The sequence below is a fragment of the Pan paniscus genome, chromosome 3, assembly GCF_029289425.2.
Source record: "Pan paniscus chromosome 3, NHGRI_mPanPan1-v2.0_pri, whole genome shotgun sequence".
NCBI classification, from domain to species: Eukaryota; Metazoa; Chordata; class Mammalia; order Primates; family Hominidae; genus Pan; species Pan paniscus.
Genome location: NC_073252.2, coordinates 119,113,007 through 119,185,095, shown reverse-complemented (window position 1 = coordinate 119,185,095; position 72,089 = coordinate 119,113,007). Strand labels below are relative to the sequence as shown.

Here is a 72,089-nt window from a genome sequence, read left to right as displayed (position 1 = left end):
TTTATGGTCCTTCTCATAGTATAAGAATCCATAGAACAAGCATTACGAATTTAACACTATCACCTCCCAAATTCAGGCCACAAAGCTGATTCTCTGCATTGGTTATACATCTGTAGTCTGATTAGCTGCCATTAGCAGATAGATTAGACTCATTGATTATTTTGTTATAAAAATTATCTGTTTGATTCAACAAAACTATTACTTAAAGCAAAGGAGTCGTTATTTATTATACATTAGGGGCTCTCAAACTTAATTACCCATTAGAGTCATCTGGGGAGCTGTTACCATCTCTGATGCCCACGCTACATTCAAATTAGTTACATCGCTATCTCACAGGTTGAGATTCAGGTATCGTACTTGTTATAGTTCCCCCTGACAATTCCAACATGGAGCTGAATTTGGGAACTACTGATTTACAGGGAGATTTTTTAAATGATCCCATTATTATGACAGGACATAATAGGGAGTATTTGTTTTATTATTCTACATTGCCTCTATTACTATGTCTTCTTTTATCTGCAATATCTGCATTTTATCAGCATTTTATGAGTATACCTCATTTAATCCTCACTATGACCCTATTGTTTTGTCCATGTTATAGTTGATGAAAATAAGGGGCAAAAATTAACTTGTCTAAAATTACCCATATTATAAGTGACAGGGTCATGATTTTTGCTGTCAGTATGGCTGTTAACCCCTATGCTATTCTGACTCCTTTTAAATTTTCATATTGTTAAATAGAGTAGCTGTAGTAGCAGCAGCAGCAGGCATTCACAGAGCACTTACTATGAATGAGCCACACTTCTAAGTGCTTTACATAGAGGACAATATGAAACTTCCTAAATAAATACCAACTCTTATTAATAACTGCTTAATTTGCTTCTATATTCTGTTGTTCTGCTCTCAGAATAAAGCTCTTTTCCTCTCACCTGCGGCTGCACTGCCATGGAATTGGAGATTGCTCCCCAGTGTTTCTTCCCTGTGTTGCTGGCATTCCTTCCTCATGCTCACTGCCTTCCCAACATTCCTCATTTACCCCCCTCAGCTTTCTTGACACCCAATTTCCACAAAGACCCAAACTGCTCATGGGCCCACAAGACCCAGGGAAGACAGCTTGCCTTCTTCTGGTGTGTGGTAGGAGGAAGAGAGGGTTCTCCTAGCCACATGCCCTGAGAAGGGCGACCTCAGATTGCTCCCTACTTCTTGGAATCTATCGCCACTCTGCCTTGTCATGAGCAGCTGGGTTCCCTGACAGGAAACCCTTTTGAGGTCCTGCAGCTGGACCCACTTAATTGCTGCTGGTGCCAGTGGAGCCAAGTGTGGGACCAGGGACCACTCCTGAACCACAAGAGACACTCAGTATAAAGTGGGTGTATACATACTCATTGATCACAGTCTGACTTTTAGCCTACTCTTGAATAGACTGTTGACTTATTTCTGTGGCCACACTCTATATCTTAGTTTTAAGAATTGTGTGTCTGTTTTTTTCTTCACTCCCACCTTCACGTACATGCCTCTGAACAGGCCCTGACCTAATGGCCTTGTCCTATTCCCTTAAGCCCCGCTAGGGTCTGTTGTCCAAGCCCCTAATTCCAGCCCCTAGCCTGGACTGGCCACCTACCACAGATCTCCTTGACACCCAGTGCCTAGTCTTGCCCTATGCCTATGGCCAGGTGCTCTGATTCCATTTGCCAGTCTCTCGGGGAGTTTTTCATGTCATTACTTACTGTTGAGACTTGTCCTGTGACCTTCTCTATTCTGGGGTTCTGGTGTGTTTCTGGTTATGGCTCTTTTCTAACATGACCCGTCCCAAGTGCCATTTGAGCCTGAGGCTTGGCAGCCTTTTTTCCACTGGTTCTGGTGTTTGTGATAAATTATTTATATCCACATGGGAGTTTGTTTATTGCTGAGCTATGTCATAGGCTTCTAGCAGTTTTCCCCACCAGTCTCAGGATGGCTGGCACACACTGCTCCTTTATTAAAGGGGCCAGGTTCTTTTTAGTGAAAACATTTAAAAATTATATTCAAACACGACAAATCTGTAAGCAGGTACACAATATTCCTTAGATCATCAATGGGCATCATCCCTTCCTACACACCCCACTTCCCTCATCCATCTCCATGATCGGTGACAGCCTCCGGCCCAGGCCCATCCTTCCCTGTACCCCTGTGCGCCCCTCCTCACAGCACTCACCTGTCAAGTTCAATACCCATTCAGGAAACATTCTGCAGGCTGTGGCTTCATATTAGTGCCACCTGGATCACTTTTTAATTAAATCAGAATATCTGCAGGTGGGGCCTCAGCATTGGTGGTGTTAAGAGCTCCCCAGGTGATTCTAATGTGTCCCCAAGCCTGAGAACTTCTGACTTAGGAAAATTAGGCCTCAGTCTTTTATATGAAGTTGAAAAGGCTCTGCCACCCAGGATTAAGTTGCATCTAATTTATCATTTTATTCTTAATATACAACATAGCATGTGGCATATCTTGGGAACAATGTGTATTTGATGAATAAGTAAATAGATATCCTAAAATGTGTTTATGACTTTTCCCTGAGGATGGAAGCTAGGATTTCCATCCCCTAAACCTAATTGGCTAAAAGTTAAAAACAAATACATTCCAAGCATGTCTGTATCCAATTATAAAAATTTTAAATTTTGACGTTCTTGGCACCGCTACTTTTGAAAACTTGCAAAATTTTCTCCACTTATATATATCTTTATTACAGGAAAAATAGAAAACACTTATAACCAAAACAAAGAAACTAAAAAATATCTGTACTTATACCATCTAGAAATAAACTGATGTTAATCCTTTACTGTCTCTTCACTTAATATGCATATGTATTCTTGAATACATTACATTGAATCATCATCTTATTCACTCAGCAATATATCATATGAAATCTTAACCTTATTAATACGTAGCTTGTAGACAAGTCAGATAACCATTAGGGAGGTGAAAATTTAAATTCAAAAATCCCATAAAAGGACTATGATATGGTTGGCTGTGTCCCCACCCAAATCTCATCTTGAATTCCCATGTGTTGTGGGAGGAACCCAGTGGGAGGTAACTGAATTATGGGAGCAGGCCTTTCCTGTGCTGTTCTCATGATAGTGAATAAGTCTTATGAGACCTGATGGTTATAAAAAGGGCAGTTTCCCTGCACAAGCTCTCTTCTCTTGTCTGCCGCCATGTGAGATGTGCCTTTCACCTTCTGCCATGATTGTGAGGCCTCCCCAGCTATGTGGAACTGTAAGTCCAATAAACCTCTTTCTTTTGTAAATTGCCCAGTCTCAGGTATGTCTTTATCAACAGCATGAAAAGAGACTAATACAGATTCTAAGAAGACCTTTCTAAAATTCAGCTACATTATCTGTTTTGTGCTTCATTAGTGATTGAATCCTTAAATAATATTTGTGTTTGAAAGAACAAATATTAAAGCCTGTGAAATAAAGTTATTCCCCAGTAGAGAATAGGGAGGGCGCAAAAATAAGAATTTCAATGAAAATGAAAACACTACCTAGGAGTTTTGAGTGTTAAAATCATAACATTCTTTTAAACTTAAGATTGCCTTTTGTTTTTGGCAAAAGAAGTCATAATAGCGAATTTTCATCAACAACAGGTATACCTTGTTCTATTAGTCCAACCGTACTTAAAAAAATGTAGCTACTTTGGCAAAACTCTTACAAAAAACTTGTCTTGATAATCTCCCTTCCTTTATTAAGTCATTCTAGAAGTCCACTAGAGCTGGCCTCAAATTCACTGTTTAAAATCACCACTTTCCTTCTTGAGGAAATTGAGAGTTTACCCATGTCTAGTCTTCACTGTTTTTCTTGGACATCTGATTTCCAAAAGATTTTTGGTGATGATTATTCAGACACGTTGGTTAAATTCTCTTCATGCTTTACTTACACAGTCTGTTGCTGATCTCCATGCGGAATTGTAGGGATTCACTTGAACAGTGAAACAACACAGCTGAGCCCCTCAGCTTTCATAATGAATTCACTCACTGGCAGACACGTCATGTACAGAGCACATGGATCTCTTTTTAATCAACAATAGTGATTACCCCATTTATCTCAATTTAGAGCCATTTGCCATATGGCTCCTGTCCAAAGTATGGCTAGTAGTTTATGAAATATGAAGGGTTATCATTTGCTAAGTTTCCTCTGATCAGGTCAGATCACTAGAAAGCAAGATACTGTACCTGCATTATCTTATTCTGACTCTCTGTAGAAATCACTTTATAAACTATGACTTGAATTATGCCTTCAGCTTGCATCAAGTTTGCTATTAGGAATGGCTATTAGCAATTATACTTTGCTTGTCATCAAGTTTACAGAAAGCCCATGGTTATTAAAGACACCATCCAATATGTATTTCAGTGTTTCTTATATGAAGACTATTGTGGTAAATTTTTCTCAGAGGTCAAAATCTGAAGAAAGTTGTTCTCTTTTGACAGTATGCTTCCTTCCTTTTTTAGGTTATGAGGATTTCAACTCTCCCTTATACTTTTCTTTTGGCCCTGACTCCATAGCTGTCAGAAGCTGACAGCTAAGTCTTCTAATCCATTAGTTTATTGTCCCATAATCTAGGTTTGCTGATATAATTATCTGCCTAGCTTTTATCATTACCAACCTCATGTCTCCTTCTCCCTCTCCTTTTTGTTCTGTCCTCATGGTTTATACTTTCCTCATTGGTAGTAAAGACAGTATAGGCTTGAGAGTATGACTGCCTGGAATTCTGAGAAACAAACTACCAGTTTTTAGCTGTGTGACCTTGAGCAAGTTTCATTATATTATCTATGCCTCACTTTTTCATCTATACAAAGAGGCTAATAAAAGCACCTAACTCATATGATTGTTATGAAAATTAAATGAAACAATGCAGACCAAGCATTGTTTAAAAGATATTATTTTTGCATTTTTCCTTTTAAAAATTGTGGTAAAATGCACATAAGATAAACAGGGTATACTGTACATTTACCATCTTAACCATTTAAGTACTGTACATTGTTGTGCAGCCAATCTCCAAAACCCTTCTCATCTTGCAAAATCAAAACTTTATACCCCTTAAACAACAACTCTCCATTCCACTCTCTTCCCAAGCTTTAGGAACCACCATTCCCTATGATTTTGACCACACTAGATACCTCATATAAGTGGAACTTAGAGTATCTGTCCTTCTGTGACTGGCTTATTTCACTTAGCATAATGCCCTCAAGGTTCATCCATATTATAGCATATGTCAAACTCTCCTTCCTTTTAAAGGCTGAATATTATTTCATGGTATGTGTATACCACATTTTGTTTATCCGTTATCTGTCAATAGACACTTGGGTTGCTTCCACCTTTTGCCCGTTGTGAATAATGTAGCCATAAACATGGGTGTAAAAATGTCTCATCTAGACGCTGTTTTCAATTACTCTGAGTACCCAGAAGTAGAATTGCTGAATCGTATGATAATTCTATTTCTATTTTATTGAGGAACCACCATACTATTTTCTATAATGGTGCTATCAATTTACATTCCAACCAGCAGTGTACAGTAGTTCCCTTTTCTTCACACCCTTGCCAACACTTGCTATCTTTTGTCTTTTTGACAATACCCATCTTAACAGGTATGAGGTGACATCTCATTCTGGTTTTGATTTGCATTTCCTTAATAATGAATAATGGCCTCTTTTTGCATGCTTGTTGCCCACTTGTATATATTTTTTGGAGAAATGTCTATTCAAGTCCTTTGCCTATCTTTTAAGGGGATTGTTGTTGCCGTTGTTAAATTGTAGGAGTTATTTTTATATTCTGTATATTAACACCTTATTAGATATGTGATTTGCAAAATTTTTTCCATTCCATAGATTTCCTTTTCACTCTGTTGCTTGTGTTCTTTGAGGCATAGAAGTTTTAAATTTGGATGTGATCCAGATTATCTATTTTTACTTTTGCTGCCTGTACTTTTAGTGTCATATCCAAGAAAGTATTGTCATATCCAATGTCATGAAGGTTTTCCACTGTTTTCTTTCAAGAGTCTTATAGTTTTAGCTCTTATGTTTATGTCTTTGATTAATTTTGAGTTAATTTTTGTATGTGTAGGGTAAATGTTCAAATTCATTATTTTGCATACTAATACCCAGTTTTCCCAGTACCATTTGTTGAAAGACTGTCCTTTCCCCATTAAGTGGTCTTGGTACCCTTGCCAGAAATCATTTGGCCATGTATGTGAGAGTTTATTTCTGGGCTCTCCATTTGATTCTAATGGTCTATATGTCTATCTTTATGGCAGCACCATACTGTTTGATTACTATAGATCCGTTATAAGTTTTAAAACTGGGAAATGTGAGATCTCCAATGTTAATTCTTTTTCGAGATTGTTTTGGATATCTTTTCACCCAAGCAAAGAAAAAAAAATTGTTTTGGTCATTCAGGGTCCCTTGAGATTCCATACAAATTTTAGCATAGGTTATTCTATTTCTGCAAAAAATATAATTGGGATTTTGATAGGGATTATATGAAATGTGTATATTACTTTGGGTTTTTGACATCTTAACAACATTATGTTTTCCAATCTATGAACACTGAATGTCTTCCCATTTATTTGTGTATTTTTAAATTTCTTTCAGCAACATTTTGTAGTTTCCAGTGTACAAGCTTTTTTCCTCTTTGGTAAAGTATATTCCTAAGTATTTTATTGTTTCTGATACTATTGCAAATGAAATTGTTTTCTTAATTTCCTTTTCATGTTGTTTTTGTCAGTGTATAGAAATGCAACTTATTTTTGTGTGTTGATTTTGTATCCTGTAACTTTGCTAGATTTGCTTACGAGTTATAGCAGTTTTTTGTGCAACCTTTAGGTGCAATTATTTTTTAAACATAAGTTACCTCCAGTCTTTTATTATGGTAATTAACATGGATAAAAATACCCAATATATACAATTACGTAATCTCTCTCATTCTCTCTCTTTTGCTGAAAGCACTTTTCACAAAAAATCAATTTATTCTGGGCTTCCTGAAATTACTCTTTTTAGATATTTTTGTATCTGTTCATATACATAAATAAACATATATATATACATGTATACACACACACACACACATCCCTCATATAATTTATAAAATTCCTGCTCTGTAGCAGAGTTCAGAATATTGATTCCATGCAAACTTGTAGCATACTGTGGCTACTACTCCTGCTTTTTAAAATTTCTCATTGAGATACTCTGCTACTATGGTGTCAGAAATTTTAAAGCTCCTCAGTCCTCTTTATTCAGCTTATGTTTTAGAAACTATAGCCAAGAGATCATACAATCTTTTCTAAATATCATTAACTTTGTTTCTTGAAGCTTAGAATCCCTATCTGACAATATGTAGTATGTAGTATGTTCTACCTCATCTCCCTCAGAGTTGGCAGCTTCTCAAGCTTCTGTCACTTCCACCTTAGTATCAACTCTTTCCTCATTGGGCAGAATTAAGAACAGAAAACCAAGTCTCCCAGAAACTTTTTCCTTCTGAAAGACAAAATTCTCAGGAAAGTGAGGAAAACACCACATGCTATGCCTTTAGACTACTTATACCTTTAGCAAACATCTAGTGAACTCCCCATCTCTGACAATTTGGTAATCTTTTCTAAGGAAGGTTTGATTATTGCAACATTTCACCGACAAGATAAAGTACAGACAGTCTCATAAAATTACTAGTTGCCTCTCCTTTTGTATTTATCCAGATACTTTCTTCCATGTTCCTATCTTTGAGGGTAGAAAGCTCTTTGGCGATTCTTCTTCACCCTGTTAGCTTGTTTATTTTGGAAAATGGACCCTCTGTCACTGTTGTTTTCTAGTCATGAGAATTGCCAATAAGCATCAGAAGCCAATCCTGCTTTTCTGGCTCGCTTTATCCCTATCTCTAACATAATCATTCCTACTTCTGTGCCTTTGGAGAGGCTACTCATTCTGTGAGATAAGTGACCTCTCTCTTTTTCAATTTATTCTTCCTTTTAGCCTTGATTTACACTCCACATTCCCCACACAGCATGTATGGATTTGCCTTTGCTTGAATTTCCAGAACATCTTCTGGATGTGGCACTTGTCACCTTATTTTGAGCTATGAATATTTCTGTCCCTCTTGCCCCTCTAACAAGATGGGGCTGGCAAACTGCTTCTGCAAAGGGTCACAGAGTAAATATTTTCTGCTTTGAAAACCATACAGTCTCTATCACAAATATGCAACTGTGCCATAGTAGTGTGAAAGCAGCCAAGGATGATATGTAGATGAATGGGCATGATATGTTCCAGCAAAATGTTTTTATTTTTATAGGCACTGAAAGTTGAATTTCATACAATTTTATGTGCCATGAAATATATTCTCTTTATGCTTTTTAAAAATGATTTGAAAATCTGAAAACTATTCCTTGCCCATGAGCTATACAAAAACGGATAGTGAACCATGTTTGGCCCAGGCTGTAGTTTGTTGACCCTGAACTGATAATGAGCTCCCCAAAGGCTGAGCTGTGTTGCATGCCCTTGTGGGAGTTACCCCTTAAGACTGGGTCTGTTTCTTCACCATACTACTCTTAATGATGAACACAGTGCCTGGCATGCAGCAGACATCCAAAAACGTTATTGAATAGAGGCATAAATATTCATGTACTTATCTAGTTTTCAAACAATAAGCAGGTATTTCAGGAAATGGTCATGAAGAGTTTCTAGGGGGAGAAGGAAAGGTCAGGAGTACTGGCAGTGTCTTGTGAGGTTAGCCTTGGGCTACCTTAGTAGGGGTATATTCACCAGGTAGAGAATTGGGTGAGTGAGATGTGAGTGGTTGAGATAAAGTGGGTTGGGAGGTTGAAGAGATGAGGGTTGAAGAGGTGTAGAGAAGTCGTGAAAACAAAGACTAGGACAATATCAATAGAGGGAGGAAGACCCAAAAGAGTTTAAAACTTTAGAGGCAAATGTCACTTTTTTGTACACTTAGCTCCAATCAAACTCTAACTTCTATCATGCATTATTTCAAAGAACAATTCTCATAATCTGGATTCATAGGCTTTTCAAATATCCTAGGGAGCCACTATGAGAGTAGATCTTTGCTTTTCAAACTTCCCTGTTCCCCTATACTCCTTTACTTGTTTTGAAGAGTGCTGAGTAGAACCGGGAAAGATGAGCACTATTGCTGTCTGCAATAATGTATGTCCACATAAAGCACAAGGAATTAAATATAGTCATACCAGACCTGCTCTGGCCTTAAGAAAGCCCTGAGATTTCTTCTCTGGGTCACATGGGGCTGGAATCAGCCTGCAGCTATGCTGCTGACCTTCTTTGATCCCAACACTATGGACCAGGGAGAGGCAGGGCATGTCTTCCATCTATGTAGTTCCTATGTAATTCGAGAGCCATCCTCTATGACCCAAACTTTCAGCCCCTAGTCCAGAGAATTGGACTCATAGATGTGAACAATTGCTCCTACAATGGGTTATGATTGGACATCTTCCCTTAGGTTTCCTTCAACAGTTACAATATGAACACATCCTTTTCAAATGCCCTTGGAGCATATACCAAAATAGATAATATCCTTAGCAATAAAACAAACCTCAACAAATTTAAAAGAATGCAATTATACAGAGGATGCTCTTTGACCAAAAGGGAGTCAAACTAGGAAACAGAAAAATAGCAGAAAAATGTTCAAACACTTGGAAACTAAATAAGACATTTCTAAATAATCCATGGGTCAAAAAAGACATTTAAAAGGAAATTAAAGAGTACATTGAACTGAATGAAAATGTAAATATAACACATAAAACATGTGGGACACAGTTAAGCCAGTGCTGAGAGGGAAATTTATGGCACTAAATGCTTACATTAGGAAAGAGAAAAAGTTCCAAGTCAATAGTTAAAGTTTCCACCTCAAGAAACTAGAAAAAGAGTAGCAAAATAAACTGAAAGCAGGTAGAAGGAAGAAAATAATAAGGATAAGAGCAGATGTCAATGAGATTCAAGAGAAAACAATAGAGAAAATAATAGAGAAGTTGTTAGCTAAGAATTGTTTCTTTGTAACTAGCAATAAAATAGCCAAACCTCTAACTAGATTGACAAAAGAGAGAGAGAAGGCAAAAATTATAAAATCAGGAATGAGACAGGGGATACTCTTCAGCCATACAAAGGATATTAAGAGAATACTATTAACAACTCTACATACATAAATTCAAAAGAAATTTATCAGTTCTTAAAAAAACTCACCCAATATGGAATAGATAATTTGAATATCGCTATACTATTAACAAAATTAAATCCATCATTTAGGAACACCTGTAAAGGAACTCTTCACGCCCACATGGCTTCATTAGAGAATACTACCAAACATTTAAAGAAGAATTAATACCATTTCTACACAGTCTTTTCCAGAAAATAGAAAAGGAGAGAATGCTTCTCAATTCATTCTATGATGCTCTTATTACCTGACTGCCAAAACCAGGATAAAAAATACAAAAAGAAAAAAAGTTACAGACCAATAGCCCTCATGAAGATATACATAAAATTCTTTAAAATCCTAACTAATAGAATTTAACAATATATATAAAGAATTACACACCATGACTAAGATGGGGTTTATTTCAAATATTCAAAGCTGATTCAATATTCAAAAGTCAATCAATGCAATTCACCATTTTAACAGGCTAAAGAAAAAAATCACATTGATAGTACTAATTGATGCAGAAAAATCATTTAACAAAATTTAACACCATTGATAGAACTCTCAACAAGTTGAGAATAGAGAGTAACCTTCTCAAGTTGATAAAGAACATCTGCAACTAACATCATACTTAATGGTGAAAGAAGGCTGAATACATCCTTATAAGATTGAGGACAAGACAAGGATCTCCATTCTCCATTGCCATTTAACATAGTAAACTGTGTACTCCAACCATTGCAGTTAGGCAAAAAATAAAAACAAAACAAAAGAAAAGAAAACAAAAACAACAACCAAACAAACAACAGCTAAAACAGGAAATAAAGAGCATACAGATCAGAAAGGAAGAAATAAAACTGTCTTTCTTCTCAGATAATGTGATTGTCTATGTAGAAAATTCCAAGAAATCTACCAAAAAACCCTCTGTATTAGTCCATTTTCACACTGCTGATAAAGACATACCCAAGACTGGGCAATTTACAAAAGAAAGAGGTTTATTGGATTTACAGTCCCACATGGCTGGGAAGACCTCACAATCAAGGTGGAAGGCAAGGAGGAGTAGGTCACATCTTACATAGATGGCAGCAGGCAAAGAGAGAACTTGTGCAGAGAAACTGCTGTTTTTAAAACCATCAGATCTCATGAGACCCATTCACTATCATGAGAACAGCATGGAAAGACCCACCCCCATGATTCAATCATCTCCCACTGGTCCCTCCCACAACACATGGGAATTATGGGAGCTACAAGATGAGATTTCGGTGGGGACACAGAGCCAAAACATGTCAACCTCCTAATAAAATTAAGTGAATTCATCAACATTGGAGGAATCGAGATCAACATACGAAATAAATTGGATTTCTGTGTACTAGTAATGAACACATGGAACAAAAAATTAGAAATTCAGTACAGTACCGTGTACAAATGTCCGCCCAAAATGAAATACTTAGGTGCAAATCTAAAAATATGCACAGGACTTACATGCTGAAAACTGTAAAATGCCTTTGAAATAAATCAAAGATGTAAATTTATGGAAAGACATTCTGCTCATGGATTGAAAAACTCAACCTAGTAAATATGTCAATTTCTATCAAAATCCCAGCAAGGTTTTTTGTAGACATAGACAAGTTGATTGTAAAATGTATATGAATAGGCACAGGTCCTAGAATAGTTACAATAATTTTGAAAAATAAGAATGAAGTATGAGAAATCACGCTACTTGATTTCAAAACTTATTATATAGCTACAGTAGTCAAGAATATGGAGGATAGACACATAGATCAATTCAACAGAATAGAGAGCCCAAAACATAAAATGTAAAACTATAACACTTTTAGAAAAATACCTAAGAGAAAGTTTTTGAGAAATAGGCTTTGGTGAAGTTGTTAGACTGAACACTAAAAGCTATCTATAAAAGAAAATATTGATAAATATGACTTCACTAAAACTAAAAGCTGTTCTGTGAAAGTCCCTGTTAAGAAGATAAATAACAAGCTACAGACTGGAAGAAAATATTTGCAAACCGTTTACTAACAAAGGACTTGTATGTAGAATATAAAAAGAACTTTCAACAGCAAATAAACTAAACCATGCAATTAGAAACGGACAAAACACATGGAAAGACATTTCACCAAAGAAGATTCAAGGACGGCAAATAAGCACATGAGATGTTCAATATTACTTGCCATTAGGTAAATGTAAATTAAGGCCCTAAAGAGATATCACTACAGATCTATTAGAATAGCTTAAAAAAAAAGCGGCAAAACCAAATGCTGGCAAGGATGTGGAGAAACGTAACTTCTCATGCATTGATGGTAGAGATGGAGACTTGTACAGCCACTCTGAAAAGTAGTCAATCTCTTTAAAAATTAAATATACACATTACAGATTCAATAATCAAAACTTTTGGCATTTCCTATAGAAAAGAAAACTATGTTCACACAAAAACCTGTACATGATTCTTTATAGCAGCTTTATTTTTAATAGCTCAAAATGGTAATCAACCAAAATGTCCTACAAGAGGTGGATGGTTAAATAAACGGTGATACAGCCTCAGCAATAAAAAGAAACAGCCATTAATACATGCAACAACTTGGATGGATTTAAAGGGCATTAGGCTAAGCGAAGAAAATTCAATATCAAAAGGAAGCATATTGTATGATTTCCCTTACGTAATGTTCTGACAAAAGTTAAGAGAGAACATATTAGTGGTTGCCAGGAGTTAGAGATGGTGGAGGGAGGGGCTGGGTGGGAGTATAAAAAGCACCAGGGAGATTTTTGTGGTGATAGAAGAGTTTGTATCCTGACGGTTACGGGAGTCTACACTTGAGGTAAAAACATGCAAACACTGTACCTGTGTCAAATTCCTGGTTTTGTATTGTTCCGTAGTTAAATAAGATGTAATGAATGAAAGAAACTGGGCGAAGGGTGGGTACACAGGATCTTTCTGTATTATCTTTGCAATTTCCCAAGTTCTATATTTTAACTATCTTAATTATTTTTCAATACAGAAAATAATTTAAAATAAGCCCTATTTGCCTTGGGTAGTTGTGGCTCCCATTATTTCGCAAGAGGAGAAACTTGAAACTGTGGAACCCCCCAATACCCAGTTTCACATACAAGCATTACCTGACTGGGGCCATGCCCTGAGAAAGGCGCTGGGCGGCAGCAAGTTGGTGAGCCAGGGAAGTCTTCCCTCGCCCTGAGGGTGCGGGGAAGCGGCGTTGGCGCCACTGAAGCTGGGTGTGAGGGAGGCGTCACCGAGTTCAGCCCCACCCTCCACCGCTCCCCAAGCGGGTCCGGCGTCCGCATCGCATGGCCAGAAGGCGGGGAGCCAGAGGCGCCAGGACCCTCGCGTGGCGCTCCGGCACCCCAGACCGTGGCGGCGCCTCGCCTTAGGGAAGAGCAAGGGAAGAACTTTATTTGAACCGCGAACATTTTTTTGGTCACTGAGATTGAGTCTCCCAGTGCTTTGGCTTCCCGCCTCTTTATCGTGGGTTTGATCCCTGAGCTGCTCTCCTTTCCCGAACCTCCCGGGGTGCAGCCTAGAGCCCTCCCGCGCGGCTGACTCCAGAGTAGAGGAAGGGAGGCGGCCTCCGGCTGGTCCCCCCGAAGCCCTCGCTGCCCCGCAGATGCGGATGGCCAGCCAGTAGCGGGCGGTGGCCCCGCGTCCCGGGAGCGCACAGCAATGCAGGCGCTTAACATTACCCCGGAGCAGTTCTCTCGGCTGCTGCGGGACCACAACCTGACGCGGGAGCAGTTCATCGCTCTGTACCGGCTGCGACCGCTCGTCTACATCCCAGAGCTGCCGCGGCGCGCCAAGCTGGCCCTCGTGCTCACCGGCGTGCTCATCTTCGCCCTGGCGCTCTTTGGCAATGCTCTGGTGGTCTACGTGGTGACCCGCAGCAAGGCCATGCGCACCGTCACCAACATCTTTATCTGCTCCTTGGCGCTCAGTGACCTGCTCATCACCTTCTTCTGCATTCCCGTCACCATGCTCCAGAACATTTCCGACAACTGGCTGGGGGGTAAGAGTCGCGCCCCGCTCCTTCGCTCCTTCTCTCTTAACCCTCTGCCTTTCAGGGGATCTCTCTCTCTCTCTCTCTCTCTCTCTCTCTCTCTCTCTATCCTCTCTCGTCTGTCTGTCTCTCTCTCGTCTGTCTCTTCCTTACACTTCTCTGTCAAATGAATCCGGTGCTCTTTCTTAGAACTTCGCCACCTGTGTTCACCTGGACATAAGTTCTTTTGGCCGCCTCTGATTCCCCTCCAGTGCTTCCTCCTTGTGGCTTAGAGACATAGGTTGGGGAAAAGCTTCGGAAAGGTCCCGAGCAGTGAGGCGGGAAGTCGCACCCCTCGCCACTTATTTCAGCTCCCTTTCCCGTCATTACCAGGTTTTTCTCCCCTAGTTTTCTTACTAAAAGTGAGATAAAAATATTTCAAATAATTAAACAAACCAAAGTTAAAAATCTCATTTCCTCATTCCCCCACCCTCCAGCCTCACTTCCCAGTTGCTTGCAGACAGCTTCTTGTACCTATGAGCATAAAACAAATATAATTCATGTGCAGAAAAAATATATTGAACTAGTCCTTTTAAAAACTGTATTAAGTGTCATGCAGGAAGAAGGAACACAGAAAACTGATGCCCTCCTATTATAAAAGAAGAGATAACATTCTCCTCCTTCCGTATAATGGGGGAAAAAAATGACAGAGGAGAGGTGGAGTCACTGAGTTGGGAGCAGTGTGTGGAGGTTGGAAAAAAAGACATATTTCTCGAGATGATCCAGCTTTTCCAAGAACACAGCTGGAGAATGCCCTGGTGTAAACCCAGAAGCAGTAGTGTGTTGTATTCTCACCAGTGCTTAAGGTGCACCATGGGCCTCCCCTTTTTCATGGTTGGGTGTATTCTTGTGGCCACATCAAAATGGTTAGAAATGTAAGAGAAATAGATCATTATGCCTTCAATCTCTGCTATTTCTATCCCATTAATAATTCTCTTAAACTCATGGAGGGTGTTTCATCCTACCATTACCAATTTGAGATCGTGAGCATTGCTTTTTTTCCCATTAGCTTAAACTGAGTTTGCTGTTAGTCAGTCAGAATGTTAAAGTCCTTGATTCTTATCAATCTATAATGTAAATATTTTCAAAAAAGCATTAAACATTGAGTACAGAGCATTGACTTGAAAGTAATACACAATGTGGAAAGTAAGACCTTGATTTATGGATTAGAGACTTTCTTATGCACTCTGATGCAGTAATTGTATTTGGGCATTTTAAAGTTGCTCAGTACAACTAACTCCATAAAATTAATGGGGTATTTTTTGATCATCATACGGAACTTGGTTTTTGGGGAAAAGCACATGAGTTTTCATTTCTAAATGTTTGTGAAAGCAGATTTATGAGGCTTCTTTGTGCTGGGGATGATTATAGCTCCATTTGTAAAGGTGAAAATAATTATGCAAAGTGGGATTTTATGGTGGGGATCAAAAGAACTGGATTACTATTTTGGCTGTAATACATGTTAATTTAGTATGTCTGGGTCTCAATTTTTCAGTAAAATATTAGAGATTAGAGAAGTTTGAAAGTGCAGTGAGTCTGGCCAGGCGTGGTGGCTCACGCCTGTAATCCCAACACTTTGGGAGGCCGAGGCGGGCGGATCACGAGGTCATGAGATCGAGACCATTCTGGCTAACACGGTGAAACCCCGTCTCTACTAAAAATACAAACAACAACAAAAAATTAGCCGGGCCTCGTGGCACACGCCTATAGTCCCAGCTGCTCAGGAGGTTGAGGCAGGAGACTTGCTTGACCCCGGGAGGCAGAGGTTGCAGTGAGCCGAGATCACGCCACTGCACTCCAACCTGGGTGACAGAGCAAGACTCCGTCTCAAAAAAAAAAAGAAAAGTGCAGTGAGCCAGATCTTTAGCTCCAGTTCATGTTGGGGAATCATGGCCAAGAAAGGCCATATGGTGCATCTTCCATCCTCAGGGCTTATTTGGGCACTGCCAAGGTTTTTCTCAAGTTTTCTTTTCTCCCTGCTTCTTACTTCATGGAGAACATTTCACTTTAGCTTCTAAATACTGAAGGAGAGTAATATATTGCTCATTTATTTTATAGGGTTAGTGTGAGAATAAAGTGTGTTAGTAAAAGTGCTTTGAAAAATATTGGTCATGCCATGAAAGTATAAGGTATTAATTCTATTAAGGGGTGTTTAATTGGAGGTGGCCTATGTTTATCTGGGACCAGATTTATAGAATAAATAATGATCTTATAAATTGAGTAAATAATACCAAAATTGAAGTGCGAGGGAGAGGTGAGAGCATGCAGAGGGGCTAGAGATCAATATGAAAATAGAATTAACTTGTGCATTATAGGACAGGATAATCATTGCAAAATTTCCTTGATAAATTAACAAAAGTTCAAGAGAATGTAATCTAAGAGCCAAAAATTAATTCATAATTTATTATTTTACAAAGCTATTGAGGATCTCCTATCTGGCAAAGTATTCTACCTTGAGAGTACAAAAGTGAGTAAAGTCTATCTGTGCCCTTCAGGACCTCAGAGAATAGGAGATGGCCCCAAAATGAGCAAAAACAGGATTTGATAGAAAAAGGATCCACTTTGCTCTACGAGCACAGAAGAGTCAGGAAGGCTTCCTGAAGGATGTGATGTTCAAGCTGGGTCTGGAAGAATAATTCAGAGAATAATTTAGACTCTTTCCAGCAGAGGATGGAGTGTGTTCTAGGAATAGGGGTCAGTGCCAAGTTGGAGGGAAGAAAGAAGATGGTGTGTTCCAAGAATACCGTGCAAGGCATTGCAAGAATGCACAGGTTATATGTGGGGAATGGCAGGAAATGAGACAGAAAAGTAGTGCAACTGGGGAGGAAAAAAATATATATATATATAGTTATGTAAAAACCTAAAATATGAATACCCCTCAAATTCCTTCAGGGGTGAGGTAGGAAACACAAACAAAGCAATGAAGATCACCAGGAAGCAATGGCGACAAAAGGAAGACTGTCTCCTCTAAAGGGGGCAGGATTGCAGCATGCTGGAGTGGTGCCCAGGATTGTCACATCTTCTTTGGTTGTTGTTCTTGCTTCCCCACCTCTCCTTCTGAAAAGCTGGGAATACAGATTTTTATGACGCTGACTTCTAAGTCAAATACAAAAAGTAAAATGCAATCAGGTAAAAGAAAACATCTCTATGGCTTGGTCAGAAATAATTCATGGACTTCCAGTTTGTGACATCTCTACATTGCCTGTCTCTCAAATATTTCTGAGACTGTGAATGACTGTTTTATTCTTCTTTTAGTCCATTCCTCTTTCTTGCTGGGGACCAGCAGCACCTATTGAGTCAAAACCTGCTTTTTAACAAGGTTCTCAATTGTTTCACGTGCACATTAAAGTTTGATAAGCGCTAGAGAATTCAGCTCAGGTCTTTATAAGGAAAAAAAAAAGTTTGTTAAGTACTACTTGAAGTAGGTAATGGCTCTTAGACCTGGCTACACAGAGAATCTCCTGAAGGGCTTTTGAAAATGGCCTGCGCCAGCCCCAGCCCAAACCAGTTACACTTGTCTCTTTGGAGCCAGCCACACTGCCTTACAGAGCCCAGTGTGCACAACTCTACTCAGGTCCCCTTTCAGGGACATCATGTTGTTACCTTAAAACTGGCCGTGGTGGGAGTATTCACATCATGGAAATCAGCACTTACTAGTTAGGCCTGTTTTTTAAAAAAGTGAAAAAAAAAAAAAACCAGAAATCAAACAGTTGCTTTCCCAGCACACCACTGAGCAAAGACATTGAGTTTTCTTTTGTACACTGCTGGGACCATGAATAATAGGTGAGGCAAAGTGTAGCCACAAACATGTTTTTACATGAATTACACTAACGTTGGAAAGAGATACAGCTGATCCACAGCATCTAAGTGTGCCCAGCACGGAGGCAAGCTGACATTCAGTTCCTTTCATCCACCTTACCATCATTCCCTTATCGGCTTACCTTTGATCTACCAGTTGACTCACTCTCTACTCCCCAGGATTCCTTCCAACATGGAGCTAGCAGAAGTGGCGATTCTCTGCACCCAAATATTATAAATGGCACATGTTTATGAGTTTTTTATTACTCATATGAGGGTGGAGTTGCTCTGCCATGGCCCTTTCCTTTAGGAAAGTTTTGTCTCTGTTCTCTTCTCTGATTTACTGGGCTAGACTGCAGAAGTGGATTTGCCCATTGCCTCCTTAGGGCCACCAAATTTACCTGTCCTTATCTGCAGCCTGTTCCTCCTCATTTTGTTTTGTTTTTTCCTCCTTTTTATCTTTTTCTTCACAATGTCCAAATGCTCCTCCAAATTCACTCACTGAACATGTTCTGTTTCTTCCAGCTAAATACAGAACTGATTTTGCTTGTGACCAGTGCTGCAGAACACCACTCTCTTCTCTGTTTCCATGAACTAGTCTTTTTTTGCCTCTTTGTTTCCTTTATGTCTCTATCTCTGTATTTTCTGCCTTTTGAGAGTTCTCAATCTTTCTCTTATTTTGCGAGTAAGTGTCCACTGAAGCTTAGCATGCAATCTCTTTTCTTTCATCATCAATTTCTGCATAGAGGCTATAGTCATGACTCTCACTTCTTTGCTGATGATTCTGAAATAGTATCTAATCAATATCATAAGCCATGGTCTTTCACCTGATCTGAAGACTTGGCACTTACACATGAATATATTACCAGCATCTCTCATTCTCTCATGGTATCTTGTTCCTCTGCCCAAAGTCTAAAGTATTATTAATGGCACTATGAGTCATTCCTGTATTCAGCATTTCTTGGGTATTTCCTGTGTGCACTGGGATATTGCAGGTATTGAGAAAGCTGTGTTTCTGTGGAAAAGCCAAGTTTCCATTAGACTAAGAAGGGGGAGGAAGCATTCAAAGAAGTAATGGAGAATGCAGGGCATTTTGTAGATGTCAGGGTTCCAGAGCACACAATGCAAGTATTGAGGAGTAGGGAGCTTGAATCAGATTAGGGGATGCTCACAGTCTGATGGGTTTGAGTCCAAAGTTGAGGGATAGGCTGGGAGAGAATGGGACTCGTGGTAGCTGAGGTAAATGAAAACTTAAGGCATAGGAATGTTAATTCTGAACACTTCCCAGAAGGAGACAGAAAATCAGTTCTAATGCTAGCCTGCTTTATGACTCTGAGCATTAATAAGATGAAATGGGGAGTGTTTGGGGTGTGCCTGGAGTAGTGGCCTTGCTAGGATCCTGCTGGGTTCTGTATCCACTTTCATCCTGCTGTGGATTCAGGCACAGCCAGGGGGAGGATGGTCTCCTCAGGTGCACACACAGCTCTGCAGCACTCCCCCAAATCCTGCTGTGGGCAGTGAAAAGAATTTTCTAGCAGTGGCTGGCAAATTGACTAAAAGCAATTCCAAAAAAAGGAGTTTGAAATATATTCTAAGTAATGGCAGCATCGTTGGGGGAAGTACACATTCATGCACTTTTACTACCTTTGAAGAGTATTAGGGTAAGAAAACACAGAAAATTAATTTTCTCAGCAGCTGATATGAGAATTCCTCTTAGAGTGGTAATGCTCAATCTTGGCAAAGTGTAGTAAATCATCTGGGAGTTTTTTAAAACACAGATGCCTGGTTCCTACCCCTGGAGATTCTGATTTAATTGGTCTGATTATAATTGGTATGGAGTTTTCAAAAGTTCCCAAAGTTAGAAAAGTTATAATTTGCAGCCAAAGTTGAAAGCCACTGATGTAGTGTAAATGCTGACAGCACCAGGAGTTCCCCAAGTTAGAAAAGTTATAATTTGCAGCCAAGATTTAAAATCATTGATGTAGTGTAAATGCTGACAGCTCCAGAACTCAGGCTGATATGAAGATTAAAAGAAATAATAGATGTAAACACGTTTTAAAAAAGTATAGTGCCTACCCCATGTACCAGCTCAATATAGCTATTATATATTTAAAAAATAGCAATGGCAGTCAGAATGCTTAGAAAATGCAAAAGTAGATTATATTAACTGGAGTCCAACAAGAAGCTCAGAGGCAATTCTTCCATTTTCTGCAGCCTATTGCATCTTTACTAAAGCCCTTAACGTTTTTAGAGTCTTTCAAGATGAATTTGGAAAGGATTCAAAAATGGTGAAAAGATTGGAATATAAGACATACAAAGAAATACAAGAAGAATTATTCTCTTGCCTGGAGAATAGAACTTTAGTTATAAATTAGCACACCTCACCACAAAGGTTTTTCAGTCTATTTTGCCCAGGGCCACAGCGGATGTGGGCGGGTAATAGAATGGTAGTAGGCGAAGCTCCAAGCTTCATTATAACAGCTCCTGTCTCTCTTTTTAAGAATTAGAATTTTGCTTGACTTTATATGAAAAATGAAAGGATTTAACTGGAAGGAAAGGAGGGAGAGAAAGAAAGCACTCACTGTACACAACATGAAATGTTAGGGTGTGTTTTTAGAGATTGAGAGCTGATACATTGTGAAATGAATTAAAGGAGGTTGTTGAACTTCATTTAGTGAAAAGATCTTAATTTTGAGGGCCAATTCAGAACAGAGAGCTTAACCTGGAACTTCTTCGGTCCCATTTTATTATTCAATCAGTGACTAGAAAACATCAGTTACATGTGTTATATAATTTTTTCTATGATATTTCAGAAATTTTAGAGTTCTTGGGGGAAATTTACATATGGTAAGATTGATGTAAAATCAACAGTATTGTGGGGCTAAAAAAGTCAACAGAAATGATAAAAGCTGTTGATGAAGAATAGTCTTTTTAAAATAAGGAACTATTAAAAAAAGATGTAAATTAAACAGAGGTCCAACAGCAACAGTAGTTTGGAAATAAAGTCAGGAATTATGCCGTGGACAGCCTCTGGTTGATCTTTCCTAGAATCAATTACGTGCACACTTTGAGAAGAAAAGATGCTATAAGGTCACTAAATTTTTTTGGTAGGTGGGAGAGTGGCAGTAAGAGCAACAGGATTTATGTAAAAGATTCTCTCTACTTAGGACAAGAACAGTTTACATTTAAAATAATGACAAGAAAGGATTTGGCAGTAAGAAAGTTTTAAATATTTCACTGTGCACTTAGGAGGCATAAAATGAATGCCCTTTTTAGTTTGCTTTTCTAAAACATAACTATTCTTTGACAAGTTGTTGATTTATTAGGATTCTTGTTTGTGGGAAGAGAAGCCCAACTTAAATTATCTTAAGAAAAAAAGGGGAATATTCTACCTCTGCAACTGAAAAGCTCAGAGTTAGGGCTGGTTTTAGGCATAACTGGATTAAGGTCTTCGACAATGATCATCCTCCCCCTCTGTGGCCAGCTCCACTTCCCTCTGTGTTGTGGTTTCATTCTAGAGCTGTCTTTTGCCCAAGTGTGAAAGATGACCCCAGGAGCTATAAGCTTACATTTTCTTTAAAACTCCCTGTCTCAAACCAAGTGTCCATCGATGGACAAATGGATATACAAAATATGCTGTGTATACACACAGTGGAATATCACTCAGGCATGAAAGGGAATGAAGTTCTGATACTTACTACAACATGGATGAACTTTGAAAGCATTATGCTCAGTGAAATAAGCCAGACACAAGAGGACAAATGTTGTGTGATTCTACTTACATGAACTATTTAGAATAAGCAAAGTCATAGAGACAGAAAAGGTACTAGTGTTACCAGGGGCTATGGGGAGGGCAGAGTGGGGAGTTATTGCTTAACGCTTAGATTTCTGTTTGGGGTTATGAAAAAGTTTTTGAAACAGATAGTGGTGTTCATTGCACGACACTGTGAATGTGATTAATGCCACTGAATCATACACTTAAAAATGGCTAAAATCATAAATTTTATGTTATATATATTCTACCACAATAAAAAATTCTAGAATAAAAAATAAAACTTTTTATCTCAGGAAATGAGAGAGAATACTTCCCAGTAGTTGCAGAAAATTCTGGAAGGATTCTAGCCAGTTTGGCCTTGCTGTCTTACCCATAGAACTAATCACGCACCTCAGGGAGCGCCATCGTCACTCCTATTCAAACACCCAGAGATACCCCCTACAGCAGGAAGAAAAGCCTATTGAGGAGCCACTGTGAGGCAGTTTCTTATCCCTGTCTTATGGGAGACTGACCTTCTCTTATCTATCTCCCGTTTGGTTTCCGTTGAGTGTAAGACTTCCCACCTTGCTCCCCACCTTGCTCCCACTTAAGGTTCAGCTACAGTCTTTTGTGTAAGTCTGTACAATTTCTTGGCCGTGGTTTAAGGGTTGCTCCTCCCCAGCAGAGCAACCCATTGCCCATGCTGTCAGTCATCTTGCTCTTCAAGGCTCAGTGTCTTCCTGTGTTGATCTTGCCTTTGGCATCTGTGCAAGTAATAAACTTCCTGAATCCATTGATGCTCATTGTCTCCTTACTAACTGAATCAATGGAAGTGTTACAAGCTAACAACTGTAGTAGTGACACTTGGGACCCTGTTAGCCACTAAGCCCCTTGGAAAGGCTTGACTGCTTAGCATGAAGTTCTTCCATAGGAAGGTACTCAGGGTAGATATGTTTAGCAGAGTTGGCCATTTATGTCTAGTGGAGTGAGTCAACTTACGGGGACTAAAGCTCCCTGATCATATGTCTCCCTATAAGGCCAAGCCCTGCACTAGGTTTCTCAGGATCAAGCTGAACCAGAGTTCTGAGTGGCTTTTCCTTGTCTGCCTTTCCTGGTCTGGGATGGAGTGCTGGGATCTCCCTCTGCTGCTCCCATCTCATTTATTGATATATACTCCCCAGTGGACCAACTTCCAGGCTGCCAATTCCTTCTAGTAGTGGACATATGCCTTCTCCCTCTGCTAAGGAATTATTGAAAGGTCAGTGAACGGGGTTCTAGAAGTTGATCTTGGTAGTTCCCTCTCAGTCTGTGCCTTTAAGAAAAATTCAGCAGAAGCTATACTATTTGTTTCATTTTATGTCTTAAAACTAAAGATTCTTAAGGATGAATTCCGAAGTAATCAAGTAAGTGCTTATTGTTTTTATCTGTCTTTGCAAAACTAAATTAGTCCTACCTGTAGCTTGGTTTTGGAGAAACACATTTACTGTCATATCAGAGAGATTGTAGGCTATTCAGGGTAATAGAAATCTTAAAAGACAGCATGTTCCTACATCCTGGGAGAAATAGAAGGATAGAGAAACAGTTAGATGCTGTGAAAACGAACATGGATTGTGGAATCAAACAATATTGGGTTCTAATCCTGTTCCATCCTTTATTAGTGTTTGTATTAACTAGATTATAAGTTACATGGCCTAGCATTAAAGCTTCCCCTATTAGAAAACCAAGGAGAGAAGTTATAAAATAATGTTTGATGCTGCCCTCCAGTGGTTGATGTGGTGGCAGAAAATAAGACAAAGATACAGGTTTTAGATCAAGCTTTATTTTCACAAAAATATTAATGCATATCTAGTTCTTCTTACTTCCCATTTGATTTCTCTATGAAGCATATAGTATTTACATATTTTCATTTATGCAATCTCATTTTAAAGTCCCCTTTAATACATGTATGAAAATATGTTAACGTTTTAAAAAAATTTCCTGTGGGATTGAGATGCATTTAAAATCTGTAAACGTTGGGTGGTGTTGCCTAGTGAGTCCTGGAGACCTTTGAAGTCACTGCCACTCTCACCATGGCTTGGGTCCAGATGCGCCACAGCCTCTTGGGGATGTAGGCCCTTGAAACCTTTTTAGTGCCGGACTCCCGGCCACAGGCAGTCCCGCGGCAGCAGGATAGCAGAACCTCTGGATGGACTCTTCCTGGGAAGCTTTGCTAATTTGCAGCAGCTGGACCATGTTCCTCATTAACATCCGTCTGTCAGCTTAGTCGTCACATCATTTCACCGTGGTGGCAGGGATTCTATATAGAAAAAGCACCTGGATCTCAGCCTTTCAATGGCTTCAAGACAACCGGAAGTGCCTGCTCTTGAGGCTAGTGGGCCTCTAGGCAAGATATCCCTGCCCTTCGGGATATACCGCCGGGCACTCAGGTATGATGATACCCTCAAGGACCCTGCACCCATGACTCCTCCATCAGACATGGGCAGCATCCCTTGGAAGCCAGTGATTTCAGAGCGCAAGTATCAGCACCTCACCAAGGTGGAGGAAGGAGAGGCCAGTCTACCCTCCCCTGCCGGTCCCTGTCATCGGCCATTGACAGTGTGGACAAGGTCCCAGTGGTGAAGGCTAAAGCTACCCATGTCGTCATGAATTATATGATCACAAAACAGACCCAGGAAAGCTTTCAGCATTTTGGGCGACAGGCAGGGCTGAGAGATGCTGGCTACACACCCCACGAGGGTGTCACCACTCAGAAGACCAAGTACCTTAGAGTAGCAGAAGCACTCCACAAACTAAAGCTGCAGAGTGGAGAGATAACAAAAGAAGAGAGGCCGCCTGCATCAGCCCTGTCCACCCCAAGCACCACTTCTCACTTTTCACCTAAGCAGAGACCCAGGGGCTGGTTCACTTCTGGTTCTTCCACAGCCTTACCTGGCCCAAATCCTAGCACCATGGACTCTGGAAGTGGGGATAAGGACAGAAACTTGTCAGGTAAGTGGGGCCTCTTTGGACCGAGATCCCTTCAGAAGTATGATTCTGGAAGTTTTGCCACCCAGGGCTACCGAGGAGCCCAGAAGCCCTCTCCAATGGAACTGATGCGTGCCCAGGCCAACCGAATGGCTGAAGATCCAGCAGCCTTGAAGCCACCCAAGATGGACTTCCCAGTGACGGAAGGGAGGAAACAGCCACCACGGGCCCATAATCTCAAGCCCCGTGACTTGAATGTGCTCACACCCACTGGCTTCTAGAGCCCTTTCTTTCCAGGGATTCTGGTAAAGAAGGTTTCTTGCACTCCACTGCCCTTTTATCTTGGCTTTGACATAGGAAAGGTATATTTAAAAACTTAATCAGCTGGGCACAGTGGCTCACGCCTGTAATCCCAACACTTTGGGAGGCCAAGTTAGGTGGATCACCTGAGGTCAGGAGTTAAAGACCAGCCTGGCCAACACAATGAAACCCTGTCTCTACTAAAAATACAAAAATTAGCTGGGCATGGTGGTGGGTGCCTATAGTCCCAGCTAATTGGGAGGCTGAGGCAGGAGAATTGCCTGAACCCAAGAGGCAGAAGTTGCAGTGAGCCGAGATCACGCCATTACACTCCAGCCTGGGCGACAGAGTGAGACTCCGTCTCTAAATAAATAAATAAATAAAGTAAAAAACCTGTTAAATTGAGGCTACAGCTGGAGATACAATTGGTTTTTGAGAAATATTGATACAAAACTTGCCCCTGTTGTGTGGAAGAAGCCATTTTGTGCTGCTTTAAAGTTAGACTAAATATTCTCAGCAATGGTGTATGGGGACCTCATTACCTATTTTTTCATCATTTACCCTAGGTAAGAACTTCAATCACTGCTTACTAGGTAAAGAATGTTTGTGCTGTTCCAAAACCCAGGCTTCTTGATTCCTTACCACTATCCATGTGAGCACTGACAAATCATGGCGTAGAGGTGCTCACTGACTGGCTGAGACGACTCTGGCCCTGTTGATGGCTGGTGCTGTGCTCCAGCCTTATCAGTTAGGGGACTCAAGATTTGTTTGGGACCTGGGTATAGGTAAAACCAGACTTGGCAGGGACCCCTGTTTCTAGGCTGAACCTTGAGTCCCCCTGCTTTTTGGTAGACCTAATGGATCACTGTCCTGCAACCAGTTCTTCACGTGGGGTCTCTTAGGCCAGTGCCAGGGGAGGCATGCTTCTCTTTCTATGCCACAGAACAAACACTAGTCTAGCAGAGCCTTTCTTGCACTTTAAAGTGAGATTAATTTAGCTCCAATTTGGTTAACAGCTTCCTAAGAGAGAAAATTCAGTCTACTGACTTGGTATAGGTAAATGGACTTAAACTTTTTTAAAGTAAAGGAGATGGTAGGTACAGTTAGATTATAGTCTTGAGGTTTATGTGGAGCCAGTGGTGTTACCTTATTTTGATTTCCTTGTTCAGGTCAGGGCCTGGAACGTCTGCGGGAGGAGGTGAATGAATTCAAAATTTTCTGTATGAAAGCATTTTTCACCAAAATGAGCCTCATCCCTTTATGCAATACATAACCTTACTGAGGGAGGGAAATAGGGAAACCACTTTTTTATTTCTCCTCACTGTGTACAAGTTCAGTTTTTGTCTTGAACACTGTCTCAAATACCCAATTTTTTGTTTTGGATAGTACCTTGTCTGTGTAAGAAGCTGGCCTTTCCATAGAGAGGCCCTGGAGTCTAAAATTATAAGAATTAATTTATTTGTGTCTTCTATTGTGATCTCTTGTTTTGACAATAAAAATCCTTACTACTTTCTCCAAAAAAAAAAATCTGCAAATGTTGTAGGTTGGCAAAGATAATGTTTGACTGTGGTATTAATTTCTCTTTGCTTTGGTGTCCTAATATGTAAACTTAGGAAAACTTATTCCCACCTTACAGTGTTGCTGTGACAATGAATGACCCCAGGTGTCAAAAGGACCAGGCACCTAGAGGGTATCCAAAGAAAGGAAACTATAATTGTTGTTCACATATTCGAAGTTCTGCTACTTAAAGTGTTAGCTACATTTGTGTGTAGAATAATTTTATAGACAATAAGGACATTAGAGAACTTTTTAAAAACTTGTTGCACTGTTAGTAATATCTCAAATATATTTGGTGTGTACTTTTACAAAGCAACTGTAAAAACCAGGTCCATTATAGTTTATTTATGATAAAATACAATAAAGTAGTTATTTCACATAAATACAATTTACATGAAAAGAATTACTTTTATGCTCAAACTATGAGGATTCAAACTAATCATTTGTACTCAGAAAACAGAAAAGAGTGCTGCTTTCATTTATTTCAGAAGCAATAATACATCTCTAGAGGAGGATAAAGTGGTGTTAAAAAAATTTGTTGGGACTGAAGCTGATTTTGTAGTTCCTTTCAAGGCTCATGTGTCTTTCCAGGCCACCCAGACTGTGGGCACAATGTTGCAACACCAATGTTCCTAGGAAGCGGTCCCACTGTCCCCTGCCTCTGTCTCGTAATTTAAGACAACTTTTCTCAACCCCTGTGTGCCTGACTCCCTATCGCACCCCAGCGGAACCTCCCTTGATAATGGACATGTGCAGCCAGTTATCTTGTTGATATTCTTGCTGTTTAGGCTATCTTGTTTCATAGCCTAAAGAGGTACATGACGGCACCTCAATTTGGACACCAGGGTGAGAGTGACCGTGAAACAATGATGTCAGGTGTATGAATATTGTCCTTTGACTTTCCTGTGATGCTGGTGCAGACTTGCTGAGATCTGGGCAATCCTGGGCACTAGAGCCTTGCTATGCACTGCAGAGAAGTGGAAATAATAATATGAAAATGGATACCAAAGTCTTAACATAGAGCTTACTATGTGCCAAATATAATAGTATCCTCATTTTACAGATGAGAAAATGGAGGCTCAGAGAGGTATTAGTGTATTAATTAGCTATTCTGCATAGCAAACCACAAAAAATTTAGGTGATTAAAGAATCATTCATGATTCTACAGGTCAGCAATTTCAGGTTGGCTCATCTGGATGGTTCTTCTGCTAGTCTCACTTTGTTCACTCTCAGTGCTACATCTATCTGGTGACCTCATAGAGGCTCATTGTTTTAACTGGTGACCTCAGCAAGGGCCAGGCCATCCCTGTCCCACATGGTTTCCTCTTTCAGTTGGATACCCAGAATTCTTTATGTGGAGGCTCCATATTCTGAAAGAGAGAGAGAGAGAGAGAGAAGAAGCACCAGAATCTTTCAAGACCTAGGACTGAATGTCACATAAATGTTACTTCTGTGATAAAGCAAGTCACATCACTGACCCAGATTCAAAGAATAGGGAAACAGATTCCTCCACCTGATGTGGCAAGTGGCAAAATCATGTTTTAGAGAGCTCACAGAAAGTAATGGAATTTGTAGCCTTTAAAAAAAATCTTATTTTTTTATAGTAAGTAAAATGCCCAAGCTCATATAGACTGGAAATACTGGTGCCAGGCTTTGACCCAACCAGTCTGCTTCAGTGTTGGGTTTTTAACCACAGTGGTTATACTGACGGGGAAGAATTTCACTTTCTGCAGTGAATTATGCTTCACCACCTGCTTTGGCCCTGTTTGTGCAGGGGTGTCTTCAGCAGTTCCACCCCTTGAACTCAGGTACTAGTTTGAGACCTGGAAGACAAATTTTTGTAGTGAAAGTCTGCCATGATCTTTTCCTCATAGACCTTTGTGAAAATTGACTCTTGCACACTGACTATAAGTAACCCGGCCCGCAAGTCTACTAATGCAGAGGCCCCTAATACATATACATATTCATAGAAGTCTGTATTGGCTCAAGTTTAAAAGTAACCATGAAGCTATTCTACAGATAAAACTACATGCTTGATTTTAAAAAAATTCTTTACTGTAATGTCTACAAACAATAAAGGATTTATTCTTATTACGAGGAATTTTACTGGATCAAAATCTAAGTGTCAATATGAACCTGATCCAAACAGTGATTTCTGGGAAAGAGATGACACTAGTTTTATATATATATATATATATATATATTAATTAATTAATTAATTATTATTTTTGAGACGGAGTCTCGCTCTGTTGCCCAGGCTGGAGTGCAGTGGCGCGATCTCGGCTCACTAAAAGCTCCGCCTCCCTGATTCACACCATTCTCCTGCCTCAGCCTCCCGAGTAGCTGGGACTACAGGCGCCTGCCACCATGCTCAGCCAATTTTTTTGTATTTCTAGCGGAGACGAGGTTTCACTGTGTTAGCCAGGATAGTCTCGATCTCCTGACCTCATGATCTGCCCACAGCTTTTTAGGAATCAGTTATATTCCTTTTTTGTGATGTGTATAAGGATGAGATTGTGTTTATCTTTTGTGAATATTGTAGTTTTGCAAGAAAAAAAGATTCAACTTACCTAAAATAATTAGAATTATGGGAAGGCTATTTTGTAGCAATGATGAAGAGAGGGATCTCTTTTAAATTTAAAGACAGTAACTAATAGGTATCATGGAGACTTAAATGGAACCCCAAAAAACAGCTGTATGGAGCTCAGCATAAAGAATTCCTGAATCTCCAGGGCTGGGCCATGAATGTGACTCCACTTCTCTCCAGTAGTGAACAAAGACCTGCTTATTAAATCGAATTGCTTTTTACTGCTATGGTGGTTAATCTTTTGGTTTATTCTATGTTTTTACTATCTCATATCCTCTACCTTTCCCTTTACTCTTGTAGGCTGAATAAATCCTAGTACTCCAGAAAGACCAGGCTAGGTACAGTGTCAAACTCAAAGAAATTTAGTCCAGTGACCAGCACTAATGTAAAATAATTTTAATCTTCAATTACATATTTCAAAAAGTTTTCTTTTTCTTTTTTCTTTTTTTTTTTTTTTTAAGATGGAGTCTCACTCTGTGGCCCAGGCTGGAGTTCTGTGGCCCAGGCTGGAGTGCAGTGGCGCAATCTCGGCTCACAGCAAGCTCCGCCTCCCGGGTTCACACCATTCTCCTGCCTCAGCTTCCAGAGTAGCTGGGACTATAGGCACCCGCCACCATGCCTGGCTTATTTTGTTTTTGTATTTTTAGTAGAGACAGGGTTTCACCATGTTAGCTAAGATAGTCTCGATCTCCTGACCTTGTGATCCACCCGCCTCGGCCTCCCAAAGTGCTGGGATTACAGGCGTGAGCCACCATGCCCAGCCAAAAGTTTTTAGACATTTCAATTAACATGTCTTAGAACCCCTTTCTCTCATTCCATTCAGGTTTTTTCTGTTACATTCGGTAACATTCCACAAAACTCTTTCATGCTTTGCAAGGCTCATGCTTTGAAAGACATGCCCAATTGTAGAGTGTTTTTCCAGGCCACCCTGGACTGTAGGCATGATGTTACCACACCAGTATTCATACAGAGCCATCCTACTGATTCCTGCCCTTGTAACGCAGGACCTCAAGCTCCCTCAACCCTTCTGTGGCAAGTTCCCAGTCTGACCCCAGCTGAATGTTCCTTGACTTGATTATGACTTGATTATGAAAATGATAACTTCAGCCAGTTATCATTTAGACTTTCTCGCTGTCTGGTTGCTTTTCTCCACTCCAGTGCAGGCTTTTCTCTTTTTCCCTTCTTCACCATTCCCTTTATTTCTGTTCTGCCTCTCTCTCTTTCTCCTTCAATTCAGTCTTATTCATGCAAATATCCCATCCTGATATTCCCCACAATCTGGATAATTAAATGGCCAGTACAGGGAAATATTCAGCAAGGCTTTCTCTTAGTGAAAGAGTGAAGGGTGGAAGAGAGAAAGAAGCTAGGAAAACTCATACATTAATAAATTTTAGCCCTGTTATACTAACTTGTCTTCAGGTTTTCTACTTTCTCATAGTCCTTGTGGCCCCTCACTCTTACTCTTACCATATGGCTTTTCTATATATCCTTTTAAATTCATTTCCTAAGTCTACCATCATTGTATTCCCTTATTCTTTTTCTAAAGAGAAAGAAGGAACCTTGTTGGCCTAGATTTGGGGTCCAGTATGGTTCAATTGGAAAAGGGCTGGGGGAACCTAAAATAATTAGAATTATGGCAAGGCTATTTTGTAGCAATGATGGTTCATGTGATGCACATGAGACCTCTGCTTCAGCAGGGTTGGTAAGGAAGGGCAGTGCTTTAGGCCAGCATGATTGACATGTGAAGGGTTATATAGTTTTGGCTCCTTCTTTATTTATTTATTTATTATGAGATGGAGGAAGTCTCACTCTGTTGCCCAGGCTGGAGTGCAATGGCGCGACCTCTGCTCACTGCAACCTCCATCTCCCAGGTTCAAGCGATTCTCCTGCCTCAGCCTCCTGAGTAGTTGTGATTACAGGTGTGCGCCACCACGCCCAACTAATTTTTTGTATCTTTAGTAGAGACGGGGTTTCACCATGTTGGCCAGGTTGGTCTTGAACATTGTGATTTGCCCACCTTGGCCTCCCAAAGGGCTGGGATTACAGGCATGAGCCACTGCGCCCAGCCTAGTTTTGGCTCCTTCTTTAAGAAATCTCTGGAGGATGCAAAATGTGCTAGGCTTGCATGGACTCCAGAGAGGTTAAATTGTTTCTTTTACATTTATCTATGAAAGCCTGAAGTTTTTGAAAGAACAGCTCTGCATGATATATTTACAAGTTTATTTCAATAACAATAATGGGTATTTCATGTCAGATAAGTATGGTTAGTTATCTAAATTGGATTTGCTTTTATCCTAGGCAGACTTCTTTTTAAGTGGTCTTTCTCGTAGTGTCTAGATTCTTTTATTTTTCCTGTGGAAGTCCAGTTGTTTCAGTGCCATTTGTTGAAAAGGCTATCTTTTCTCCATTTTATTGTCTTGCTCCTTTGTCAAAGATTAGTTTATTATATTTATGTGATTGCTGAGCTCTCTATTCTATTCTATTGATCTATTCACCTGTTCTTTCCCCAATACCACACTATCTTGATTAACGTAGCTTTAAAATAAGTCTGAAGTTGGGTAGTGTCAGCCTTCCAACTTTATTTTTCTTTTTCAATTTTGTGTTAGTTATTCTTGGTCTTTTGCCTCTCCATATAAACTTTAGAATCAGTTTGTTGATGTCCAGAAAATAACTTGCTGGGATTTTGCCTTTCTTACGTCAACATGCCAAAGAAAGACTTTATAGTGAAAGCAGCTGCATACATTGTCTCCTCTCCCCACTTTTTCCCCTCTTCCTGGATAAAGGTACATAGAAAAAAAATGCTTTTAAAAAAGAAAGAGAACTAAAAGAAAACCAGCCATATTGTTCTATTATGGTCAGAAAATCTTGATTTACAGATGTTACTGACAGATGGGAAGCTGACTCTGTGAGAATGGGATTTCCTTATCTTTCATTAAAAAACCTTAAGAAAATCTCTAACAAAAATCATTAGGTGAGAGGCTGATGAGCCAGAATTATATACTGAGCTGTGTGGGCTCTGCATGGCTTTCACACATCTTTCAACATGTTTTAGCTCTGGGTAGCAGCAATATAGAATATTGCAGACAATTGCAGTTATTGTTTTTAAAAAGTTCCTTATATGGAGGTAAATAAAAAGTGGTTGCTTCATTGGCAACTGGAAGATATCTTATTTTAGAATAAATAGTACTGGTTCTTTGTAATTTGAAAACGGAACAGGAGCAGTGTTGGGAGTGGGCAAAGGAAGGAAGAGGCCGTTCCTTTTATTAAATGGTTTTGCTTCCAGCACTACATGTCATTAGGTCAAGTTGTCATACTACAAACTTGCGGCCCAGTTACCTAGTGAAAAAAATATTTTAGTCTGGGAAATATTGTTCCTTAGGAGCAACAGGAATTCTTCAATCTACTGTGAACTTTTCATGCTGTTTAAAGCCTGGTCCATGGACATGCAGCATCAGCATCACCTGGAACTTTTTCAGAATCGTCTCAGGCCTCATCACAGACCTACTGAATCAAAATCTGCATTTTAACACAATTCCCTAAGTGGTCCATGTGTTCAATAAAGTTTGAGACCTAGTGGCCTAAAATATATCATTGCTGTGTTCCACTTTTGCTTCTGAGGAACACGGGATAGATTATTTTGGCCAGTAGTGGTAGGCCACCACTGAGCACTTTTTATTAGCAAATAGACCGTGGCTGCGTATCTCTCTCTGATTATCTATAATATCATAGAAGTAGTTGCTACAGTAATCAGGACTCTATGCTAGTAAAGCTTAACTTCCACATCATCATTATACCAAGGAGGGTGCAGAATGTAATACACTATCACTTTTACTTGTCTGCTTTATCTATTGAAGACTGGATCCATCTGATTCAAATTGAATGAGTGAAATTTTCCTCAAAGTAAATATGGTCTTTGTGAAACTGTTTATCCTGGTTTTCAGAAATTATAAATTTCTCTAATTATAATTAGGGAAATTGAGTGCTTTTTCTCATTTCTGTAGCATGTGGCTGGAATTTCAGAGTTAAATCTGTGAGATATTATTGTAACAGTACATTCTTCTGAATAGATTTTCATAGCATTTTTGTCATTTGTTCATTTCCTCATTCACTTGCTCATTTAACTAACATTTATTAAATGCCTAACACATGCTAGGCACTATGTTGAACTAGGGATGCAAGGGCGAACAGCACACAGTGTATGTTGTGGAAGGTGCTTGGGGAGAGACAACAAGCTTTTTGGAAAATGTGAATAGTTCTGTATGCCTGGAGTTTGGCATTCAGAGGGGATGTGGTGAGAAATGAAGTTGGAAAGAAAGGGAAGATGCAGATTCTGAAGAACTTTCTAGTGCTGTGTTAAGGAGTTTGAGCTTCATTTTGCAGCAGAGGCAACACTACTGAGGCAGTGAATTTCAAAGTAAGAGTTGCAACCCATGAATGAGTCATGAAGTCATTTGGTGAGTCAATATTAGCAGTTTTACAAAATGGAAATACAGTGGAATAGAAAATATCACAGAGCATTACTGTAGTAAAAATTTTGGATACGTGTGTGTGTGAGATGATCATGGTCAAAACCACTACTATCAGGGGAGTCAGGCTACGCAGGGGAACCAGGCAAGCACAGTTGACCTAAAAAAAAATTAAACCCATCAGAACTCAGCAGTATCATAATCCTGGTCCATCGAAGTGATAATGCTTTGTTCTAGCCAGCTCTCAGAATTGGGATACTAAACTGGAAGAATCGGTGTTTGCAATTTATAAGGAACACAACTAAATGAAAAAATGATTTACCTGTGGTTAGCTTCTAAGAAAGTACTAAGTTTTTATCCATCTTGTAATGTCTGTATGTAGGTGAGCCTATGACAAAGGCAAACCATTTTACATTAGATTACACTAAAAGGTGTAAGTGGTGACAGAGCAGAATCACTATCATCTTATGTATGATTTCTGCCTAGGGCTACATAGCTCTCTGACTGTTTTTGTTACTGTAGTAAACACAGTTACTGAAAGCAAATTTGTCGTGTACCCATTGTATACAATAAATTTTAATTTTGGACTGTGTTATGTGCAGAGATTACTAACTCATAATAGAGGAACTCTGTTGCTCAAAAAATGTTTGAGAAATGTTACCCCAATAAGATCTGAAAAAAAAATAATAGTGTTTAGAAAAACGAGGTGGGAAAGGAGCAGGGTCACATGCAAGTTACAGAGATGAGATATAGAAAAGAAGGAAAATGGTGATAATAAGCTGTATTAGTCAGGGTTCCCTAGAGGAACAGAACTAATAGGAGAGAGATATATATATATACACACACACATACACACACACACACTCCTATATATATATATACACTCCCATATATACACACAAATATATATACACACACATATATACACACACACACATACACACACATATATACACACACATATATACACACATATATATACACATATATATATACACACACACACATATATATATGAGTTTACTAAGTATTAACTTACACAATCACAAGGTCTCACAATAGGCTGTCTGCAAGCTTGAGGAGCAAGGAGAGCCAGTCCGAGTCTCAAAACTGAAGGACTTGGAGTCTGATGTTCAAAGGCAGGAAGCTTCCAGCATGGGAGAAAGATGCAGGCTGGGAGACTGGGCCAGTCTCGCCTTTTCAAGTTTTTTCTGCCTGCTTTATATTCACTGGCAGCTGATTAGATTGTGCCCACCAGATTAAAGGTGGGTCTGCCTTTCCCAGTCCACTGACTCAAATGTTAATCCCTTTTGGCAACACCCTCACAAAGACACCCAGCGACAGTACTTTGCATCCTTCAATCCAATCAAGTTGACAGTATTAACCATCACATCAGCTGTCTTCCAAACCTATTCTATGTATAGGTAGAGAATAGAGTTCTATTAATCTGGCAGGTAATGAAGTAATTTAAAAGAGATCACATTGGTGCTTCCAAACCATTGAAACACCTTGAATACTTACTTCCTTTGTAAGGCCTATTCTCTACACTAATTGTGGAAAACCTGGGATTTGGGGGATGCATTTCCATAGTGGTTACAAACACAGACTCTGGAGCCAGACTATTTGTCTTCATCCCTTACTGGATATACAAATGACCCTGGACAAGTTACTTTATTCCTCATTTATCCCTCATACAAGCAGAAATAATAATATCACCTATCTTTTAGTGTTGTCAAGACAGTCTATGAGTTGATGGTGTTAATGCTTATTAGATCAGTACCTAGCACATGGTAACTGCTCAAGAAATGTTCCTACAGTGGAAATTAGTTTTATAACTTAGAACATTGTGATCAGTGTGGCTCAGCCATGATCAAGGACATTTCTGGCAAGCTTATGTCATAAATAAGGACAAAAGAAGAGATAGAGCAGGAAAGAGTAAAGAGGCAATTTCATGCTGTTGCAAAACACCACAAGTTTATGAGAGCAGTGCAGGGAAAGAGATGAAAGATGAGTCATCTATAAAACACAAACTTCCCTTCCCCCAACTATTCTGTTAAGAATAAAGAAAATGATTCAGAAACAAAGAAATAATAGAAGAGAAAACAAAACAAAAATTAATAAATAAAATATGTATGGAAGTTGGAATTCTTTTCAGTTATCATTTATTTGAACATTATCAGATAGCCAATGGTATGCTTGTGCTAGTTTGTACCAGCCCATGAGAGCTGATTGTGTACATCTCTTCTGAACTCCACATTCGTTGATATTGTGTTGGTAGTTTTGAAATTGGCTCTGTCAGGAGTATTTACATCAGAAAAATTAGCAAACATTACAAAGCAAGGTCTTTTTAACTTGGAGAGCTGCTTGTTAACATTTACCAGTCTACCAGTGTAGGTATCTCTTATAATGCTGACAATAAGCAATAAACAACATTCTAGGTATTACCTGCTATTATTACTTTAAAGCATGGTTTTCTTTTGTCATCTCACAATCAACTTTAACCCAGATTTTTGCTTTTTTAAAAAGTATTTTGACTATATTCAAAAAGAATTGCTTTGAATACTACTTTGTAATTTTATGGTTATTTGTGAGATATTGTTTCATGTCTAGTCTCCTTCTAGGAAGAGGAGGTGGGAGAGTATATATGTTGCACAGCCTGTATTTAAAGAGCCTGGAGTAGTGTATGACCCATAGGTGAGTGAATGAACAAATATGTGAATGAAAGAGAAGATAGAATATAAAATAAATCTGAGTGAAAGACAAAGAATATCCTCTCCCCCTGAAGCCCCTTAACCTCTTCAGTTGGAAGCAGTGTTAGAAACGTAGACCTTGAAGTGAGGGCTCTTTCTCAAATCCATTCTCTGTCCTAGTGGTTCTTAAGCTTTGCTGCCTATTTAAATCACCTGGGAACTTTAAAAAGCTTAAGTCCCCAAGCATGCCCTAAAATTCACAATCTTTCAGAGTGGATCTAAATATCAATTTCTTTTAAAGCTCCCAGGTTATTCCAACATATAGCTAAGTCAAGAACCAGTGCTTTCTAGGACCTGGAATCTGGTGCTACGTCTTAGAATTCCCAGTGTAGGGGAAGGGAGTTGAATTGGGAGGGAATCTGAATATCTGCCTTTGAGCGACTGCTGAAAATGTAACTGGTAGTTACTGTTTGGATCAGCAGATAGGGACTGGTCTGAATTCCTGGTTACGGCTTTAAATTTTTTTTTATTTTACCTTATCTCTGTTGCAGAAATATTCGACTGCCTTCTTTCTTTCTCTCCTTTCCACCCCCTACGTTCTTGACTATTCTTGCTTTCATGCTCTCTCTTAGGATCTCAGGTCCATGGCATTTAATTAATAATATGCTATCATTATCATATGGGCAATGATCCTCTCTTGTCTGCCAAGGAATGCAGACAACCTCTAGAAACTAGAAAAGGCAAGGAAATGAATTCTCCCCTAGAGCCTCTAGAAAGAACACAGCCCTGTTGACCCATTTCAAATTTCTGACCTCCATAATTGTAACATATAGATTAGTGTTGTTTTAAGTCACTAAGATTGTGGTACTTTGTTACAGCACCAGTAGGAAACTAATACAAACACCCTGTGCATTAGTATAGAGTAACTCTTTATTTAGGTCTTGTTTGATATTATTCTTTGCTAACGGAAACCTGGTATGATCAAGGTATTGCGTGGGCATATTCTTCAAGAAAGAATAGACCCCCTCTCAGCCCTAGTGGAGCCAAGCAGTAGGATTCAGAGACCCTGGACAAGACCCAGGACTATGCTGGCTTCAGGTGTGACCCAGCATAGTGCCAGCTATGGAGGCCATGAGAGTGCTTGCATCACTTTTCCCCTAGTTCCAGGCAGCCCATAATGGAGAATATCCTTCTGATTAGGGGAAAGAGAGAGAGAGGAGAGCTGGAGACTTTGTCTGGTAGCTCAGGGATTCTTCCTTGTCTTACCCAAGTCCATCAGAGCAGTGTACCTAGGAGTCTGCAGTACTCTTAGGCTGCCCCCTAGTACTGATAAGACTGCAGTGACCACAGGCTTAGATCATGACACTCAATCTCTTTTGAATACGTGGAAAGCCCTTTCAAGAATGATAGGTACAAACAAGCCCAGACTGTGAAGATTGGAATAAATACTGAACTCTTCAATGCCCAGGATTGACAAATGTTCACAAACATCAAGAAAATATGACTTCACCAAATGAACTAAATAAGGCACCAGTGACCAGTCCTGGAGTGACAGAGATTTGTGACCTTTCAGACAGGGAATTCAAAATAACTGTTCTGAGGAAGCTCAAAGAAGCTCAAGATAACACAGAGAAGGAATTCAGAATTGTATCAGAGAAATTTAACAAAGATATTGAAATAATTTTTTAAAAATTAAGCAACATTGGAACACCCAGATACATAAAACAAATGTTATTAGAGCTATAGACAGAGATAGATAGACTGCAATACAGTAATAGCTGGGTACTTCAACACCTCACTTTCAACACTGGAGAGATCATCTAAACAGAAAATCAACCAAAAAAATGTCAGACTTGGTCTGCACTATAGATCAAGTGGATCTAATATATATTTACAGAACATTTCATTCAACAGCTGAAGCTACACATTCTTCTCTTCAGTAATGGAACACTCTCTAGGCTATGACATATGTTGGGCCACAACACAAGTCTCAAAATTTTTTTGAAAAATGAAATTATATCAGGTATCTTCTCTGACCACCATGGAATAAAACTAGAAATCAATAACAAGAGGAACATTAGAAACTATAAAAACACGTGGAAATTAAACAGTATGCCCCTCAATGACCAATGTGTCAATAAAGAAATTTTTAAGTTTTTTTAAAAATTTCTTAAAACAAATGAAAATGGAAACACAACATACCAAAACCTATGGGATATATCAAAAGCAGTGTTAAGGGAGAAATTTAAAGTAATAAAATCCTACATCAGAAAAGCAGAAAACCTTCAAATAAACAATCTAATAATGTATCTCAAAGAACTAGAAAGACAAGAACAAACCAAACCCCAAATTAGTAGAAGGTAGGAATAATAAAGATCACAGCAGAAATGAATGAAATTAAGACTTTTAAAAAACACAAAAGATCAATGAAATGAAAAGTTGTTTTCTTAAACAGATAAACAAAATCAACTAACCTTTAATCTGACTGAAAAAAGGAGAGTGACTCAAATAAAACAAGAGACAAAAAGGGAGACATTACAACTGATACCACAGAAATTCAGATGATCATTAGAGACTGTTATGAGAAACTGTATGACAATACATTAGAAATCCTAGAAGAAATGGATAAATTCCTAGACACCTATAACCTATCAAGATAGAACCATGAAGAAATCCAAAAGCCAAATAGACCAGCAACAAATAATGAGATAAAAGCAGTAATAAAAGTCTTTCATCAAAGAAAAGTCCAGGACCTGATGGCTTTACTGCTGAATTCTACCAAACACTTAAAGAAGAACTAATACCAATTCTACTCAAATTGTTACAAAAAAATCAAAGTGGAAGGAATACTTCCAGACTCATACCACAAAGTCAGTATAACCCCAAAACAAAAACCAGGCAAAGACACAACGAAAAAAGAAGAACTACAGGCCAATATCCTTGATTAGCATAGATGCAAAAACCTCTAACAAAATACTAGAAAACCAAATTCAACAACACATTAAAAAGATGATTTATTATGATCAAGTGGGATTTATTTCTGGGATGCAAGGATAGTTCAACATATGCGAATCAATCAATGTGGTACATCATATCAACACTATGGAGGACAAAAACCATATGATCCTTCCAATAGATACCAAAAAAGCATTTGATAAAATGCAATATTCTTTCATGATAAAATCTGTCAAAAAATTGGGTATAGAAGGAACATATTCAACATGATAGAAACCATGTATGACAAACTCACAACTAGTATCATACTGAATGGGGAAACTGAAAGCCTTTCCTCTAAGATCTGAAACAAGAAAAAGATGCTCATTTTCACCTCTTTTTTTCAACATAGAACTAGAAGTCCTAGACAGAGCAATTAGACAGGAGAAAGAAATAAATGACATCCAAATTGAAAAGGAAAAAGTCAAATTATCCTTGTTTGCAGATGATATGATCTGAAATTTTAAAAATATCTAAAGACTCCACCAAAAAACTATCAGAACCAAAGAAGTGAAAGATTTCTACAATGAAAACTATAAAAAGTTGGTGAAAGAAACTGAAGAGGACACACACACAAAAATGGAAAATATGCCATGTTCATGGGTTGGAAGAATCAACATTATTAAGTGTTCATACTGCCCAAAGCAATGTACAAATTAAATGCAATCCTTCTTACAATATCAATGGCATTCTTCACAGAAATAGAAAAAACAATCCTAAAATTCATATGGAACCAAAAAAGATCCAGAATAGCCAAAGCCATCCCCAGCAAAAAGAACAAAGGTGGAAAAACCACACGATCTGACTTCGAATTATACTGCAAAACTATAGGAATCAAAACAGCAAGGTGTTAGCATGAAAAAGAGACACATAGACCAATTGAACTGAATAAAGAACCCAGGAATAAATTCATGCATTTGCAGTCACTTATTTTTGACAAAGGTACCAAGAACATATACTAGGGAAAGGACAGTCTCTTCAATAAGTGATGCTGGAAAACTGGTTATCAATATGCAGAAGAATGAAACTAGACCCCTATCTCTTGCCATTATACATCAATCAAAAATGGATTAAAAACATAAATCTAAGACCTAAAACTGTAAAATAACTAGAAGAAAACACTGGGTAAACAGTCCAGACATTGATCTGGGCAAAGATTTCTTGAGTAAAACCTCAAAAGCACAGGCAACCAAAGCAAGAATGGACAAATGAGATCACATCAAGCTAAAAAGCTTGTACACAGCAAAGGAAACAGTCAACAAAGTGAAAACATGACCCACAAATGGGAGGAAATATTTGCAAAATACCCATCTGACAAAGGATTAGAAACTAGAATATAGAAGGAGCTCAAACAATTTAATAGGAGATAAACAATCTGATTTAAAATGGGCAAAATGTCGGAATAGATATTTCTCAAAAGAAGACATACAAGTGGCCAACAGTTATATGAAAAAAATGCTCAACATCACTAACATTGGAGAACTACAAATGAAAACCACAATGTGATAGCATCTTACCCCAGTTAAGATGGCTTTCATCCAAAAGAGAGGCAATAATAAATGCTGGCCAGGATAGGGAGAGAGCAGAAACCTCATACACTGTTGGCGGAAATGTAAATTAATATAGCTACTATGGAAAACAATATGGAGGTTCTTCACAAAACTGACAATAAAACTACCATACAATCCAGCAGTCCCACTGCTGAGTATACATCCAAAAGAAAGGAAATCAATATATTGAAGAGATAGCTGCATTCCCATGTTTATTTCAGCACTCTTCACAATAGCCAAGATATGGAATCAACCTAAATATCCACCAATGGATGAACTGATAAAGAATATGTGGTACATGCACACAATGGAATATTATTCAGCCATAAAAGGAAATGAAGTTCTGTTATTCAGAACAGCATAGATGGAACTGGAGGACATTATGTTGAGTGAAATATGGCAAGCACAGAAGGACAAATGTCACATGTTCTCACTCATATGTGGGAACGAAAGAAAAAAACTGAACTTTTGGAGATAGAGTAGAATGACAGTTACCAGAGAAAGGGTAGTGTGAAAGGGTAGTGAAGAGGGGATGGTTAAAGGATACAAAAACACAAATAGAATGAATAAAATGTAGTATTTGGTAGCACAATAGGGTGACTATGTTTAACAACAATTTATTGTATATTTTAAAATAACGAAAAGAGTAGAATTGGAATGTTCCTAACACAAAGAAATGATAAATGCTTGAGGTGACGAATACCCCAGTGACCATGATTTGATCATTACATATTGTATGCCTGTATCAAAACATCACATGTACCTGATAAATATGTATAACCATTATGTATTCATTATAATTAAAAATAACTTTTAAAAAATTAGGCCAGTGTTTTAACTTCAATTCCCCTTGCCAATGATGATTTTTTAAATGAGCATGTAATACATTCTTGCCATAAAGTCTGAGGTTTTCCTTACTTTTATGAAGGGCTTGAGAAAGTACATACTTCGTTTTCTGCTTTTGGTCTTTGAATCTTGTTTGAGATGCAGTGCTTGGAGATACTGCAGTCATCTTATTTGCTAAAGTGACAATCATAAGTACAAAGCAAACCACACTGAGGAGGATAAAGAAATCCAGTGGAAAGAACTCAGAACTGTAGTGAAGTCATTCAGCTGTGGCATTTATGACCCTGTTACTGCCCTACCTCTGAAATTATTTTTATGTTAGATAATACATTTCCCTTATTGTTTAAACCAGTTGAATTGAATTTTTAACTCATAATCTAAAACATTCTAATGAGTGTATAGAACAAATACATGTAAAGAAAACAAAAAATATTTATTCCAACCGCCAGAGAGAATTATGATGATCACATCAGTGCATTAAATTTAGTGTATTTAAGTTTTTCCCACATACATTTTTAGCAAAATAGAAACCTCTTAGTGCTTGTCTATGTCTGTACATGAATATATTATTTGTTTACTGTTTAATTTCATTTTTTGGTTGCATTGTTAAATATCTTTTGAAATATTATTAATGATTGAATGATTTGCATTATATTGGCATACCCCAATTTATTTAACCATTCTGCTTTTTTTTTTTTTTTACATTACTTTATACTAACTCGGAGTTGTATCTTTGGTGAACAACTGAGTACATAAATTACATAAGTACTCCTAATATTTTATTAAGCATTTCTGAGGAAGTTCACTTTATAATGTGCTTTATTGTCTGATTACCATCACATTCAAGAAATTCTTTCTAATGCCTAAAGTTTTTCCATTTCTTTCTTGTGTACAAAAATATTCCTTCCATTATTACTTCATGATGGGTTATTTTAACATTATGAACATAATGAAACCCCATTATTTCTGATTTCTGCTTTACTGTCCTAATGTTTAACCCAGGCTCATTTTATTCTATTATTTGAAAATCTAATTTTTGTCATTAGTGGAAAGTTTAAGCAACTCAGTTACCTTTCTAAAGCTATATTTGTAGCTATTAAAATAATGAAAATTAGAAGAAACGTACCAGTATAGACAAAATTGTGCACTAGGGAACTTGTTTTTGCTGCAAATATACACACAAACAGTTCTTACAAAGTAATTGAAGGAAGCACTCTGAAGAGAACTACAGAATTCATATGAGCTGTGGCTCCCACAAAGTAAAACCTAAAAGTCTGAAATTTGTGAGACTCACAGTATCAAGACCCACTCATCCTAAGTCAAAGTTTTCCAGGGGACAGCTCCTACCTGTACACAGAGCAGCTAGTGGTCTTTCAATCTGTCCCATTCTAAAATCTGAAAGGACAACCAAGGATTGTCAGACAGTTGAGGAAAGCTGTCTTTCCTTCTTTCTTTTATTGTACATGTGCAGGATGTGCAGGTTTGTTACACAGGTAAACGTATGCCATGGTGGTTTGCTGCACAGATCAACCCATCACCTAGGTATTAAGCTGAAGAATAAAGGAGAACGAAACAAACGAATAAATGAAACCTGGAAGAAATGGTTAATCATAAAAGGGAATTTGGAAATAAACTCTAATTAGTATTTTTATACATAAAAACATATCCAGAAGAATGTCTCTTCATTTGACATTTTCCCAGTGGAATTAGTATTGGCTTATAAGTCTCAAACTTCTGCAATGAATATATCACTCAACAGCGACCTTTTAGCTGATATTTATATAAGAAAAGTTTATGTGCCCAAACTCAATAATCTAATATTATAAGCAAAATGATATATAGGAAAAGTATCAAGCTACCTTCCAAAAATAAAATGCCTTCCAAATACATCAAAATCACAAGTAGTTGTTTTGAAAAGCATGTCTAGTGTTCACAAAGGGATGCATGTGCCGAATGTTGACACTAAGAGAGGCATCATATCATTTTATTCGATGTAAACTATTCTTTGTGATTGTTACTCTTGCAAAGAAGACTTGTTTTGAAAAGAGATTGAAAAAGATATTGATGGATTCTTTAAATGTCATGCTGAGAAATCAAGTACTAAACTTGTTCAGAATGTCAATCTGAAATAGTTGATCATAGTGATAACGGGGAGAGCCTTCAATCAAACCACCAGACACCGCTCGCTGAAAATAATATGGGGACTAAACAAATACAGTGAAGAATATTATCCTTGAACTTGGTGGACTGTGAGTGCCTGACTCTTCTAACAGTGTGCAAAAAATTCTATAAACATAAACTTGAAGAGAGTTAAGTAAAGTTTGATTTTGTAGTTTTTCATCCTAAAATGACACCTGCATCCCCTGAAGATCCATTCATCATTTACAAGTCCCTACCCAATGAAAATGACAAAGAATCTCTGCCTGTTTCTTGCATGAAATTGCCCTTTTGTCATCCAACTCACCTGTGATGTCACTTTCCATAGGCCTTGACAATAACTACATTTTAACCATCCTTCCCTTTCCACTTTCTTCAAGTTTCCAGTTTGCTTTTTTCTTCAGGAGTAACAGGTCATCCCAGGTGATTGCCCTATTTTCATTGTAAATTTTACCTGCATTTTTCTATTGCATGTATAAATTGCTGTATGCTGATTGCTATGCCTTATTGGAGAAAAATATTTATGACGTACCATGAAAAATGGGCATGTTATTGATACAGAGTAGCATGCATATGAACAATTTGATAACCATTCTAATTGTTTTGTAATCAGGGACCAATATTTTAAGATTTTATATTTTAAATGCTGGCTTTCCTATGTTTTAGTTATACTTAATGAAATCTGTTAGATGTTTAATTTGGCCTTTTAAACAATAGGAAATCGGTGACGAGGTCACATTTCCACATAGAATATCTCATTTTCTGGAAGGGGTTTATGATATTAAATGGGGGGTATGTGTCTGGATTTAAGATGAGACTGACTTCATAAATCAAGAACAAGCTTCTCTGAAAAGAAATTATTTTAGGAGCAAGAAAAGCTTTTGAAAGTAAAAATATTGCTGAAATTATATATAAATTAGAAGAGTTGGAAGACAAAAACAAGAACATCTCCATAATGTGGAGCAAATAGGCAAATCTGTATCTATATCTATATCTGTATATAAAAGGTATAAACATAGGAGGATCAATCCAGGAATTCCAATATCTGATCAATAGGAGTTATTTTTTAAAGGAACAAATTAAAACACAGAGGTAAAGGACTGAGAGTTGCCAAATGTAAAAGGCACACACAGGGCTATGGAAAAAGAGTAAAAAAAAGGACACATGTTTCAACACATCCCCATAACATTTCAGATTTCTAATTACAAAGAGATCAATAAAATCTTCCAAATAGTAACCAGGATAATTATTTTATTTTATTTTATTTTATTATTTTATTTTATTTTACTTTATTTTTTTGAGATGGAGTCTTCTTGCTCTGTCACCCAGGCTGGAGTGCAGTGGCGCGATCTTGGCTCACTGCAACCTCCGCCTCCCGGGTTCACGCCATTCTCCTGCCTCAGCCTCCCGAGTAGCTGGGACTACAGGCCCCTGCCACCACTCCTGGCTAATTTTTTGTATTTTTAGTAGAGATGGGCTTTCACCGTGTTAGCCAGGATGGTCTCAATCTCCTGACCTCGTGATTGGCCCGCCTCGGCCTCCCAAAGTGCTGGGATTACGGGCATGAGCCATTGCACCCGGCCGTAACCAGGATATTTATAAGGGAGCAAAAATCAAGCTGACAATATAGACAGGTTAGCACCAACAGTGGATGCTAAAAGTCAATAAAGTAAGGTCTTCAACATTCTAAAGGCAGATGATGTTGAATTTAAGTCAAACTACAGCCATTTTAAGATATATAAAAATGTAAAGAGCTTACTTTCCTTATTATTTTGAAGAAGTTACTTGAAAAATATTATGCAAAATATAGGTAAAATACAAGAAATGAGAAGCCATGAAATTGAAGCAACCGGAGAAGAAATCGATTGAAAATGAATTTAATGATGACAGCTATAGAGCAGTCATTAAAAATAAAACAAAGCAAAACACAAACTGCAGTCATCAAAATTGGAAGTCAGTGGTCTTCTAGAAGGAAGTCTTAAAAGAACAAACACTGGAATTGATCCCAAGCAGTATATATGTGATGTTAAAAGTTGATAGGTAATAGTAAAAATGATGATGATGATGATGATAAGAATAGCTAATGCATTTTCACATAGTACTAGACATTGGCCTAAACACAGTGGGCTTGTTTTCTCATTAATCCTTCAAGAGTCCTATGAGGGAAGTACTGTTATTATCATCCACATTTTATAGATAAGAAAACCCAAGACACAGTGAAGTAAGATAATTTGCCTTAGGTTAGCAAGTGATGGACCCATGATTCAAACTCAGACAGCCCAATTCTAGAGCCTATACTCTAAACTACTATACTGTGGTGAAGAAGATATATCTTCTTCTTCCAGCTAGAAAAAAGAAATACAACCCAAAATTCCAGGAAAAATTAAATAAAAATACTCTATAAAAAAGTTATGTCCATATAAAAAGCAGATTAAAATACGGTATGCTTTAGAGACATAAATATATTCACAAGGATCTTGACTATAAAGTCACTGAAAGGGAGATGTATTTAAAACATACACATTGGCTTTGTAGTTAATATTAGTCATGGTAATTAAAATGCTGTTTATGGTTTTAATCTTTTATAATTAAAAAGTAGGCCAAGGGAAGAATACTTAATATCCTGTGGAACAGAATGAAAAACTATCAGTCTTGACAGAGTAAATGTAAAGTTATAGATAAAAGACATTTGGAGAAAGAAGAATGCGAAAATAGGAGGAGAGAGGTACAGAGATGAGGTATCATCTCACAAGTGGGGGGCAAGATAAACTGTTGGAAGTTAATAGACTAATGAAGAGGGCGTTAATATATTACTTTAAGCGTCAAAGTAGAAGAAACTACATGCTAGAGTTTAAGAAATACATCCCCTAAAACCTTTCCAAATAAATTATTGAAGACAGTGTTATAACTGTAAGAAAATTAGAAGCTGTGGGAGAAGCAACAGTGGGAAATGACAAAAGTGAACCAATAGCCCATCTACCCAAGAAGGTAATCTATATCTATCATCTGAAATCAATAAATCAAAAGAAAAGCTGTATAAGGCAATTTATTTAGAGATGATAGTGCCCCCAGCAGTAGAATTAAAAACAAGTGGTTTATGGGAAATAGGCAGACACCTATTCTTTTTTATTTTAGCCCTTCTGATTTTAAACCACATGCTCATAATTCTTTGATAAAAACATTTTTTAATGTAAGAAATAAAAAAGTTGAATTTATAATTGAAAAGCTCTCAAGAAAGAAGTTTCCAAGCCCAGGTGATTTTACTGGAGAATTTTGCCATTTAAAAAAGAATTAACACCAATTTTACACAAACTCTTCCAGAAAACAGAATTGGAAGAAATAGTTCCCAACTTACTTTATGAGGCCTTCATTACCCTGAGACTTAAACCAGAGAAAGACAGTTCGATAGAAAGAAAGCTGCAAACGAATAGCTCTTATGAACATGGGCACACAAAATATCAATATAATACCAGACAGAATCCAACAATGTATAAAAAGGATTATACATCATGATGAAGTAGGATTTATTCCAGGTATGAAAGGCTGGCTCAAATTCCAAAATCAGTGTAATCTACCATATCCATCAAGCTAAAGAAGAAAAAAATCATATGATTACACCAATTAAGAAAACACTTGACAAATTTCAACACCCATCCATGACAAAAATTCTCAGCAAGTTAGTAATACAGAGGAGATTTCTCAATTTGATAAGAGCATTACAAGAAACCTACAGCTAACATCATATTTTATGGTGAAAGACTGAATGTTTTTCTTCTAAGATTGAGAACAAGTCAAAGATATCTGCTTCTCACCACTCTTAATGCAAAATTGCATTCAAAGTAAAACCACTAAGAGAAACAAGGACAATAAGTAAGACATATGCAGATTGTAAAGGAAGAAATAAAAGTATATTTGCAGATGACATTATTTTCTATGTAGAAAATTCCAAAGAATCTACAAAAACACCTAGAGGTAATAAATGAGTTCAGCAAGGTCACAGCATATAAGATAAAGACGCAATCACGTTTCTATATATTAATGATACAGGAAGAGGGGCAGGGAAGTGCTGGGAAGAGAAGGACATGGTCCCTGGCTAGAGCTCCACCCCCAGGTCTGTGCCTATGGACCCTACAGGTTGCTTTGGGACAAGGGCGCATAGACTGTTTGAATATGATTTGTTTATTTGGCACATGAAATTAAGGTAATTACATGCCAGATTGTTTTATAATCTGTTAGACCATTATTTCAAATAGTGGTTGCATCAAGTAACCTTTCCTTTATGAAACTGCAATGTGTCTATTCACATTGTTTTTCAACAACCTTGGAACAAATTATTCACAGAGTAATTATTATCATTAGATACTTTCATGCAATTATACCTCATTATACTATTTTCTAAATTAATAATGTTTTAAATCTTCTCTACGGTTAAAGACTCTGGTTTTTTTCATTCTGTCCTTTCCATTCAGATCCTTTTAAAAGTCCCTGTTACACACTAAAGTGAATACAAACACTGCCCAAACTGTTTTCAATTTTCAAGCATCATGTTTAGAAATAATGTAGTCTTGTTTCTCTTTGAATTAAGACTTGCTCTGTGTGGTGGTGGCTGAGTGGATAGGAGAGTGAACACTGTTCTCAGTGAGAGCAAAAGGTCCATGTTTTGGGCAATAGAGTTGTATAAATGATTTAAGTTGAGAATGGAAGGCAGTAGATATTAAACCAAAGCAATTGTTCCTAATCTAGTAGGCAAAATAAAATAATTGTAGCTTCTATCCCAAGAGTCAGACATAGTAGAAATGGAAGCAGCAGTGGAGGCAAACTATAGTAGTAGGACTGAGGACTGTCTAATCTTAGAGTTAACAGTACACACAGAGAGAACATAGCCCATAGTACGCTACATTTTGAAAAAACCTACCTTCCAGAGAATAAGATAGCAAAAGAGAAGTATATCAAATAAGTCTACTTCGTTGCAAGCAACAGTTGACAGCTAAGTAACTTAAGAGAAGAGAATGTATTGGAAGGATGTTGAAGGCTCACAGGATCAGCGTGAAGCTGAAGAAATGGACCTACAACAGAAAGCGACCAAGGGAGCTCAGAGGTCAGCAGCCATAACTCAGCAGTGACCTATTAGCACTTATGATCTGGTGAGCACGTGACCACACCACCCCAAACCTCTCTTCCATCTGCATTCAACCTTTCAACACTAGAGAGGATCTCACCTATTACTGCTTTGTCCTCCTAAGTAGGTGTTCTTACCTAACCTGCCCACAGTGGGGAAGAGTTAATATTCTAAAAAGAAATTGTGTTGCCATTTGGAGAAGTGAGGTGGATGCTGGAAAATCAAAATATGAGAAATACCCATTCCAGGCCGACTTTAAGAAGCACAACTGTGATACTAACATCTAATTGTCCTGTAAGGAAAAAAGAGAAGGATATCCCAAGTAAACAGTCCCTATGCAGGGAATGTAGGATTATCCCAGTTTAAAATTACCAGATTTATGGGAAGAAATGTCACAAAAGACACATTCTTACAAATAATTTAGACCCACACAATTCACATTGGGAAAGATAAAGGGTAGAATAAGCTGACTGAAGAGCTAACAGAGAGATTACCAGAACAAGAAGCTGAAAAAGAAAGGGAGAGTTGATGATAGGCTTAATGAAGGGCAGAGGAAAACCAGAAGTCTTCAGTGTTTATTTTGTTTTAGTCGTCTAGACCTTGAAAAGTGCTCTCTCAATTAAAAAGGGCAAAGATGGTTAGAGTGAAAATAAATATCCACGATAAGTAAGTAGATAGCAAAAGAGCATGTACCTATTTTTTAAAGAACTCAAATCTACATCCTAGATAAATTACATGACAGAACATTGAAGAAACTTGGAAATGTGATCAAGGAAACACTCTCAGTAATTTCTTAGAGAGCTGGTTGGAGAAATGTCAGAAGTAATGAATAGGGCAAATGCTGTTCTGAATTTATTAAAACAGTAAGATGACAGATTATACTATAGCTTGGTGCGAAAGTCACAGGTGGGTTATTAAACAGATGATTTATGAGCAGGTAGACAAGAAAACTGCCACATAGCATGGGCACAGTAAGATAAGTGAGGGTGACGTAATGGAAGGAACTGGAGTCTGACAACCTGGACTCATTCTGTCAATAAATAGCTGTGTGGACCTGAGCACATCATTTAACCTCTTTGAACTGCAGTGTCTTTCTCTGGGAAATAAGGTTATTAGATTAGGTGTTCTTTAATGGTCAGTTTATCCACAAAGAACATGTCAGCCCCAAGTGCATCATATTTACCTTAATTCTTTTAATAGGGCTGCCTAATGATGAAAGAGCTGCCATTTATTAAAGAATGTATCCAGTATTAGGTGTTTATGTCACTTTATGAAATACATCAGTCCTATGACAGATGGGTATTATTAATCCCTTTTTTCAAATAATGAAATTGAGGCTCAGAGTGGCTAAGAAATCAGATAAAGCAGAATCAGAGTGTATACTGATATCAATGAATCAATCGACAGATATCCTGTGCTATAATACACAAACTGAATATATTCAGCATGGATAACACTATAATGAGATAACACTAAAATGAATACAGCAAAAATTCTCTTTTGTTTGGATAGTTGTATTTAAAATATATTTCCTTTCAACCAAATTATTTCTAAAATGTTAAAAACTACAAGGTTCTTCTCAATAGAAAAAGTTCTGATTAAATTTGCAAGAAAAGAGAAAAAAACCCTAGGATAAATATGCAGATTAATAATTTATACCCATATTCATTTATTCAAGTACCACATCCAAACCAGGACTTGAGGTAAACTGATTTATTCACAGTATAGTAACTATTCAAACACAGTGGACTTTATTAACATTGAAAGTAAATTCCCACCGTTGGCATCTAAACCATCTTTCTAAACAAAAGACAGCCTTAAGTTTGAACAGGATTTTGTTTTGGGAAATTGTAACAAGGAATAGAAGAGAGTGGGATTGGTTCTTGGGTTGCCATTTGGAGCCCCAAAAAAGGATTGGGAAGGGAGTATCTAGAGTGATATCTAAGTACGTTTTTCCCCTTAGGGATAGGATAGGAGATAAGGGAGTCTTGGGTTAACAAAATGTCTATTAAAGTGATCCAGTTCATTTCAAGTTGATTTCAAGTTCAACGGAAGCCAGCCATTTGAAAAGTCTAGCACAGAAGGCTGATGTAAACATCAGTTTCAGTTATAGAAGAGGGTGTTCAGACTTGGGGAGCCGATACAGTTCCACAGTTTCTGCCTTGGCCAAGCCGTATCCTGAACATTGGTGAGTTCCCTTCTGCCTGGTGCATGGGCATTGTCCATGGGCGTTCCCTTCTCCATTCACCTTTTTGAAAGTTCTGAAAAGCATAGCAAATGAGAAACAGCTGCGACAACTAGGAAAGACAGGAGTGACACGAAGGCTTCTGTCAAATACATGTGGAGCCACTGTTTGGAAAAGATAGTTGGTTAGTTCTGAGACTCTGAGAACAAAGCTAGGAATGAGTGGAATTTAAAAGCACTTTTTCCAATTAGGGCCTCTCTAAAATAGAATGGGATGCCTTTAGGAGTGATGAGCCTCCTACTCATCTGTTCTTTTCAATTCAATGAATATTTATTAATGGCCTAACGTATTGCCATTCTTAAAGCTGGGAATACATCAGCGAAAAAAAATAGACAAAAATTATTGCTCTGGCATCTATATTTTAGTAGGGGTAAATAAATAACAAAACAGTAATAAAATAATAAAAATAAAAAACAAATTAGCAGCATATATATTATATATCAGTATGTTAACATGTGAAAGAGAATGGGAAAAGAGTAGAATAAAAGAGATGAGGAATGAGAGGAGATAGGGAATGGGACAGGCTCAATTACAAATATGATTGTTAGAGTAGGTCAGCCTCATTGAGGTGACTGCATTAGTCAGGGCTCTACAGAGAAACAGAACCAATAAGCTATTTTAGAGATATTTAGGAGAGATTAATTATGAGGGATTGGCTCACTCAATTGCAGACACTGGGAAGTTCCATGATCCACTATCTGCCACCTAGATGCCCAGGAAAGCCAGTGGTGGAGATCCAGTTCAAGCTTGCAGGCCTGAGAACCCAGGGAGTTGTTGGTGTAGGTCCCAGTCTGAGTCAGAAGGTGTGGGAACCAGGAGCATTGATGTCAAAGGGCAGGAGAAAGTGCAAGTTCCAGTTTCAGCAGAGAGCAAATTCACCCTTCCTGTGCCTTTGTGTTCTATTCGCACCTTCAGTGGATTGGACGCTGCCCAACCACACTAGGAAGGGAGGATCTTCTCCTGTCATCTACTGATTCAAATACTCATCTCTTCTGGAAACACCCTCGCAGGCATATCCAGAAGTACATTTTGCTAGCTATCTGGGTATTCCTTAAGCCAGTCAACTGGACACATAGAGTTAACCATCACAGTGACATTTGAGCAGACTTCAGGGAAGGATGTGGGGGAGTGATCTCAGGGAAGAGCATTCCAAGGAGCAGGAAAAGCCATGAAAAGACCTGAAGCGGGGCTGTGAAAGCAAGGAGTATTCCCATGGAGTATTCCATCTCTGAAATGCTTGACACCAGACGTGTTTCAGATTTCAGATTTTTTGGGATGTTGGAATATTTGTACAGACATAATGAGGTATCTTGGCAATGAGAACGAAGTCTACACATGAAATTCATTTATGCTTCTTATATACCTTACACACGTAGCCTTAAGGTAGTTATATACAATATATTAAATAATTTTGTGTGTTTTGACTGTGATTTGTCACATGAGGGAAGATGCGGAATTTTCTACTTGTGGCATCATATCAGCACTCAAAAAAGCTTTGGGTTTTAGATCATTTCAGATCTCAGGTTTTGGGATTAGAAATGTTCAACCTGGCCGGGCGCGGTGGCTCACGCCTGTAATCCCAGCACTTTGGGAGGCCGAGGCGGGCGGATCACGAGGTCAGGAGATCGAGACCATCCTGGCTAACACGGTGAAACCCCGTCTCTACTAAAAATACAAAAAATTAGCCGGGCGTGGTAGCGGGCGCCTGTAGTCCCAGCTACTCGGGAGGCTGAGGCAGGAGAATGGCGTGAACCCGGGAGGCGGAGCTTGCAGTGAGCCGAGATAGCGCCACTGCACTCCAGCCTGGGCGACAGAGCGAGACTCCGTCTCAAAAAAAAAAAAAAAAAAAAGAAATGTTCAACCTGTATTTAAGCAGAGCTTGGCAGAGCATTTCAGAGAGAAGTTGAAGAGAGAATTTCTGCTTTTGGTATAAACTAGAACTAGATAACCTCTGATGAGTCTTCCAACTTCATATTCCCTGAGTTTATGATTCTCTTGTAGCTGGGAATGATGAATTTGGTAGCAGCAAGCAGCATGGGTTCAAGACCAGAGGTGCCAGACCAAGACTCACAAATCCAAATGGTAAAGAGGCCAGACAGATAGTATAAACATTTTAAAAGATTGACAATACATTCAAATATTTTAAACTATTGTGTAACCAAATAAAGCATGTTTTCAGGCCAAAACTTGCCTAGTGGCCACCACTTTGAGACCGTTGCATTAGAGAAAGTAAAATCAGTTTGGAGTGTAATGGTGTAATACATATATAAAGTCTTAGGTGTAATACATATATAAAGTCTTAGACAGGGAGTCAAAGGAGAATAAATGATAAAAGAAGAAATATAGGAGTCTTTGATGAGAACTATTCTTTGTTGTGATTTGACAGGAAGCCAAAAGAAAAGAGACAATCAAAGATTACTCTGTAGTGTAGAGCCCAGGAGGCCAGTTTACAATGACTTTGCTCTTCCCCAAGCAAAGGTCATATTGCTTTTTTTCCACTGTTTCTATGGCTAGATACTGATTTGTCCTTTCATTGTCTTATTATACATAATTGCATAGCGTTTAGGAACATAAAATTCAGTTAGAGGGAGAAAGATAAGCCAATGCAATGTTTTTCAATTATTTTGTGTCTACAGAGTAATTACAATTATCAAACTTTTTGGCAGAGGCTCAGAATGGACTGATAGTGATAATTACAAAGACACAGATGAAACCTTTATTCTTTTTGTTTTGATGTATGATTTGTCCTGTTTCCTTACTGCAGGTGCTTTCATTTGCAAGATGGTGCCATTTGTCCAGTCTACCGCTGTTGTGACAGAAATCCTCACTATGACCTGCATTGCTGTGGAAAGGCACCAGGGACTTGTGCATCCTTTTAAAATGAAGTGGCAATACACCAACCGAAGGGCTTTCACAATGCTAGGTGAGGCCACTGGATGTGCCAATGGCAGTGTGAATGACATTCTTCATTACAGAATAGAGAACCATATTTTTAAACTAGAAGAGTAGCTTCTTATCTAACTTGTAGGCATTGGAATATAATTTGAGAGTTTCAGTGCTTTCCCTGTTTGCCTTCATCTCCACGCCATCTCTCTTTTAGGCTGACCTCAGCACTGAAAATGTATCATTTTGGGTATACTTTTTCAGTTTACATCTTAAACGTTTAAGCACTACGTTCAGCTAATCTAAGATAACCTATCAGTGGCATTGCCACATTAACATTCATTAGATTGAGAACTATCTTTTTTTTTTTTTTTTGAGACAGAGTGTCAACTACATTGCCCAGGCTGGTCTCAAAAGTCTGGGCTGTGATTACAGGCATGAGCCACTATGCCCAGCTGGGAATTATCATCTTGAGATAAGAAGACTCCAAGCCAAGCTAACAAGGGCAGGTCGATTTTTTTTTCTTTTTTAGATAGGGTCTCATTCTGTAGCCCAGGCTGGAGTGCAGTGGTGTGATCACAACTCACTGCAGCCTCAGCCTCCCAAGCTCAAATGATCCTCCCACCTCAGCCTCCCAAGTAGCTGGGACCACAGGTGCCCACCACCACACCCAGCTAATTTTTTTTATTTTTGGTAGGAACAGGGTCTCTCTATGTTTCTCAGGCTGGTCTTGAACTCCTGGGCTCAAGCCATTCCCCGTTGGCCTCTCCTTGTACTCCTTGGCCTCCCAACATACTAGGATTACAGGTGTGAGCCACTGCACCTGGCCAGGCAGGTTGATAATGATAGGGAGCAGGAAATGTGGTTTTAGAAAAGTGGAGAACAGGGTTGCTGCCCTTGTGGTGAGTACACAAGGGTAGAAAGTGACAGGGTACATGAGAACAGTGGGTTCTGAGTGCTGGGGATGCCTGGCAAAGGCACATTCCATCCACTTCATACTTTTCCTTTAGGCATTTCTGGATCGTCAGCTTGCTGTAATTGTTCCTGAGTCAGCAAGTCACAATGAACACATACCTCATGATAAATGGTAAATTTGAAGCAATGCCCTAAAGTCTAACACAGTAAAATAGAAGCATTTCTCTATTCAGTAATTATAATTGAGCCATTTAAAACCTTAGTGTGCTTCACAGTGGTTTGAATTTAATATAGCAAATAATCAGAGGTGTAGCAAGCAACTAATGTGATAATCAAATAAAGCAATTTTTACTAATATCTCACTTGAGAAGAATGAGTAAACATTTATTTCTGCTGTAAGAATTTAGCCAGCATTGGGCTGTGGAATTGCAGAAAGAACCCCTGCAGGCTTTGCAATGCCAAATTCATTTTAAATAGCTTGAAAATAATAGCTGAATCATTAGGGGAGAAAGGTGTTAGTTAGTTAGTTTTAATTTTATGTCATATCTTTCCTACTAAGAATTCAGAGATTTCTGGGATTTTAATAATTGACATCTTTCCAACATCAAAACACCTGAAAACAGCATGTGGGGATGGAAAGCAAGTAAGGAAAGGATTACATGGAGGAGGGGAGTTATTTAAAAGGAAAGAGAAGTAGCGGGAGTGACAACATCTCAAAGCATAGTTGATAATAGGCAGTCAAGGCAGTTCCTACTCAAAAGAGACATAGGAAACAAGAAGGTTTTAAAATCAACTAGACTCATCTCGCCATGGGAGCTTTTGTGAACTGTGGTCTAATGTCTCCTGTAGCTTTGTCACACTGTCATTCAGCCTTGTCAGTCAGTGTTTGTCAGTCACGCCCCATTCCTCCTTCCAGCTGAGATTGCCTAGACCTAGAAAGGGGATGTCCAATCTTTTGGCTTCCCTGGGCCATATTGGAAGAAGAAGAATTGCCTTGGGCTACACATAAAATACACTAACACTAACAATTGCTGATGACTTAAAAAATATATCGCAAAAAAATCTCATAATTTTTTTAAAAGTTTACAAATTTGTGTTGGGCCATATCCAAAGCCTTCCTAGGTCACATGCAGATTGGACAAGCTTGGCCTAGATCCTCCAGGCTTTCTTGCCCAGATGTGGTCACTGTGTCAGTATTGTTCATCCAACTCTAGCCCTTCTATCTCAGAACCATCCAGAGATCCAGGAAGGTAGGCAATGAGCTATGAAAATTAGACTCAATTCCTCCAGAATTTGTACTAAAGCCCATAAAAATGATTGGACATAAGATAACTATATGTGATTAAAATAGAACAGATGTGTATGGTAATAGGGAGGCAGAAAAGAGAAAGAGAAAGAGCGAGTGAGAAATAGAGACAGCCAGACAGACAGACTTGTGAGTCCTACAGCTGCCAGGTATCATTGGATCATGATGAATTTTTATAGGCAGCACCAAATTATGTGTTTCTTTATAATAAACCCCAATTATGGCTTAATTGAGTCATTGAAACCCAAAGCAATAAACTGTTTTCTTAATGTTCCACCCAATATATAAAGAACAAGCAGAGTTCGAGCTGGAAACTTTTCCCCCAAATCAAAGTTGGGGCCCTTGGTTCCGTCCTCTTCCATGTCTGTTAAAACACACGGGTTGAAATTGTTCTTGGTAGTTAATCCCTGTTTTTCTTTTCTAAGAGTACATCATTAAAGCAATCCCTCTCAACAAGTTCGTAGAAGACAGGAAATTTGGAAAGAGCATTTTGGTTTCTGAAGTTATCAGTGTTTGTTTTCTTTTTTTTTTTTTATTATTATACTTTAAGTTTTAGGGTACATGTGCACAACGTACAGGTTTGTTACATATGTATACATGTGATGCCCATGTTATGGTGCTTAAGATAAATGTACATTTGATTTTAAAAAGAGGTGACAGAGAGTGGTCTATGTTATGTTTAAAAGTTATTCATCCATTCCACAAACATGGATCAGCTCCTACAGAGGGCCAGGAATTTTCCTAGGACTCTTATTTGAGGAAACACAAAAATAAATGGCATTGTGTTTGCTTTCAAGGAGTTTGGAGGAAATTGAGAAGTGAGTAAGGGCAACGAAGACACTGCACTAGAGGGCATGTAGAGACAACAAGGAATTAGTAGTCAGTTTATTTGGAAATAGTAGTGACCTTCAAAGTTTCCCTAGAGAAGGTGATTTCTGAGTCAAGTCCTGGAAAATGAGTCCACAGATAGACACTGGGGATAGGGTGGCCAGGGAGTGGCGCAGTGCATTCTGGGATATGGAAACTGAAACCAGTACTGCAGGCTCCTCAGTAGAGGACTGCGGTGTGAAGAGCATGGACAGAAATGAAAGAGGAGAGAGAGGCAATTGAGATGGTAGAGAACCTAATGGGCCATGCTAAGGAAACTGGGTTTTATCTTGTAGGCAGTGAAACACTATTAAATGTTTAAAACTTGTTTTAGGAAGTTTATTCCAGCAGCAGTTTTGAGGATGGTGAAAGAGTGGAAGCATGAAATTTGGGGGAGACCATGGCACTGCCCTAGGGCAGAGAACAGCTGCCCTCGCATAGGGAATCTTGAGGGTTAGATAATTATGCATGGATGTGTTTTACTCAACTGAGTCATACTCTCATGACTTTAACGCTTTTACAGGTATGGTCTGGCTGGTGGCAGTCATCGTAGGATCACCCATGTGGCACGTGCAACAACTTGAGGTAGACTCCAGCTGAGATGGATAATCATATTGTTGAACTATTTTCTCACCCCTCTTAATTGTAATTATTTTCCTTCCTGCAGGAGCAATACAGCAAATTTGTATGACCTCAGCTATTCCACTGGAGGTCTTTCAAGTGGAATAAAATGATTTTTTAAGGTTCATTTTCTCTGTTTTATCTAGCTCTTCCTGATACATTGTTAGGACTCTAATGCTTAAAATACAATTTTTCAAAAATACACAGGTCAGTTTCTACATTTTCCTGCAAGCTGAGTATGCTTTTCCCAGTGTCCCTAAATGTTTTCTTACATTTTAAGAGTTGAATGATTGCTCTAGGTTTTTCTTTTATTTTTAAGTCACATAAAAAAAATTGTAATAAATTATCTACTTAGTTGACCCTCAGAAGTCCTGTCTTACCTGCCTCCTATTCATTGACACATTGAAATTCTAATTAGAAACATATCAGGAGATCATCTTAATCAATCTCTCTCCTTTCCCCACACCTTTGTCAGACAGGCCCAGCCATGCGTGGGGCTTCACAGGAAGGAGAGTGCTGAGCTAGTTTCAGACAGCCCAGCCTGTCTGTTAGGGTGACCTTTAACATGTCTTGCATAGGTGATCTACCCAGACAGGAGTTTTCAAAGACAGTAGGGGGTTGCTTACATACCCCCTAAGATAAGTTTTAAATGATTTTTCCCGTTGTACCTTTTAAAGTAGAGATAGGCAAATGTGAAACTTTACTGTCCATGTCATGTCATCCTCAAGGATAACAAATGAGCCTAAGATAAGAGAACATTCAAAAAGTAACCCGATTTTTTTTCATGTAACTAATTTATTGAATGAGCTGGACTCCATAGGTGAGAGCAGAAAGTAATTTTATTTTATCCCTTGCTACCTGGAAAAATGCACCTAAGGACTTTTTTAGTCCTCTTGGTGAAATATCATGAATGAAAAAATCTTGAGCAACTCTTCCAGTCAGATAATAAAATTTCTCTGGTCACTTTCACTCAGAAGAATAGTGTGAGTTCTGTTATTAAACTGTCCTGTCCAGTAATACAATTACATAAATCATACTCTTATTTAATCAATTTATAATTTTTCCCTTCCCTCAGTGTGAATAGTTTTCAGGCCTAGAAATGTGAAGGAGTTATGGTCAGTTTCTTCTCTGTTTCCTCTCCTTGTGTTTCTTTTTCTCTCCCCTGCCCCACTCCTCTCCCCGCCCCCCCACCCCCCATACAATTGGCTGCCTCTCTCTCATCAGAAGCTGATGAGGAAAATGGGGAGAGGAAGGGGGCAGATGTCACTGGAATCAATGCCCTCTAGGTGTGACAGTATTGCCTGTGACTGATTGTTTGCTTCAGGACTTCTCAAAGATAACAGCACTGAGACCTCCAGCCAGCTGGCAAGGGATCATGCCAGCTCCTGTCTGTGGATGCTGCCCTTATCTCCAATGGGAAGCCCAGACTGGTGGAGCCCTTTCATAATGATTCATTCTAGTTCTAAATTGTGTGGTCCATTTCTAGCCCATAGAAAACAAACAGATGTATCCATTTTTAAATAAAACAAAAACATTTTGTTTTATTTAATATAGAAAAAGTGTTTTTATATGTTTAAAAAATACCCTAAATATTTTTTAAATACATAATTAATTGTGTTTGTAGAAAATGCATGTCATGTCATTGGCAAAGCCAGTCCTCACTGTCAAACAGATGAGTCTAGTCAAAGTTGCTTCCTGTCAGGAAAACATCTGATTAAACAAATGTATTAATATGCATCCCATGGCTACCTTCTCACTCCTAAATTCTATTAGGACAAGCAAAGACTTCCTGAGGCCATGCTCAGATGGTTTTATGGAAAATTTCAGATCTTCACTCTTCGATTTCAGATTTTCTATTCCCAAATGTACGATTCTCGAAAATTCCACTGCCTAATATCGTCCTGAGCTTGCAGTGAGTGTGAACTTATCACAGGGATGATACAAAGCACCCTGCCTTCAGCATTTCTCACTGCCACTCTCTGCTTCACTTGTACTGGGGTCTCTCTCATGAGTGATGTATTTGTCAATTTTCAGGTGATAGAAGCAATGAGACGGTTAAAATTGTCATTGCTCCTGCCTCCTTACTGTATGAAAAATGTGAATTCACAACTTCTCAACACCTGTCAAATACCTTTTTTTCTCTGCCAGGCTTTACCCTGAATAGAAATATATTTAAGAGAGAGAAGAGCACAAAGCCCTGCCATGTGTTTATGATGCCTTGATCAATGTGGCTTCACTGACATCAGTCATTGAATTATATCTTGTTTTGGTGCCCCGTGGTAAGATTCATTATGGGTGAGAGATGTGATTTCTGTAACTTGGGAGAAGGGTGATTATGAAACAGGAAGTGGGAATGTAGACCCAGCGTGACACTTCAAACTTGGGGACGATATTAGGCAGTGGAATTTTAGAGAAGTGTATGTTTGGAAATAGAAGATCTGAAATTGAAGATCAGAGATCTGAAATTTTCCATAAAACCATCTGAGCATACCCTCAGGAAGTCTTTGCTGAAGTCCACAGTCAGGACTTTGCTGAAGTCAGGAAGTCCGTAGTCCCTAGGGCTATGTGAACCTGATCCAAGACTTCCAGTCCAGCATGCTCTTAGATGTGTCAGTCCATACCCCCTGGTCATTGGCCTTTGCATGCTTTGCTTCCATGGAGTTGGAATGAATTTCATTTTAACATCCTATTTCCAGAGAGTTTGAATCTTGAGATTATTTTTCAGTGAGTGTTATTCCTAGTTGCATCTGTAAGTAACACCTAGGTCAGAACTTGAATTTTCTTACCTTTGATGAGTAACCAAAAAGTTGCTGTCCCTCATTCAATTCACATTGAAGACTGGTGATAAAATTTCCTGGGAATGTAGGCAGAAATATGTCTGAGACCCAAGTATTCAGCTCCACAGTAACTAAAATAAGAATGGTTTTGATAAATATTCTCGTTTTTATTCCTATTACCCAAAAAAGTGACTTCTGAATATGCTTTAAATATTTAGTTTGTTCTTGAACTAGCCCTTAAAGCACTCTCTATTATTTATTATTGTTGTTAATAATACTTTTGAGCTTATAAGATGAGTCTACCAGAAATAGTATGAATAAACCAGCAGGTACAATCTGAATATTTGTATATTGGCAATAGTTTGAATCCCAATTTCTCATTCATCTCAGGATAAAAGCTGTCAGTTGCCTCTTTAATATCTTTCTAAGCAATCTGATCATTGCAATATATGAAGTAGCAGTAACAAAACACAGCTTTCAGTACTTTTCAATTGAAAGATGTCTCGTGCCTTGTCAAAAATCTATCTCAACAATTGAAGAAGCAAAATAATTTAATATTAGACTACCTAGCATGTATTGCAAAATATTTTTCAGTATATACTTTGGCAAATATAGTGCTCTTTCAGTCAATAGAAAACTTGTGACTAGTGGAAATAGAAGTTGAGAAAGACAATAAATGAAAGTAAACAGGCTATGGACCTGAATTCCATTTAGAATAGAAAAGATGGTATAAAACTCTTAAGAACTTAAGCAGTGAAGTGGAAAAACTATGCTTCACACCAAAGAACAATGAAAAATGTATCTCATTTGAAATACGTGCTGGGGACAAATTTGAAAGAACTTAAAAAATGTTGTGTTGCAATAATACTTGGCTGATTTCTGTTCTTTTGATGCTGACTACTGGTTCTTTTAATGAATTATTCTTATTATGAAGATCAAATATGACTTCCTATATGAAAAGGAACACATCTGCTGCTTAGAAGAGTGGACCAGCCCTGTGCACCAGAAGATCTACACCACCTTCATCCTTGTCATCCTCTTCCTCCTGCCTCTTATGGTGATGCTTATTCTGTACAGTAAAATTGGTTATGAACTTTGGATAAAGAAAAGAGTTGGGGATGGTTCAGTGCTTCGAACTATTCATGGAAAAGAAATGTCCAAAATAGCCAGGTCTGTTTAATGAAATATTCACCTCTTTAAATTATTTTTAATTAATTGTGCTGGAAGGGATGGTTGCCAGGGCTCTCAGAAACTCTAGGTAATTTAGTCTAAGCATCCTTTGCAATTCAAATTTAGGGCATGGACTGATTTTAAACTCTTGAAGCTTTACATGTGTCTGAAAGAAACAACAAGACTACCAGCTCGCAAATCAACTGGGAAGTTACAGCTATAGGTAGAAACTGACTTGGAATTTAGAACATACATGATGTGGTAGGAAGACTGTGGGCTGGTGTCAGAACCCTGGCACTCTCTCTATCACTCACCAGCCACAAGATATACATCAGTCTCACTCCCAAGGCCCTGCTTCCCTCATATGTACAAGGAGCATAATAACATCCATCCTTAGTTAATCCCACCCAAGGATAATGCTAAAAGACATGAGATTGATCTGTATGAAAATCCTTTGGAAACCGAAGCATGCTATTTATTTTAAATTATTATTATTGATTTATTTTTACCTAAGGGCTTTACTTTCTGAATTTATTCATTAATAGAAATTTTAAAACATGACTTACTGCTATGATACTTGTAGTCCATATCATTTATTTAATAACCTACACTGAATGACTATTAGAAACAAAGCAAAAAAAGCCTTAAATGGAGGAGTCTGGTGATTTGGTGGGATTTTATCATCTCTCCAAGTGTGCAGTGATCTCTAGTGCTCTAGTGCTCAGTTTGAATAAAGAAACCCTTCTTGTCAATGTACAGAGGCTCCTAGACTGTTCCGCACCTTGAGACCTATCGTTAAGTTGGTTCCTCCCACTTCCTTGAAAGAAAGAGCTGCCATGTTGAAATAAGAGATAATGGACCAGGTGCAGCGGCTCACGCCTGTAATCATAGCAATTTGGGGGGCCGAGGTGGGTGGATCACTTGAGGTCAGGAGTTCGAGACCAGCCTGACCGACATGGTGAAACTCTGTCTCTACTAAAAATACAAAAATTAGCCAGGCGTGGTGGTGGGTGCCTGTAATCCCAGCTACTTGGGAGGCTGAGGCAGGAGAATTGCTTCAACCTGATGGACTGAGGTTGCAGTGAGCCGAGATCACGCCACTGCACTCTAGTCTGGGTGACAGAGCAAGACTCCATCTCAATAATGATAATAATAATAATAATAATAAGATAATGAGTATGAGTTTTTATAAACTTAAAGCACCATGCAAATGTGTAGAGCTCTTGCAGATGTAAGTCCTCTCTACAGAAGTCATGGAGAAAATTAGTTTGAAGCCCTGGTTAATCATATTTGTAAGATATATCAGGCCGGGTGTGGTGGCTCACACCTGGAATCCCAGCACTTTGGGAGGCTGAGGTTGAAAGACTGCTAGAGCCCAGGAGTTTGAAACCAGCCTGGGCAACAAAGTGAGACCCCGTCTCTACAAAAAATTTAAAAATTAGCTGGGTGTAGTGGCATGCACCTGTGGTCCCAGCTACGTGGAAGCTGAGGTGGGAGGATCACTTCTTGAGCCCAGGTTGAGGCTTCAGTGAGCCATGATTGCACCACTCCTCTACAGCCTGGGCAACCGAGTAAGACCTTGTCTCAAAAAAAAAAACAAAAACAAAAACCCAAGATATATCGTATAGATATCCATTTAAATTATATCCCTGGAGCTTCCCATATTTCATAATTTTTTTTGGTAGAGATGTGTTTTTGCCATGTTGCCTAGGCTGGTGTTGAACTTCTGGACTCACTCAATTCTCCTGCCCTGTCCTCCCAAAGAGCTGGGATTACAGGCATGAGTCACTGCACCTGGCCCATATTTTATAAATATTGATATTTTACTACCACAGGCATGAATGCTGTTTAATATAAAGTGAGTAAGAGCTTCATATTGAAGTCACAGAAGTTAGACTTCCTAAATTCACATCCAAGATACAGCCTTTACTAACCATCTAACTTCGCAAATTAATTAACCTTCTGTGTGTCTCGATTTCTGCATCTATCAAATGCCTTATTGGGAAAATTAATGACATTATCCATGTCATGCATCTAGCAGAGTGCCAGATCCATAATGAGCAGACATTCAAAGAACATTTATGATGTGAGGGTAATATCAATAGGAAAAGATGATAATCAGCCCACAAATAACCTATCATGAACTTAATTTAAAAATTATGTTTGAGTGAACTAAGCTCAGACTTTAATAGCTTTGCTATCAAGCTGGCACATTTGCCAAGGAGAAGTTAACTAATACAATGTTTCCTTGTGGGTTTAGGAAGAAGAAACGAGCTGTCATTATGATGGTGACAGTGGTGGCTCTCTTTGCTGTGTGCTGGGCACCATTCCATGTTGTCCATATGATGATTGAATACAGTGAGTGCTTGTCATTCTCATTTGATAGACATTCTCATTCATTTCCTGCTAGAATAGACAACAAATCTTTGAAATGTGTTGCTGTTCACTTGGATAATCAAATACCTAATATTTCATATGTTTCTTTCATGTCTTCAAGATCACAAGATCATTATGTGGTAGGTCATTGTGTATGACTATGACTAAATCTTTAATAATTACAGAAGATCAAAGCTTTGATATTCCTCTCCCATGTTACTCCTTCTGTTCTCCCTAGGCTATTTAAACTTTGGGAAAGGAGTGACATCCTATGAGCATTTCCCATTTAGAACCCTGACTTGAACAGTCAGACCTGCAGTATATTCTTTCTGATAACCCAGGACTTACCATGGTTCTCAGTATGATTTTGTTTCTCTAAGTCAAGTGAACATTTGAAGGGTTACTGCTGCTTCCAGTTTACATGAAGCTGGAAGTTATCAAGCTGCAATGCTTGATAAGCTTGATAAGCCCCCTACTATATGCTGGACACCAGGCTATGCATGTAAGCCTAGATTCTCTAAGTGAAGACTCATCCCAAAGGTTATTTTTATTCAGATATCAGATGCCTCTCCCAAAACGATCTTGAGAACTTTTCACACCTTTAGATACTTGTACAAGTTTAAGTCTTTGACAGGTGACAAACAGAAGTTTTATTTTATACTCCTTAAAATAAGCGTACATTCTAAAATATTACTTTATTTCAGGTAATTTTGAAAAGGAATATGATGATGTCACAATCAAGATGATTTTTGCTATCGTGCAAATTATTGGATTTTCCAACTCCATCTGTAATCCCATTGTCTATGCATTTATGAATGAAAACTTCAAAAAAAATGTTTTGTCTGCAGTTTGTTATTGCATAGTAAATAAAACCTTCTCTCCAGCACAAAGGCATGGAAATTCAGGAATTACGATGATGCGGAAGAAAGCAAAGTTTTCCCTCAGAGAGAATCCAGTGGAGGAAACCAAAGGAGAAGCATTCAGTGATGGCAACATTGAAGTCAAATTGTGTGAACAGACAGAGGAGAAGAAAAAGCTCAAACGACATCTTGCTCTCTTTAGGGCTGAACTGGCTGAGAATTCTCCCTTAGACAGTGGGCATTAATTATAACAATATCTTCATAATTAATGCCCTTCAGATTGTAACCCAAAGAGAAAATTATTTTGAGCAAAGGTCAAATACTCTTTTTATTCTTAAGATGATGACAAGAAGAAAACAAATCATGTTTCCATTAAAAAATGACACGAGGCTAGTCCAAGTGCAGTGATGTTTACAACCAATTGATCACAACCACTTAACAGATTTTTTGTGTTCCTTCTCATTCCCACTGCTTCACTTGACTAGCCTTAAAAAGGCAACATGGAAGGCCAGGCACGGTGGCTCATGCCTGTAATCCCAGCACTTTGGGAGGCCTAGACGGGCGGATCACGAGGTCAGGAGATCAAAACCATCCTGGCTAACACGGTGAAACCCCATCTCTGCTAAAAATACAAAAATTAGCCGGGCGTGGTGGCGGGCACCTGTAGTCCCAGCTACTTGGGAGCCTCAGGCGGGAGAATGGTGTGAACCCGGGAGGCGGAGCTTGCAGTGAGCCGAGATCGTGCCACTGCACTCCAGCTTGGGCGAAAGAGCGAGACTCTCCGTCTCAAAAAAATTTTTTTTGAAAAATTCGTAAACCATACTTTTAAGATTATTTCAGTGGATTTTTAAAAATCTTGTACAGAAATCAGGGTTCTTAGCTAACAGTTTTTCTCCCACGCAGTCACTGTAATGTGACTTTCTATGTATTGCTAGATTGAATAAGAAAATAACTTAAAATAATGTCTTCTTCCTTGAAAATTAAGTTAATACTTCAATGCTGTAATGTGATTTTTAGTGCACTGTTGAATTTAGGTAATACAGTCTCTTACACATGAGGTCTGTGCCACAATCATAAAGTCAAAGCAAAGGGAGAAGCAGCCAAGTGACGGATGAATGAGACTTAGAGGAAGATGCCTGTACTGGAGCTTTGTATGGTTCTGCCAGTTACCTTGCTGCCTTGTTGTATGACTGGCAAGTAACGTCGCCTTTTTAAGCCTTCATGTTTTCCTGTGTAAACTGGAGGTGATGCCCCCTCCACTTCACGGAGTTGCTGCCAGAATAAAATGAGGCATGAGCAGACAAGCCCTTTGTACTCTAAAGCAGCCTCAAGCTCTGAGGCATAAGCTCCCCATGTCTCACATCTCCCGTTTGTGTTCTCTTTTCCTTTCTGAGACTCTCCCCAACCCCTGCCCAACTTTCCCTTCATATCTGTGTTGTAACTGGTTTCTCTAATCAAAAGAAGAAAGTTTGGGGAGCCTCATTTCTGTGATATATTTAGACAAAACTATCTCATAGGGTTATCTTTTTAAGCCCCTTATTTTCACTGATGGGATTTCTTATATAAAAGGAATTTTCTGTGCAGTTAGTAGATGAGGGAGTGAATCAACTCCAAGCCCATGAAATTGTACTGTGCCCAAGGCTGGCCCTCAAGAGCTAGGTCAGGAAGAAAATAGAGTGCCCCACCCATATTCCTTCCCCCAGCCTCCAGCCTCTTAAGTGCAATCCTTGTCTCTTCAATCTTCTCTCTGGTTCCCAAATGTCATGGATACAGAGGCCACCATCACAGCACCCTGTCATTTTCCTTTCAACAGCTAAGACTCCCAAAGTCCAGCCACAACCTCACAGCCAGTGTTTATTCTGCTTCCAGTTTTCTAGCACTTACTCTCCCAGCCAGGTAATAGAAAGGAAGAGAAGCTTAAGAGCCTATAGGACATTTTACAGGTAAAGCTTTAAGATTTGGTAACCAAGGAACTATTGGGATCTTCGAGATACAGACATTTAATTTTATATGTGTCAGTGAAGCATGCCTGAAAAAGACAAAGATGAAGCAGTGTGCAGTATTATGAAAAATTGTCAATATGACACTGCAAAATTCACAAAGAGAAAAGAGAGAGACTGATTGTTTAGTTTCTACTGAAGTGGACTAATTATGGGTTATTTATATAAACTGCTTGTCATGTCTAGTTACCCTATGGCAAAACAATGATTATCATTAAACATTAAACCATTAAAAATGAATTGGATTCACTGATTTTGGTTATCCTTACTCAGTCGGTAAATATTCATATAATCCTTTCTACATTTGGTGTATACATGCTCTAAATATGACTTAATGAAAAACAGATAAATCAGCACTGTTATTGACCATGTAATTATTAAGGTTAGAAGTTTCTTTTAATTCCTAAATATTTAGATATTAGGTAATACCTTAAATATTTACTGTAAAATTTCCAGACATCTTATGAAAGGTTTTTTTAAAAAAAATTTGCTTACATTGCATCAAAGCTGTTTTAGAAACAGAAGTAGTAATAGCACACTGTTTTTGTCCTTTAAACATATAATCCCTTTGCTCTGTTATAAAGGTTCAAAAGGTAAATGTGGTCCAATCTGTTCCTGAAAATGTCCTACTATTAGCCAAAGAAGCTGTGAGTCTCATCTGGACGTTGAGTCCAGACACTGATATAACACAACCTGTGAGTGCATAGAGAGTTCACCCTGGATTTGCAAAAGGAACCTGACTACTGCCTTTTGTTCTCTTTTCCCCGACTTTACAGTCCCTTGAGTCTTTTACTCCCTTTGTCTTCTACTCAGCCATCTGCTTTTTTCCCCTTTTGTCTCTGCCACAGGCTGCCTGTCACTCATTTTATCCATCTGGTTTTCCTTTACCTGGTGCTTGGAGTGAAAATTGAAAAGGTTTTGTTGGATCCAGGACGTAGGGTTGGGAGTGGTACAGAAAACTAGTTTTTCATCTATTAGCATTTAGGTAAAACATTTGTGAAAGCAGTAAAAAAGTACGTTTCACCGCTCAGACCTCTAAGCCTTTTATTTCATTATGGATCATTGTGCCAAAAAGAGGTCAGTATCTTTTCTCCACTCTATAAATAGATATGATCTTCTGAGAAATATTCACAGTTCATGTCCCTTTTGATTATACTATGAAGGGTAGCTCCTTTTTTTGCCATAGTTTGGTATGGTTCAGAACACCAGTGTTCTGAACTAGTTTGATTAAAGATTAATTACTAGTCCCAAGACCATTTTAAAAAGAGAAACCCAGTTTCAGGCCCTATACTATGTTACTTGAAGGCTTACAATAAATTAAAATATCAAGAAAATGTGTCATTGGCCTAAGGATAGATATTTAGCTAAATGCAAAATAATAAAGATACCAGAAGAAAAGGTGCAAATATATAATCAACTTATTTTGGCTGAGGTAGCAGCATAATTCAATGGGGGAAATGATAACCTTAAAACAAAAGGTTCTGGAACAATTGGATATTCAAGTACCAAAAATAGGACTTTGATTCTTACACTACATACAAAAATTAACTCATAATGCACCATATACTTAAACATAGGAGCTAAATCTATAAAACCTCTACAATAAAATATAGAAGAAAATCCTGGTACCATAAATTAGGCAAAGATTTCATAAGCCACTAAAAGCAGGAAGCATAAAAGGAAATTAATAAAATTAACTTTGTCAAAATTATTAGCTTCTGCTATTTGAAAGGTAATGCTATAAAAATGAAAGGGCAAGCCACAGATTATAAGACAATATGTGCAAAACACATCTGGTAAAGACCACAAATGCATTATTTATAAAGAATTCTCACAACTCAGTAATAAACTTGGCAAATTATTTGAACAAACATTTTACCTAAGAAGAAACACAAATCAATAAGCATATGAAAAGCTGCTCAACATCAATAGTCATTACAAATGGCAAAACAAAACAACAGTAAGATGGTGCTACACACCCCCTAGAATAGTTAAAGTTAAAAAGTGTTGGCAAGGATGTTGAGCAACTGGGATTCCCATGGCTGGTGGGAATATAAAATGACACGGTTATGTGGGAAACAATTAACTGATAAATTGAACAGTTATTCTGCAACCCAGAAATTCCATTCCTGGCCAAGCACAGGGGCTTACACCTGTAGTCCCAGCACTTTGGGAGGCTGAGGTGGGTGGATCACGAGGTCAGGAGATCAAGGCCATCCTGGCCAACATGGTGAAACCCTGTCTCTACTAAAAATACAAAAATTAGCCGGGCATGGTGGCGGATGCTTGTAGTCCCAGCTACTCCAGAGGCTGAGGCAGGATAATCACTTGAACTTGGGAGGCAGAGGTTGCAGTGAGCCAAGACCGTGCCACTGCACTCCAGACTGGTGACAGAGCGAGACTCCATCTCAAAGAAAAAAAAAGAAAAGAAATTCCATTCCTGGATATTTTCTCAAGAGGAATTAAAACACATGAATGTTCATAGCAGCTTAATTCATAATCACTAAAAACTGGAAACAACACGAAGGTCTATCAGCTGGTGAATGGATAAACAAATTGTGGTAAAGCAATCCAATTGAATATGACTTACTAACAAAAAAGAATTAACTGTTGGTACTTAGGACAACAAGGATCAATTTCAAAAGTATTCTGCTGAGTGAAAGAAGCCTGTCAAAAAAGACTATGTGCTCTATGATTCCATTTACATGAAATTCCAGAGAAGACAAAGCTGTAGGAATGAAAAACGGGCAGGTGGTTGCCATGGGCTAGTAGTTAAGTAGCCAATTGAATGCAAGAGAGTGACTTTTTTGGATGATAGAAATGTGTTATCACTTAATTTTAGTAATGGTTACTTGGCTTTAGACATTTCTCCAATTGATTAAATTGCATACATTAAAAGGCTGAATTTATTGTATACAAGTTATAGTTTGATTTTTTAAAGTACACTTCACGAAGGAATTTCATTTTGCAATGTAAAAATGACAACTCTTCATACTGGTTCCTTGACCCGAAGAAGAGTATCCACAGTAGGAAAAGCCTAGTGGAGGCTTTTAAAACTGCGCTACCCACCACCACCAGTCAAGAGAGTGAATTAAAAATAATATTTTGGCCCCAGGTGAACAACAGAGATTGGTGCTGCACTCAGAGGTTTAAATGATACTGCATATATACCCATCATATCTTCATTGGATTCACTAATATGATTGACTCCTGCAGAACCTAAATGGATCACAATACCTGACGTAGACTGCCACAAACAAGTAGTAGCCCAAGTGCTGTGCTGTGCTGAATGTGGTATCTTTACTGGAGCAGATTACCACAGCGTCTAGTATGCTCTATGCAGCTATTGATCTGGCCATTGCTTTGTTTTCAATGCCTGTTAAGAAGGAGAATAAGCAGTAATCTACATTCACATGGAATAAAAACAATGTATATTCTATTGTCTTAACAAAAATTATGTTTATCTGTCTGTTACTTTACAGGATAGCCCAAAGGAACATGAAGTGTCTGGATATTCCACAGAAGATAATATTGGTCCTCTATGACATTATAGTACTTGTATCTGATACTATGAATATATATATATATATATATGGTGTATATATATGTGTGTGTATGTGTGTGTGTGTACACACACACACTTGCTACATGTATATAGCAAGGACTCTGTACTATTGGGAAACATGTACCCCAGAAAGTGGGAGACAACAGTGATAAAACTTACAGATTTAGAGGATGCCACGTTGGTGAAGTTTTTAGAGGTCTTTCAAAGAAAATTATGGATTTTTGTACCTTGAACTTCCTACCACTAACAAAGAAGTACAATTCTTGGGAGGCCTCTTTGTATTTGATACTCTTTTCTAGAGAACCATGTTTTGATCATTTTATTGGTGAAATGGTAGGCTGCTAGATATGAGTGTGTCCCAGAGCTAGAAAGAGCTCTGCAGCAGGTAAGGTTGTAATCAAAGCAACTCTGTCATTTGAACCATATGAATTAGAGATTCAATAATTCAGGTTGTAGTAGGAGAAAAGTCTGTTACTTGGATCATATGATCCATAAAATTCCATAGTACTAAGGCATCGATATTAGATAAAGATGCAATGTGGAGCCTCTGACAGGTCCTAGTTAAGAAGTTATAGTGCTTATCGCTGTATTTCTGAAGCAAGCCCATGCTATTTGCAGCAAATAATTTATCATCAAAAGGTAGTGCCTGAAATGCTACTGGCCCCTAAAGAGACCAAGTGAGCTACTATGAAGTAACTATGTAGCCAAAACTTCTTATCGTGTGTTGGGTACTGTCTTACCCAACAAGTGTTAAGCATGGGCAGTCTCAGAAATAATTAATTCATAATAAAATGGAAATAGTACATCCAGAATCCCGCAGATCAGGAGGGCACAGATAAACTGCACAGACAGGTAGCACATAGCTCCACATCACTCCTGCACCTGTGGTCCCATGATTGCCTAGATTGTCAGTTACTGAGAGAGGTGTGTTAGAGTCTTCCACTATGCCTTATATTGGCTTATTTCTCCTTTTAAAGATACCAGCTTTTGCTAGCGTGTTAAGGCTATGTTATCAGGTACATGTACACATAGGATTCTCAGATCTTCCTTTATGATTGGCCATTTTATCATTATGAATTGTTCTTTCTTATCTTTTAGCAATGGGGAAGTTTTCAAAGAGTGCATTATCAAAAGTCCTCTAAATGTATTGAATAAATTGTTGAAAACTATGTGTTCTGTTGTTCATAATAGAAACAATAATTCAACAATAGGAAAAAATTCTGAGTGCCTGCCAGTAGAGGAGTAACCAAATAAATGATATTACATTCTCATATGATCTATATTTTCAAAGAATGTTTATCGCCACGTGTGGCAGGTGAAGTCATGCTAATAAAATGTGAAAACTACACATTCAGAAAGTTACCCCTAATGCTTAACCTGGCCTACTCCATATAGTCTGCAAAAATAAAATTCCTTTATTTATCACTCCATAAAGAGTTATTTTTACATTCTCAGCTTGCCAAAGTAGGCTTATGATGATTTTCTGCT

The 72,089-nt window shown here is 38.4% G+C and overlaps 1 protein-coding gene and 1 pseudogene across 2 annotated transcripts; both read left to right on the top strand.

Moving 5' to 3' along the window:
- The first annotated feature begins 13,491 nt into the window (after window positions 1-13,491).
- On the top strand, window positions 13,492-68,111 carry QRFPR (pyroglutamylated RFamide peptide receptor). 2 transcript variants are annotated; one of them, XM_003816419.7, is made up of 6 exons: window positions 13,492-14,204; window positions 54,026-54,184; window positions 57,756-57,817; window positions 61,565-61,800; window positions 64,061-64,158; window positions 64,881-68,110. In XM_003816419.7, the coding sequence occupies exons 1-6, from the start codon at window positions 13,865-13,867 to the stop codon at window positions 65,279-65,281; spliced, it is 1,296 nt and encodes a 431-aa protein (XP_003816467.1). In that variant the 5' UTR covers window positions 13,492-13,864; the 3' UTR covers window positions 65,282-68,110. The 2 variants fall into 2 exon arrangements, with proteins under 2 accessions (XP_003816467.1, XP_008967735.1); XM_008969487.6 differs by having other exon boundaries at window positions 13,724-14,204; window positions 65,061-68,111.
- LOC100989236 (putative monooxygenase p33MONOX) lies at window positions 24,118-25,031 on the top strand (annotated as a pseudogene).
- Window positions 68,112-72,089: the final 3,978 nt, after the last annotated feature.

What these genes read in the sequence shown, in the direction of transcription:
- QRFPR (XM_003816419.7), top strand. Translation starts at nt 13,865, where the DNA reads ATGCAGGCGCTTAACATTACCCCGGAGCAGTTCTCTCGGCTGCTGCGG. An exon ending in GAAATGTCCAAAATAGCCAG is followed by an intron (nt 61,801 to 64,060) that starts GTCTGTTTAATG and finishes TTGTGGGTTTAG; the next exon opens with GAAGAAGAAACGAGCTGTCA. An exon ending in CCATATGATGATTGAATACA is followed by an intron (nt 64,159 to 64,880) that starts GTGAGTGCTTGT and finishes ACTTTATTTCAG; the next exon opens with GTAATTTTGAAAAGGAATAT.